The sequence below is a fragment of the Ictalurus furcatus genome, chromosome 3 (assembly GCF_023375685.1).
Source record: "Ictalurus furcatus strain D&B chromosome 3, Billie_1.0, whole genome shotgun sequence".
Classification (NCBI taxonomy): Eukaryota; Metazoa; Chordata; class Actinopteri; order Siluriformes; family Ictaluridae; genus Ictalurus; species Ictalurus furcatus.
Window position 1 is genome coordinate 29,622,702 of NC_071257.1, and position 71,013 is coordinate 29,693,714.

At 37.6% G+C, this 71,013-nt stretch overlaps 7 protein-coding genes across 9 annotated transcripts in view; 3 read left to right on the forward strand and 4 right to left on the reverse strand.

Annotated features, from left to right (window-relative positions):
• Positions 1–3,297: 3,297 nt before the first annotated feature.
• On the reverse strand, positions 3,298–6,586 carry LOC128605743 (mucin-2-like). Its single transcript, XM_053621456.1, has 4 exons — positions 4,501–6,586; positions 4,269–4,384; positions 3,502–4,193; positions 3,298–3,415 (listed from the first exon to the last, which is right to left on the reverse strand). Exons 1-4 carry the CDS (start codon positions 4,595–4,597, stop codon positions 3,298–3,300), a joined length of 1,023 nt encoding a protein of 340 aa, XP_053477431.1. The 5' UTR covers positions 4,598–6,586.
• Positions 6,587–10,219: 3,633 nt separating this feature from the next.
• On the reverse strand, positions 10,220–12,732 carry LOC128605744 (uncharacterized). The gene is made up of 7 exons (XM_053621457.1): positions 12,527–12,732; positions 12,325–12,441; positions 11,782–11,900; positions 11,423–11,573; positions 11,191–11,306; positions 10,424–11,115; positions 10,220–10,337 (listed from the first exon to the last, which is right to left on the reverse strand). Exons 1-7 carry the CDS (start codon positions 12,723–12,725, stop codon positions 10,220–10,222), a joined length of 1,512 nt encoding a protein of 503 aa, XP_053477432.1. The 5' UTR covers positions 12,726–12,732.
• Positions 12,733–18,141: 5,409 nt separating this feature from the next.
• On the reverse strand, positions 18,142–38,738 carry LOC128605745 (uncharacterized). The gene is made up of 9 exons (XM_053621458.1): positions 38,608–38,738; positions 36,744–36,847; positions 35,753–35,789; positions 34,790–35,677; positions 31,902–31,952; positions 31,604–31,692; positions 31,114–31,150; positions 30,426–31,036; positions 18,142–19,396 (listed from the first exon to the last, which is right to left on the reverse strand). The coding sequence occupies exons 1-9, from the start codon at positions 38,612–38,614 to the stop codon at positions 18,605–18,607; spliced, it is 2,616 nt and encodes an 871-aa protein (XP_053477433.1). The 5' UTR covers positions 38,615–38,738; the 3' UTR covers positions 18,142–18,604.
• A 5,967-nt stretch (positions 38,739–44,705) lies between these two features.
• LOC128606015 (GTPase IMAP family member 7) lies at positions 44,706–49,648 on the reverse strand. Of its 3 annotated transcripts, none has more exons than XM_053621960.1 (4): positions 49,323–49,648; positions 47,429–47,532; positions 46,873–46,936; positions 44,706–46,797 (listed from the first exon to the last, which is right to left on the reverse strand). In XM_053621960.1, exons 1-4 carry the CDS (start codon positions 49,327–49,329, stop codon positions 45,953–45,955), a joined length of 1,020 nt encoding a protein of 339 aa, XP_053477935.1. In that variant the 5' UTR covers positions 49,330–49,648; the 3' UTR covers positions 44,706–45,952. The 3 variants fall into 3 exon arrangements, with proteins under 3 accessions (XP_053477935.1, XP_053477937.1, XP_053477936.1); XM_053621962.1 differs by having other exon boundaries at positions 46,873–46,900; positions 49,323–49,646; XM_053621961.1 differs by lacking the exon at positions 49,323–49,648 and adding an exon at positions 48,171–49,247.
• Positions 49,649–53,746: 4,098 nt separating this feature from the next.
• On the forward strand, positions 53,747–55,819 carry LOC128606018 (caspase-6-like). The gene is made up of 4 exons (XM_053621964.1): positions 53,747–54,123; positions 55,033–55,109; positions 55,208–55,383; positions 55,612–55,819. Exons 1-4 carry the CDS (start codon positions 53,942–53,944, stop codon positions 55,765–55,767), a joined length of 591 nt encoding a protein of 196 aa, XP_053477939.1. The 5' UTR covers positions 53,747–53,941; the 3' UTR covers positions 55,768–55,819.
• A 2,816-nt stretch (positions 55,820–58,635) lies between these two features.
• LOC128606016 (caspase-6-like) lies at positions 58,636–63,509 on the forward strand. Its single transcript, XM_053621963.1, has 7 exons — positions 58,636–58,895; positions 59,241–59,285; positions 61,737–61,880; positions 62,165–62,241; positions 62,336–62,511; positions 62,658–62,802; positions 63,151–63,509. The coding sequence occupies exons 2-7, from the start codon at positions 59,257–59,259 to the stop codon at positions 63,375–63,377; spliced, it is 798 nt and encodes a 265-aa protein (XP_053477938.1). The 5' UTR covers positions 58,636–58,895; positions 59,241–59,256; the 3' UTR covers positions 63,378–63,509.
• A 3,877-nt stretch (positions 63,510–67,386) lies between these two features.
• The window catches only part of LOC128606020 (caspase-6-like), a 3,991-nt gene continuing 364 nt past the window's right edge, over positions 67,387–71,013 (forward strand). The window contains exons 1-6 of the mRNA XM_053621966.1: positions 67,387–67,603; positions 67,946–67,990; positions 68,677–68,811; positions 69,098–69,174; positions 69,269–69,444; positions 69,591–69,735. Of these exons, the coding sequence (XP_053477941.1) occupies positions 67,962–67,990; positions 68,677–68,811; positions 69,098–69,174; positions 69,269–69,444; positions 69,591–69,735 (562 nt within the window). The 5' untranslated portion in view covers positions 67,387–67,603; positions 67,946–67,961. The remainder of the gene's footprint in view (positions 67,604–67,945; positions 67,991–68,676; positions 68,812–69,097; positions 69,175–69,268; positions 69,445–69,590; positions 69,736–71,013) is intronic.

The window sequence follows — 71,013 nt, forward strand, 5'->3', positions numbered from 1 at the left end:
CCCAGACCTGCCGCCTGCTCTTGGAAAATCCTTGTTTATAAAGTGACAAGAATATGGTATATACCAGTTTCAGCATTTGTTTACTAATCGCTCCTTTAAGTGCTTCTCGGAATTAACCTCAGAGCGCAAGATTCCGAGACAGGAGTTTGACAAATATTTGCAAATTCGTCATTTGATAACCACTTTTGAAAAGGCAGACCGACTATCACCGGAGTGGTCCAGGATAGAGGAGATTCTGCTGAATTCAACCACATTGCAAGGGAAAATCTCTGTGACATATTGTTCTCTGTTAGACCATCATCATTCTTCCCTGGCCTCACTTAAAAATGTGTGGCAAAGGGACCTTGGGTGTAACTTTGATGAAGACCAGTGGGGGACTACATGTAAGAATGTTTTCACCAATCGTTATCCTGTAACAAAATAACGGAACAGAACTACAAATTTATGCACAGGATGTACCTCACCCCACTTCGTTTGAGTAAAAATGTACCCTAATATAATCATCTAAATGGGGTCGATGTAATACCTATACAGGATCAATCATGCACATCTTCTGGGAATGTAGAAAACGTAAACATTTTTGGAAAGAGGTACACGATTTGACAGCAAAGTTTTGGAAACCCAGTTGGACCTTACGCCTATACGATATCTTTTTGGTACAGCGCTAGACAGGACACTTGATCCTATATCTGCAAAAAGGACCTCAACATCTCCAGCACCACCACGCTGAGCACTGGCGCCCCCCAGGGCTGTGTGCTCAGTCCACTGCTGTTCACTCTGCCGACTCACGACTGTGCAGCAATGCACGGCTCCAACCATATCATCAAGTTCGCCGATGACACGAGCGTGGTGGGTCTCATCAGCGAGAACGATGAGTCAGCATACAGAGAGGAGGTGCAGCAGCTAACGGACCGGTGCAGAGCCAACAACCTGTCTCTGAACGCGGACAAAACAAAAGAGATGGTTGTCGACTTCAGGAGAGCACGGAGCGACCACTCTCCGCTGAACATCGATGGCCCCTCCATGGATATCGTCAAGAGCATCAAATTCCATGGCGTTCACCTGATGGAGAACCTCACCTGGACCCTCAACACCAGCTCCATAGCCAAGAAGGCCCAGCAGCGTCTCTACTTTCTACAAAGGCTGAAGAAAGCCCATCTCCCACCTCCCATCCTCACCACATGCTACAGAGGAACTATTGAGAGCATCCTGAGCAGCTGCATCACTGTCTGGTTCGGAAATTGCACCTCATCGGATCACAAGACCCTGCAGCGGATAGTGAAGACAGCTGAGAAGATCATCGGGGTCTTCCCCACCATCACAGACATTTACACCACATGCTGCATCTACAAAGCCACAAGCATTGTGGATGACCCCACACACCCCTCACACACAATCTTCACCCTCCTGCCATCTGGAAAAAAGTACCGAAGCATTCAGGCCCTCACAGCCAGACTGTGTAACAGCTTCTTCCCCCAAGCCATCAGACTCCTCAATACCCAGAGACTGGACTGATACACACACACACACACACACACACACTCTGAACTGAACACCATCCCACTCCCATTGAAATATTTGCACATTCCTGCATTGACACTGTTGCATTTTTTGCTGCTAATGTATTATAAAAACATAGTATCTAATTTATTGTCACTATATACATTTTACCTGGCTGCTACCCCAATAACTGCTATGTCCATGTTTGGTATAAGCTAATCTGCTGAATACGAAGTTATAGCATGTTATGTTTACATTTATACAATTTTTAAATTATACTGTTACTCCTTGGCTCTCTGTTACATCAGACATTTCCACTCTAAAACTGTGTACTGTTCGGCACTACACCGTCACTTACTGTGCCTAATGTCCTGTTTTAGTAGTACTGTACTGCGTTGTTAGCGCATGTCTGCACATGCGCTTTATGTAGATCTTTAGTTCTGTGTCGTCTCATGTGGTTAGTGTGTTTTATGTAGCACCATGGTCCTAGAGGAACGTTGTTTCGCTTCACAATGTACTGTAGCAACTGTATATAGTTGAAATATTAATAAAACCACTTGAACAGATGATGCAGTCTACCAAAATGACTTGTGAAGTCTAATGATTTTAGTGTTTACCAATGCAACAACTAGATTAGGGAGGAACTCTCCAAATTCCAGAAGACATTCACACTCTACATGCCCCAGATACCTTTAGTGAGAACGAGTGCATAGACCAAGTCCGTTATGTTCAGGAAGGGGGAACCCCTTTAAATCATAAAATACGTCCCATGTCACCTCCGCAGCCAGTCAGGCAAGGGCAGTGTGTACATAGCCATTTTAGCTCCATGATCTTTTAGCATCAACGTCCAACTTTTCAGGGAGCACACAAGGTTTGGGTAGTCAGGCCCAAAACAGAACTAGAAGGCGGTTATGCAGTGCTTTTATAAAGACAGTACCTCATGTATTTTATACTAATTATGAAACAAAAAACTGGATTTGGTCAGCCAGAATGAGGGTCTTCTTGCAGATGGCTATAGATACATGCAAGTCATTTTAAGCTTTATTTTCTATATCTGAGAAGATGAAATTAATCTTTAAATAGGGATTTAAAATGGCACTGGTGAAGAGAAGACCAGTTGGCACAATTCTGAAAATTCTATATTGGACTAGTAATTAGAATGAGGAGTTGGGATAGGTTTGCAAAATGAAGGAATAGATGACGGGGTCAAAGAGGCAATACCTAGGCCAATGTCACAAGGCTCCACACACTTAACTAGCATAAAGTAGGAAGCACTAGAGTAGAAATCTTGTGAACAAACAAGACACATGACCACTGCACCATTTTGAATTTTTGTTTTTATTGATCCATCACCACCTCCATTTGATAACCACAGTATAGTATTGCTCATTTTCCTGGACGTGCTCCGACCTGTAGTGGAGAAAAATTAGCCGGACCTGACAAATTTGGATGGGTTAACCACTGGAGAGCCTGGCGGTTGATTTCAAGCCAGGTACTTGGGGAAAAGCATTCATCCAGGGCATTTGGTACATCTGCTGTTTAACCCCACTGTTGGGGCCAGATACTGGAGCACCAGGTGAACCCATAGGGACATAAGGTTTATACATTCCAGGTAACCAAGGATACAAAAGTGGCTGATCAGCACTGGCTGGTGCAACTGTGGTAGTTCTAGTAGCTGTAGTGGTCTGGGTAACTGGGGGAGTTCCAGGCTGGCTGTATGGGAAATTCCATGGCATACCATAACCACTAGGATAATACATTCCAGATAACCAAGGATACAAAGGCAGCTGACCAGCACTAGCTAGTGCAACTGTGGCAGCTGGAGTAGATGTAGTAGCAGCAGCCGCCGGAGTAGATGTAGTAGCAGCAGCTGGAGTAGATGTAGTAGCCGGAGTAGTTGTAGTGGTCTGGGTAACTGGGGGAGTTCCAGGATGGCCATATGGGAAATTCCATGGCATTCCATAGCCACTAGGATAATACATTCCAGATAACCAAGGATACAAAAGCAGCTGACCAGCACTAGCTGGTGCACCTGTGGCAGCTGGGGTAGATGTAGTAGCAGCAGCTGGAGTAGATGTAGTAGCCGGAGTAGTTGTAGTGGTCTGGGTAACTGGGGGAGTTCCAGGCTGGCTGTATGGGAAATTCCATGGCATACCATAACCACTAGGATAATACATTCCAGATAACCAAGGATACAAAGGCAGCTGACCAGCACTAGCTAGTGCAACTGTGGCAGCTGGAGTAGATGTAGTAGCAGCAGCCGGAGTAGATGTAGTAGCAGCAGCTGGAGTAGATGTAGTAGCAGCAGCTGGAGTAGATGTAGTAGCCGGAGTAGTTGTAGTGGTCTGGGTAACTGGGGGAGTTCCAGGATGGCCATATGGGAAATTCCATGGCATTCCATAGCCACTAGGATAATACATTCCAGATAACCAAGGATACAAAGGCAGCTGACCAGCACTAGCTGGTGCAACCGTAGTAGCCAAGGTAGTCATGGGGGCATCTGTGGAAGCTCCAGGATCCCTAGAATGGAAATGCCATGTTATACAAGAACCATAAGGAAAAGGGTAACCCATATGAACATGTGGGACATACATGTGAGCAGGTAAAGGAGTAGTAGCTGGGGGCTGAACAGCTGGGCAGGACAAGGTCAACTCCCTATCCATGTATTGCACAGACAAAAGCATCTTGGCACCCTGACAAAGGAAGTTGCAGGATTAACAGTCAAGTAGTTATGATCTCAGCATACAAGCTGATAAATACAGAATTACCTCAAATTGCCAGCAGTTGCTTGCATATGGTGCAGTGAGGGTCAGTCCACCTCCCACAACTTCCAAGGTAAATCCACAGGTAGAAGCTTGGTACACAGGTTGCCACACACCATTCACTAAAATCAAATGCTTTCTCAGTGCCAGATTATCCAGTAGCATTCCATCATCAAACATTGTACAGCAAGTCACTCACTGAAAATAAATCCAATCCGAACACAGAAACTAATCTCACCCTTCAGCCTGAGAGCAGCTGTAGACACACCAAGATTGACAACCATAGCTGAAGGGCTACAGGAGACAGTGAGAGGACAAGCCACAGGACAGACCATCTTCACAGCAACTCCCGAAACCCGTAACAGCAGGATGTAGCTATTCCCCTGCAATTACCAATCTGACTTGCTCATCAAGAACACATTTGGGGAAAAAAAAAAAAAAAAAAGACCCCCCAACATAAAATGCAAATGTATCCCTTTTCTTTAAAAACAAACAAAAAAAAGGTATTTAGACTAATCAGTAACAGGAACATTTTTTTGAGGATAAGAATATACATGCAATTAGCATCTCTACGATGGGCCAGTCAACTGCAGGTTACCTGCTGTGCAACGTTACAGCCAGCGTACTTGGCAATGAGTGCAACGTCTCCGTGGGCCCTCCTCAACGAAAAGCCGCAGTGGGACGGCATTTGTGATAATGGTACTAGGCCCTCTTCACCTAAAGAAAGCAAAGTTTTATTCTGTGCCAGAGAACAATTGTTTTGCATTTTAATCAGTTCAAACTGAAGGGAGAGTAGTTCCATTTTGAAAGCAAGGCTGGTCAACATGCGAGCTTGACCGCCACTTTGAAAATAGATCTCACTTGTTTGTAGCAAGTTAGTCAATACTTGCAAGATCCCAGACAGTCACAAGGAATAGGACACTTGTATAGCCCTTAATTACAATTACATGCAGCAAGATAAATAAGGCCAGTGAAAAAAAATTGAGCACAAGCCTTTACCCTCCAGAGATAAAGCATCACACTTGCTTTAGACCACAGACGGTTCTATAAAGTACTGCTTTCAACTGTACTGTAGTGGAATTGGTGTGGTCTTAAAAACCAAACCTTTGATGCAGGAAAATTTCAGCAAGAGCACACTCACTTGTCTCAACCAAGAAGTTGGGTACTCGACTTCCCTGGATATGCAAGGACATTGAATCATCATCACACTGCACTGACGGACTCCAGCGCCTGAGCATTAAGGTTGACAGTTGGGACCCTTCTGGCAAGCAAGTGAAAATAGTTACACCAACACCAGGACAACAACATGATGCCACATAGCAAATGATGGATTACATTTCTACCTGTTAACTCTGGCTGATCAGATTGGTATCCGTTGGTATCTCCAACATATTCGTCATGCACTTTCTGAACGGTGCCATCCTTGGTTTCATTTGTAATTCTGCTGGAGCCAATGATAAGTGTACCAGCCTGAACCAATTTACCCTTAGGAACTACAAGACAAAATGCTGAGGGGATCAATGTCAATACTGCTATAAACATAAACCATGTTTCCCTTTTTTGCCACAACATTTCTACTCTTCTTACACGTTTACCTACACCACCACAAACTAAAACATTACGCAAGAGCTCAGAAGCCCCTGTGAGCCCATATATATATATATATGTATATCATGTAGCCCTTAATTAGTTTCCCAAGGAAATCAGTGACATAGCAATCTAAAATCACCTGTGACTAATTAGTGTGCTTTTTTTCCCTCCACTATTCAGCTACTTATGCAGGCCTTCATAAGTGCATCTGGACGTGTTAGCCCAAGCAAAATTTGGGTACTGGGCTTGCCTAAGTCAATTTCATATGAAAACTATCTCCTGGATTTGGGACTGTATTGACAAAGAATATTATCTCTGTACTTATGTAAGAGTTCTGCACAGTGACATTAAGTGCCATTTTTCGATCCACTTTCTCTCAATTATTTTTGGAATTTGCCAATTTCCACCCACTAGTTAGCTCTCCTTTATCACACGACAGCATCTGCTTCCTAGGAGAAACGTGAACCCTTTACTCGGGCTCAGATTGGATTCAAATATCTTGGGGTGAATGTATCTCCAAAGCTCAAAGATTTATTTTACATAAACTTCTCCCCTCTTCTTAAAAAGATTAAGGAAGATTTGGAACCTGCTTCCTGTTTCACTTTTTGGAATAATTGGTGTGATAAAAATGAATATACTACCATGATTAGTTTCTTTATTTCAATCACTACCCTGCTAGCAGAATAAAGAATTTTTATGATCCATAAAAAAATGTATAAGCTCGTTTATTTGGAAGAATTAAAAACCTAGAATTTCTTTTGAAATATTAACTAGGACTAAAGAAAAAGGAGGACTGGGACTCCCTGACCTTCAGCTGTACTATTGGGCCACTCAGACAAAAGGTATGATTAGCTGGATGCAAGAACGCAGAACTGCTCACTGGCCAGATTTTGAAGAAGACGTTTGCTCTCCTACGCCTCTGACCTCTTTACCTTTTATTAACAACATAAACGCATTACATTCAGTGACGAGAACTCAAGTTATTTATAATACACTTCGGGCCTGGCGAGATGTAAAGAGGTTCTGTGGATCCTTTCCTAAAGTTCTACGTTAGCTCCTCTGTCCTCCAGCCCAGACCTGCCGCCTGCTCTTGGAAAATCCTTGTTTATAAAGTGACAAGAATATGGTATATACCAGTTTCAGCATTTGTTTACTAATCGCTCCTTTAAGTGCTTCTCGGAATTAACCTCAGAGCGCAAGATTCCGAGACAGGAGTTTGACAAATATTTGCAAATTCGTCATTTGATAACCACTTTTGAAAAGGCAGACCGACTATCACCGGAGTGGTCCAGGATAGAGGAGATTCTGCTGAATTCAACCACATTGCAAGGGAAAATCTCTGTGACATATTGTTCTCTGTTAGACCATCATCTTTCTTCCCTGGCCTCACTTAAAAATGTGTGGCAAAGGGACCTTGGGTGTAACTTTGATGAAGACCAGTGGGGGACTACATGTAAGAATGTTTTCACCAATCGTTATCCTGTAACAAAATAACGGAACAGAACTACAAATTTATGCACAGGATGTACCTCACCCCACTTCGTTTGAGTAAAAATGTACCCTAATATAATCATCTAAATGGGGTCGATGTAATACCTATACAGGATCAATCATGCACATCTTCTGGGAATGTAGAAAACGTAAACATTTTTGGAAAGAGGTACACGATTTGACAGCAAAGTTTTGGAAACCCAGTTGGACCTTACGCCTATACGATATCTTTTTGGTACAGCGCTAGACAGGACACTTGATCCTATATCTGCAAAAAGGACCTCAACATCTCCAGCACCACCACGCTGAGCACTGGCGCCCCCCAGGGCTGTGTGCTCAGTCCACTGCTGTTCACTCTGCCGACTCACGACTGTGCAGCAATGCACGGCTCCAACCATATCATCAAGTTCGCCGATGACACGAGCGTGGTGGGTCTCATCAGCGAGAACGATGAGTCAGCATACAGAGAGGAGGTGCAGCAGCTAACGGACCGGTGCAGAGCCAACAACCTGTCTCTGAACGCGGACAAAACAAAAGAGATGGTTGTCGACTTCAGGAGAGCACGGAGCGACCACTCTCCGCTGAACATCGATGGCCCCTCCATGGATATCGTCAAGAGCATCAAATTCCATGGCGTTCACCTGATGGAGAACCTCACCTGGACCCTCAACACCAGCTCCATAGCCAAGAAGGCCCAGCAGCGTCTCTACTTTCTACAAAGGCTGAAGAAAGCCCATCTCCCACCTCCCATCCTCACCACATGCTACAGAGGAACTATTGAGAGCATCCTGAGCAGCTGCATCACTGTCTGGTTCGGAAATTGCACCTCATCGGATCACAAGACCCTGCAGCGGATAGTGAAGACAGCTGAGAAGATCATCGGGGTCTTCCCCCACCATCACAGACATTTACACCACATGCTGCATCTACAAAGCCACAAGCATTGTGGATGACCCCACACACCCCTCACACACAATCTTCACCCTCCTGCCATCTGGAAAAAAGTACCGAAGCATTCAGGCCCTCACAGCCAGACTGTGTAACAGCTTCTTCCCCCAAGCCATCAGACTCCTCAATACCCAGAGACTGGACTGATACACACACACACACACACACACACACTCTGAACTGAACACCATCCCACTCCCATTGAAATATTTGCACATTCCTGCATTGACACTGTTGCATTTTTTGCTGCTAATGTATTATAAAAACATAGTATCTAATTTATTGTCACTATATACATTTTACCTGGCTGCTACCCCAATAACTGCTATGTCCATGTTTGGTATAAGCTAATCTGCTGAATACGAAGTTATAGCATGTTATGTTTACATTTATACAATTTTTAAATTATACTGTTACTCCTTGGCTCTCTGTTACATCAGACATTTCCACTCTAAAACTGTGTACTGTTCGGCACTACACCGTCACTTACTGTGCCTAATGTCCTGTTTTAGTAGTACTGTACTGCGTTGTTAGCGCATGTCTGCACATGCGCTTTATGTAGATCTTTAGTTCTGTGTCGTCTCATGTGGTTAGTGTGTTTTATGTAGCACCATGGTCCTAGAGGAACGTTGTTTCGCTTCACAATGTACTGTAGCAACTGTATATAGTTGAAATATTAATAAAACCACTTGAACAGATGATGCAGTCTACCAAAATGACTTGTGAAGTCTAATGATTTTAGTGTTTACCAATGCAACAACTAGATTAGGGAGGAACTCTCCAAATTCCAGAAGACATTCACACTCTACATGCCCCAGATACCTTTAGTGAGAACGAGTGCATAGACCAAGTCCGTTATGTTCAGGAAGGGGGAACCCCTTTAAATCATAAAATATGTCCCATGCCACCTCCTCAGCCAGTCAGGCAAGGGCAGTGTGTACATAGCCATTTTAACTCCGTGATCTTTTAGCATCAACGTCCAACTTTTCAGAGAGCACACAAGGTTTGGATAGACAGGCCCAAAACAGAACTATAAGGAGGTTATGCAGTGCTTTTATAAAAACAGCACCTCATGTATTTTATACTAATTATGAAACAAAAAACTGATTTGGTCAGCCAGAATGAGGGTCTTCTTGCAGGTGGCTACAGATACATGCAAGTCATTTTAAGCTTTATTTTCTATATCTGAGAAGATGAAATTAATCTTTAAATAGGGATTTAAAATGGCACTGGTGAAGAGAAGACCAGTTGGCACAATTCTGAAAATTCTATATTGGACTAGTAATTAGAATGAGGAGTTGGGATAGGTTTGCAAAATGAAGGAATAGATGACGGGGTCAAAGAGGCAATACCTAGGCCAATGTCACAAGGCTCCACACACTTAACTAGCATAAAGTAGGAAGCACTAGAGTAGAAATCTTGTGAACAAACAAGACACATGACCACTGCACCATTTTGAATTTTTGTTTTTATTGATCCATCACCACCTCCATTTGATAACCACAGTATAGTATTGCTCATTTTCCTGGACGTGCTCCGACCTGTAGTGGAGAAAAATTAGCCGGACCTGACAAATTTGGATGGGTTAACCACTGGAGAGCCTGGCGGTTGATTTCAAGCCAGGTACTTGGGGAAAAGCATTCATCCAGGGCATTTGGTACATCTGCTGTTTAACCCCACTGTTGGGGCCAGATACTGGAGCACCAGGTGAACCCATAGGGACATAAGGTTTATACATTCCAGGTAACCAAGGATACAAAAGTGGCTGATCAGCACTGGCTGGTGCAACTGTGGTAGTTCTAGTAGCTGTAGTGGTCTGGGTAACTGGGGGAGTTCCAGGCTGGCTGTATGGGAAATTCCATGGCATACCATAACCACTAGGATAATACATTCCAGATAACCAAGGATACAAAGGCAGCTGACCAGCACTAGCTAGTGCAACTGTGGCAGCTGGAGTAGATGTAGTAGCAGCAGCCGCCGGAGTAGATGTAGTAGCAGCAGCTGGAGTAGATGTAGTAGCCGGAGTAGTTGTAGTGGTCTGGGTAACTGGGGGAGTTCCAGGATGGCCATATGGGAAATTCCATGGCATTCCATAGCCACTAGGATAATACATTCCAGATAACCAAGGATACAAAAGCAGCTGACCAGCACTAGCTGGTGCACCTGTGGCAGCTGGGGTAGATGTAGTAGCAGCAGCTGGAGTAGATGTAGTAGCCGGAGTAGTTGTAGTGGTCTGGGTAACTGGGGGAGTTCCAGGCTGGCTGTATGGGAAATTCCATGGCATACCATAACCACTAGGATAATACATTCCAGATAACCAAGGATACAAAGGCAGCTGACCAGCACTAGCTAGTGCAACTGTGGCAGCTGGAGTAGATGTAGTAGCAGCAGCCGGAGTAGATGTAGTAGCAGCAGCTGGAGTAGATGTAGTAGCAGCAGCTGGAGTAGATGTAGTAGCCGGAGTAGTTGTAGTGGTCTGGGTAACTGGGGGAGTTCCAGGATGGCCATATGGGAAATTCCATGGCATTCCATAGCCACTAGGATAATACATTCCAGATAACCAAGGATACAAAGGCAGCTGACCAGCACTAGCTGGTGCAACCGTAGTAGCCAAGGTAGTCATGGGGGCATCTGTGGAAGCTCCAGGATCCCTAGAATGGAAATGCCATGTTATACAAGAACCATAAGGAAAAGGGTAACCCATATGAACATGTGGGACATACATGTGAGCAGGTAAAGGAGTAGTAGCTGGGGGCTGAACAGCTGGGCAGGACAAGGTCAACTCCCTATCCATGTATTGCACAGACAAAAGCATCTTGGCACCCTGACAAAGGAAGTTGCAGGATTAACAGTCAAGTAGTTATGATCTCAGCATACAAGCTGATAAATACAGAATTACCTCAAATTGCCAGCAGTTGCTTGCATATGGTGCAGTGAGGGTCAGTCCACCTCCCACAACTTCCAAGGTAAATCCACAGGTAGAAGCTTGGTACACAGGTTGCCACACACCATTCACTAAAATCAAATGCTTTCTCAGTGCCAGATTATCCAGTAGCATTCCATCATCAAACATTGTACAGCAAGTCACTCACTGAAAATAAATCCAATCCGAACACAGAAACTAATCTCACCCTTCAGCCTGAGAGCAGCTGTAGACACACCAAGATTGACAACCATAGCTGAAGGGCTACAGGAGACAGTGAGAGGACAAGCCACAGGACAGACCATCTTCACAGCAACTCCCGAAACCCGTAACGGCAGGATGTAGCTATTCTCCTGCAATTACCAATCTGACTTGCTCATCAAGAACACATTTGGGGAAAAAAAAAAAAAAAAGACCCCCCAACATAAAATGCAAATGTATCCCTTTTCTTTAAAAACAAACAAAAAAAAAGGTATTTAGACTAATCAGTAACAGGAACATTTTTTTGAGGATAAGAATATACATGCAATTAGCATCTCTACGATGGGCCAGTCAACTGCAGGTTACCTGCTGTGCAACGTTACAGCCAGCGTACTTGGCAATGAGTGCAACGTCTCCGTGGGCCCTCCTCAACGAAAAGCCGCAGTGGGACGGCATTTGTGATAATGGTACTAGGCCCTCTTCACCTAAGGAAAGCAAAGTTTTATTCTGTGCCAGAGAACAATTGTTTTGCATTTTAATCAGTTCAAACTGAAGGGAGAGTAGTTCCATTTTGAAAGCAAGGCTGGTCAACATGCGAGCTTGACCGCCACTTTGAAAATAGATCTCACTTGTTTGTAGCAAGTTAGTCAATACTTGCAAGATCCCAGACAGTCACAAGGAATAGGACACTTGTATAGCCCTTAATTACAATTACATGCAGCAAGATAAATAAGGCCAGTGAAAAAAAATTGAGCACAAGCCTTTACCCTCCAGAGATAAAGCATCACACTTGCTTTAGACCACAGACGGTTCTATAAAGTACTGCTTTCAACTGTACTGTAGTGGAATTGGTGTGGTCTTAAAAACCAAACCTTTGATGCAGGAAAATTTCAGCAAGAGCACACTCACTTGTCTCAACCAAGAAGTTGGGTACTCGACTTCCCTGGATATGCAAGGACATTGAATCATCATCACACTGCACTGACGGACTCCAGCGCCTGAGCATTAAGGTTGACAGTTGGGACCCTTCTGGCAAGCAAGTGAAAATAGTTACACCAACACCAGGACAACAACATGATGCCACATAGCAAATGATGGATTACATTTCTACCTGTTAACTCTGGCTGATCAGATTGGTATCCGTTGGTATCTCCAACATATTCGTCATGCACTTTCTTAACGGTGCCATCCTTGGTTTCATTTGTAATTCTGCTGGAGCCAATGATAAGTGTACCAGCCTGAACCAATTTACCCTTAGGAACTACAAGACAAAATGCTGAGGGGATCAATGTCAATACTGCTATAAACATAAACCATGTTTCCCTTTTTTCCACACCATTTCTACTCTTCTTACACGTTTACCTACACCACCACAAACTAAAACATTACGCAAGAGCTCAGAAGCCCCTGTGAGCCCATATATATATATATATGTATATCATGTAGCCCTTAATTAGTTTCCCAAGGAAATCAGTGACATAGCAATCTAAAATCACCTGTGACTAATTAGTGTGCTTTTTTTTCCTCCACTATTCAGCTACTTATGCAGGCCTTCATAAGTGCATCTGGACGTGTTAGCCCAAGCAAAATTTGGGTACTGTGCTTGCCTAAGTCAATTTCATATGAAAACTATCTCCTGGATTTGGGGACTGTATTGACAAAGAATATTATCTCTGTACTTATGTAAGAGTTCTGCACAGTGACATTAAGTCCAGGCTAAGGACTGGAGGAGCAGTAACACTGACACCAGAGGTATGATTATAGTTTTGACATTTTAGCACTGTGATATAATAAATAGGCATGTAAGTATAATGGTCAGTGCTTACTATTTTAAAAAATAAAATCAACTGTCATTATATAGTGCTATATTAGCCACCATACTTTTGTGATTATTTGAAATGAGGTAACAATTGTATATTTTGTAAATGTTAATAAAATTTAAGTTTTATTAATGTAGAGATTTCAAAGCATTTAAAAACATTTTTGGCCAAAACCAAAATTACAATTTTGACTGTTTTGCAGAATTAAAAAGACATAATATGCTGCTTTTGACATATTTGCTTTTCTGGATTATAGTGCAAGATGGACTTTTCTAGTAGCTCTTTTAAAGTATCTGAACCACCTCTGTGGGATCCTTGTTGTTCTGTGAGGTCCTTGTCCTCATTGTTGAAAATATGGTGTCTCTGGTTACACATTATGAAGACTTTTGCCAGATCTGGGTTTAGACTTACAAATTCTTGCATGTTTCTCTCACCAAGCTTGTCTACTTAGATGAACATGACCAGTGTTTACTGGCATCTTCCCTAAATACCTTAAAAAAAATTTCCACTTTCTTCTTGTCTTCCTGAGTGAACTTTCCAGGCTGAACCACGGCCAGGAAGACATGTGTGCCAGGAGCAGAGAGAGGGATGCAGAGCTTGATTATATCAAGTGTAAAACATCAGTACAGTTAGTAAAGTCATACAGACAGAGTGTGTCTATCACTGCAATGTTTCCTCTCATTTACATGCTGGGTGACCTGATAGCAGGCTGTTGTCACAGATGTAGCTATATATGTATATAAGCTCTGACCCCAGCTTCCTGACAAGCTGGGATATGCAAAGAAAATAATTTCACTGTGCTGTAATGTATATGTGATTAATAAAGACTCATTAACATTAACCATCATTATATAACATCTGAATGCCTCTTCACCCAGAATTTTGTGTCCTGAAGAACTTTTCCCAATCCCAATCTTTCCCAAACAAATTGATAAAATGTATGTTGGGGTTTTAAAATTCATGAACAATTTCAAAAGCACATTTTATTTGACTTTTCTAAAATTTCACTATGAGAGCAATTTACCTCAATCAATACATTTTCACTACAATTACTATGCAATATTGTAAGCGAAATATTATGAAATAGACATTTATACATGAGAACAGAATGTGTTAAATATCTTCCACTAGACTGAGACTAAACAATCTGAACAAAAACCTGGAAATTTGAATGAAAAGAGAACAACCTTCTCTTGTAAATTTGTGGCAAAAATAAGGGTAATTATTTATAGCTACCATCAGTTATTGCTTATTTCATTAGCAATTTGACATTTTCATCATGACATTCCAGGAGGTATTTCTATAGCTTTCAGGATCCACCAGCCTGTCTCGAACACTATAGCTATAGGAATATACCATTTACAGTTAAATTCGATCAATTTTTCAGTCACCTAATTAGGTATGTCAGGTGGCGGAGACAGTAACAGTTGCAGGTTACAAGTTAAAAAAAAAATTTTAACAGGCAAATGAGTTTGAAACGTGAGGCAGAATCAAAGTCAAAATACTGGCAGATGTCAGGCAATGTGCAAACAGAGTAAACGGGACCAAACACAAAGACATAAACCAAAGAACAAGAATCATAACCCTAAACACTATAACAAAACAATAAGTCTTGATATTACAGGTTTAAGACACTGAGCGTGTACTTCACAATGTAATGGTGGAATGAGTGGTTGTGATTCTGTGACGGAGTCTAGGTGTATGTAATCAGAATGAAGGTCAAAATGAACGTGAGAGAGTTTGTGATGGCTTTTGGTTGTTGTAGTCTTCGGCTGTTTGTATTCATGTTTGTAGGCCGCTCTGAGTTCTGAGAGTTGTAGTCAGTGGCCATGACTGTAGGCCACTCTGTGTTACTATGAGTGGGACACAATGCTGATTCCAGTGTTGACGTGATAAGGGATAACATTTGCTAGTGATAATGGCTGTGATAGTATCTTTGCTGGTACGTGCTTGATACACATCATTGCAATTGCATATAATCATCATAATGCTAGTAATATTTTGGAAGAACTTGAAATAGTAGATGTTTGAATGGAATCTTTTTTCCTTTTAAAACTCCAGTTTGTAATTTTGCCCCGTTTTGATGTTCCACCTGTAGTCTGTTTTTGTCATTATGTGATTATTTCTCAGCCCTTTCTATGTTTGGTGTGCTTTCCACTCTGACATCATTTCCATAATATGTCTTAGTCAGTTTCTTTTTTCTGTCTCTAGTATGTTTTCTTCTGTATGCAGCACTATATTTATTATGACTAAATCTGGTGTTCTCTGCACCCCATCACCTGTTCGTGTTAAATTACCTCACCTTGTCATTATTAGTCCCAGGTGGTCCTTGTGAAAATTTTTTTCTCTTGAATCCTGGATGTTTCTGTTCACACCTGAACCTCCTGTCTCATGTGTCCTGCTTCATCTCTGCTGAATAAAGCTGCCTCGCACTTACACAGTCTTACCATTGGCTACATCACATAAAAGTAATAATGTGACATTTAAATTAAGCATTCTTTTTTTTGTGACAGGAAGAACAGAACATATTATAATATACTTTTTTTCATTTTCTTATTCACATACAGCAACAGAGATTATTGAAGGACACACACACAGAAGAACAGAATATCATCAGTATATTTGTGTGTGTCAGAAAGTAAGAAAGCATATGAATGAATGTCTTCTTTTGTATACTCATGTCTAGTATGTTCACATATGAGGATTGAATTTTAGAAAAATTAAACAACCCTATTAAATAATTACACAGGTGAAATCTGCTTAATTGTTCCCTGCATTTTGTAATAGTTTTATGAGGAAATTCTCAAGGAGAGTCCACAAAACCTATGTCATTATGGCAATATACTTGTTATTCTTTTCTGCTTGGCCTCTCTCTCCTGCTTCTCCTGAAGCTCCTTGAAAGTGTCAGGCTTTGTCGATCTTTTCTAGCAGTTGAAGCACCTGTGTGGGATCCTTCTCCTCATTGTTGAAAACATGGTGTCTCTGGTTACACATTCTGAATAGTTGTACCAGATCTGGGTTTTGAGTAACAAACTCTTGCATGTTTCTTTTACCAAGTTTGTCTCCTTGGGTGAACAGGACTATGGTGTGTTTAATGGCATCTTCCCCAAATACCTTCAGAAAGATCTCCACTGTCTTCTTGTCTTCCTGAGTGAATCTACTAGAGGATACCACAAACATGAAGACATGTGGGCCAGGAGCAGAGAGAGGGATGCAGAACTTGATCCTATTGACCGTCTCTTCTAGTGTAAAACTTGGATCAAACAGGCCTGGTGTATCAATCACTGAAATGTTTCTATCATTTACTTGTCTGATGTCCTTCCAGCATACCTTGGTCACAGATAATGCTGATATGTCACATTTGAAGACCTTTGCACCCAGAGGTCAACCCCAGTCTTCCCCAAAAGAACAATGCGGAGATCTTCATTGGATTTCTGTTGGTCATGCACTGTTCAAAGAATACAGATTGTTACAATTGTCTACCAAACCTTTTTTTTTTATTTTATTTTTTTAAATAAAATCCTAATGATAAAAAAAAATATGCTAATATCTCAGACACTGCTCACGTTCAATATAATGCAAATAACCTTTGGGTGAATGTTGTGGTTTTGATCATTTGACATATGAACAACTCCAAAAACACATTTCAAAACACAACTTATCTTTATTTCACAAGGAAAATCCCTTGTACAACAATTTAACAAAATCACTACAGTTTCACCTCAATAATATTTTATGCCATTGATTATGAAGAAGACATTTAAACATGAGAACTATCTTGCTTTAGACCATTAAATAAACATTCCTAACAAAATCTAGCACATTGACTTAAAGCATAATAGGTTTCCCTTCCAACTATGTGAGATTAAACTAAATGTTTGATGTGAAGAACATGTGGGTAATCATTTAGAGCCATCTTAACTTATTGATTATGTCATTATCTGTTTGAGGTTTCCAATCATTACATTGCAGGAGTTATTTCCGTAATTTCCGCAGGATCCACCAGCCTGCCCCTAACCCTAGACCTATGGGAATCAGCCCTTTCCAGTTGAAATCTACCCCATGTAGCATTTGCCAAAATCGTGCACTTGTCTCCAAAACATCTTCAGGTTGGACAGGAACTGACTCTATGACCTTCTTAGTCACCTCATTAGATACAACTTCCTTTACTGATGATGGCTGTGACTCTGCTGGTACTTGCTTCTTAGTATACATCATGGTAATTGCTAATAATGTCACAACTGGCAAAGTAATGCAGAGGATTTTTGCCCATGGATATTGCACATGTCTTGCACTCTTTACATATAATGGGTGTTTTTTCCTTCTCTTGATCATGGTGTCTATTTTCTCCAAGAAATCACTGACCTGAGCTTTATTTTCTGTGTCAGAATTATTGAACACATGGTACCATCCCCCACATTTGCCAATCAGTTTCATCAAATACTTATCCTCTTTCACAAACTGATCTATTGTTTTGTTCTTCAGTTTGTCTCCATAAGTAAATAGCACCATGGAGTAGAGATTAATGTTTGAGCCCAACACTTCAGTCAGCTCATCCATCACGTGCCTCTCTTGCTCTGTGAAGCGTCCCAGCTGGATGATGATGAGAAAAGCGTGAGGTCCTGGATGGCAGAGAGTCACTGCTTTCTCCATCTCCTGCTTCATCTCTGTGTCTGAGAGTGTGCTACTGAAGAGACCTGGAGTGTCCACCACTATCACACTTCTCCCACATACCAGACCTTCCCTGCTTTCGGTCTGCAGTGTCAGAGCGCTGGAGCTGATGTCTGACCGAAACTCTCCACGCCCCAGTATAATGTTTCCTGCTGCACTCTTCCCCACACCCTGATGGCCTACCAACACGAGTCTCAGATGCTCCTTTGCTCCTGGAAGAAATTTCCTTTAATAGCGTAATAGTTTAATAGTTTCTTTAAAAATTGCTCACATGAATAGAATGTAACTTATTAACAAGTGACACTGTACAGGAAGTGTGTTTAAAGGTTCAAGACACTGAGCGTGTACTTCACAATGTAGTGTTGGAATGAGTGGCTGTGATTGTGTAATGGAGTCTAGGTGTGTGTAATCAGAATGACGGTCAAAATGAACATGAGAGAGATGAAACAGATTGTCATGTTTTACTTCATGCATTGTTTTATTGTTTTTGTAAGTGAATATAACAATAGAAAACATACACTCTTTTCCATTACATTAGAACTGTAACTCAGTGTAGGGCTGCATGCAATATAGGAAATGAAGATATCTAATTTTGAGATCTTTTATAAAATTTACTGTCACCCTCCCTGTCCTTACATTTTAAAGTCAATAATCCTTGTCCAGTCTACTTAATTTCAGACGTGATCCGTAATGATATATTACTGTATTGTGCATTGTCCTCGGAGTGCTGCAGCAGCAGTGAGACCTGCAACTACAGTAGCTACTCCAACACCAGCAGCAGTTTTCTTGTACATATTGCTTCTTTCTGCTTTATCTCTTGCTTGCTCAGCATCCATTTGAGTTTCTCTTTGAATCCTTAACTGCTCCTCTTGAATTGCTTTTTCAGCCATCTGAAGCATTTCATTTGTGTAGTGATGTCCACCATTTCTTGTAATCAGCTGCTCTATCTGTTCAAGCAGCATGTTAACCTGCATTGGGTCATTGACATCATTGTTAAACACGTGATATCGTCCACTGGTGGTCTGAATAAAGTTAATCAGTTGAGGAGTTTCTCTAACGAATTCATGAATAGTCATCTTACTTTTTGCCAGTCTTTCTCCATGTGTGAAGAGCAGCATGATGTACTGTAGGGAATCATCACCAAAGATACTCTTGATTATTTCCAATGTGGCTTCCTCTTCTTTTGTGAATCTTCCCAGTTGGATAACCACCAAAAACACATGCGGGCCCGGTGCAGAGAGGAATACGCATGTCTTGATCCTTTTTGTAATTTCATCATTTGAAATGTCAGTGTCAAAAAGGCCTGGTGTATCTATTACAGCAATCTTTCTGCCATTTATTTTCCCTTTGACTTTTTCACAGTCTGAGCTCACAGACGAGCTGGACAACTCAGATCTGAATGCTTCTTCTCCCAGGATAGTGTTTCCTGCAGCACTCTTCCCTACTCCAGTCTTTCCCACCAGCACGATCCTCACTTCACTAGTATTCACCTGCTCACTCTGCACTGTTAAATGACAAGTATACCATTATTTCTATATTTATTTCACATGCATTGAGCATAAGGCATAACAATGGCCTTTAACATTTAGCTTTTCATCGCTGTTGTCTATTTATATCTTTATTAATTCCCAATAAAAAAGATTTACCGTTTTATGGTTAAAGATATATGGTTTATACTGTGCTGTAATATATACAACACAGTCTATCCCCTCAATATTAAAAGTGTTTACTTTATTTACTTTCACAGTTGAATATTATCTCTCAGGGCTGTATTTAGATATGCATTACATGTTTGGTGTTTAGACCTCAGACATAACTACCGACTAAAGAACAATGCAGAAGCTATGCATGAGTTACGCATGTGGGGTGGGGTTTGTGCAAAACAGAGGTGTGTCTCAGTTATGTGTGATTTTGTCCTTGTACTTAAGTACATTTTCTTTCGCAGTATCTCCTCAATAGAAGAGCAGTCCAGCACCACTTTCTGACAGTTTGATATAATCACAGCATATCAAGTTGCATTTTTGCAATAAATGCAAATAAATTTTATTGAATATACTCAGCAAAACTATGGAATGCACTTTGAGACCAATATCAAATGCATAAATTACACTATTAATTAATTAATAGTATATTCATTAATACTATTAATTAATATTGTAATTTATGGTTTCACATATAAGAAACCAGAGACATCACCCATCCCAAAGACCTTTAAACCATGGGCACATAGTTGCCTTTTTATTGGCGCACACAGAATTGACCAAATAGTAGCATGATTTTTATTAATCCGACAATCAACATAGCAAATTAAAATTGTGAAAAAAATAGCTTATACCCTGTACACACATTCAGATTTGATGACATTTTTGGATTTTATGCCGATTTTGCATGTCATGGGTTTATAAACTTGTGCACACAAGTAACTGTCATCATGCTATATAAAAATACAATGCTAAATAATAGGATGTGCTTGAGAAAAGAAGAGCTAGTTTATAATCTGTTTAAAAGTGTTTATAATCTTCTTATATGAGTTTATAATCGCTTCCTGTCTCATGCACATCCGATTATTTAGCATTTTGCAATAAATGCAATATTGTTCATTTAAACCATATCTGCATTGATTAATGTGATAAGTACAACTAGGACTATTTATGCAGACGCTAATTAGAAGTTTATTTCATTGTTTGCTATCTTCTCATTCACATATTGTTATTTTGTGTTAGTCTTTTTATTTTTAAATTGTCTCTCTTTTATATTACATCCTGTTACATTTGACAGCAAAAGTAAAAAAAAAAAAAACAACAAAAAAAACCAAAAAACCCTACAATTTCATTATATCTTCAGTTCACATTTTCTATTTTTGATTTTTTTAAGGTTAAATGACCCAGTAATCTTTACAATTCAGTTTTCCAACATTAAGTAATATTATTGTTCTTTTTTTTTCATGTTATAGTTGTGTCGTCATAACTAGCACAATTTAATACACAATTATATATAAATGCATTGATACTGGGTAATAAATTATTAAATGCTGTATCTTAATTGGGCTTAATCACATTGCATTTAGATTAGATTACTTTTTCTTTTTCTTAAAATATAATAAGGAAGTTAGACTTCTACTTAAGGAAGAAATAATCAATGCAAAAAAAAAGACAATAATGCACGTTAAGAGCTCATAATTTTTTAAAATGGTATACAAAGTTAAAAGTAAGCCATTTTAAGACCAAATAACTTACTAGTAAAAGTTTAAATGGTCTCACCTTTCTCAGTTTCCATTGCACTCATTCTAATGCAGAGATCAAGTGTTTCTCTGTGCTGAGGTGTTTATGAAGTCGCTGTGGTACCTGTTTGATGCTGCTGTAGGAGCTTGTGTTTAAATATTCAGGTCATGACACACACACACACACACACACACACACACACACACACACACACACACATTACATCTATGCTGTATATGTTCATAGTGTTTCGGTTTCGTTGGGGTGGATCTCTGAAACTCAGTCTTCCTTTAACCCCAGGCTCACAAAAGACAATTAGCCTGTTTGTTGGCCCAAATTGGAATGACAGATAATTTTAATCCTTGTGCATGAATTAACAAAAGTTACACATGGGTCGATAGAGGACAAAAATGTCCATGTCAAAAAACTGTCATAAACATATTATATATTAATTTTTTTTTCCACTTTCACCGACGTCGATTTTTTTTTTTTTACCAGCATCAGTTTTGATCATAATTACCAAACATTTATTCATTTTCAGAATTGTAACCCATTAAATGATGGTTTGTTTACATTATGCCGCAGATGTTTTTTTTTTTTTTTTTTTTTTATAAAAAAAAAGTAAAATAGTAATTATTTTCCATATACTAAATGCTAAGCAGATTTCTTTTTCTTGGATTATTACAGTCTTTAAATATCAATGATTAACAACAACACTAACTTTGATGCGTTCATATTTTTATGCAGTGTCAGATTTAAAAATAAAACCTACCACTCAGGGCCATAAAGGACAAAAATATCCATGTCAAAAACTGTCATAGAAATATTATATATTAAAACTTTTTTCCACCTTCATTTTCTTCTTCTTCTTTTTTTTTTTTTTTTTTTTTTTACCAGCATCAGTTCTGATCATAATTACCAAACATTCATTCATTTTCAGAATTTTTACCCTTTAAACGCTGGTTTCTTTACATAATGCAAAAATCTTCAAAGCTCAGTAACCTTCTTTAACTCATATACATGGCGTGGGATTTGATGATTTCCAGTACAGTATTATTTCTTTCTTTCAAACTGTTCACACGTAAAATTTTCAGTACAAACACTCTCTCTCTCTCTCTCTCTCTCTCTCTCTCTCTCTCTCACACACACACACACACACACACACAATTATATCATTTATTCAGTTGGTTTGCAGTGCCCTATAATACAGCAGAATTATAAACGAAAAGCATGCATTTTCCCCAGGAACCATTTCGCCCCTCTCCGTGAGACCAAACCAAACGCTGTGACCATCGGAGACTCCATTGTGCGGAACGTCCGTGTCGCCTCATGTAAAGGTAAGGTGCGCACACACTGTTTCTCTGGTGCTCGTGTTCTCGATGTCGCTGCGCAGATACCTGGGATCCTGAAGAAGGACGAGAGCATCGGAGCGGTCATGCTGCACGCGGGGGTGAACGACATCAGGCTGCGACGAAAGAAAGTCTTGAAAATCATCTACGAAGATCATCGTCTCTGGACCTCTCCCCACAGTTGAAATATTCAGTAGACTTTCCGCTTTAAATGAGTGGATAATATCATGGTGTAACTAACAGAAACTGCTCTTTGTTAATAACTGGAATCTGTTCTGGGAGCGTCCTAGGTTGTTCCGTGCTGAAGACCTGCACCTCAGCAGCCTTGGAGCGGATCTCCTGTCAGACAACATCTCCAAGACGCAACACACCATGTGACTGCCTACTGTAAGTACAACTTCCAACACAAACAACATTTAACATAATCAATGTTCAAATAATAATTCAGCACTTGTAGTACATTCTATAGAGACTGTGTCTGTTCCCCGAGCTGAACAAATGCATAGAAAATTTCAGAAAGTTTGTTTTAGTAACCTAACTAACATAAAATTAGATCATACTTGAATGCACAGCCGGCACCATTAATCTGAAGTTAGGACTATTAAACATTAGATCTCTTAAGTCTAAGGCACTTATTGTTAACAAAATCATTACTGATCAGGAATTTAATATAATGTGTTTAACGAAAACTTGGATTAAACCTGATGAGTACATAGCACTGAATGAAGCCAGTCAACCTGGATACAGTTATATACACCAGCCCCGTCTAACTGGTAGAGGAGGAGGTGTTGGTCTCATCTATAGTCATAATCTAGGTGTCACACAAAAACCTGGTCATAAATTCAACTCTTGAAGTTCTTTATACCAGTATAACATATGTAACCACAAAAAATAAGTAAATTCCGCTAATTATTCTTTACAACCCCCCAGGGCCGTATACTGGATTCCTTAGTGAATTTGTAGACTTTATGTCAAACCTGGTTGTTTCTGTAGATAAAGCATTAATCATTGGTGATTTTAATATTCATTTTGATAACCCAGAAGACCCTCTGACAACAGCGGTTGTGTCCACTTTAGATTCAGTAGGGGTCAATCAGAACGTAATCAGACCCACTCATAATGATGGTCACACTCTTGACCTGATACTAACATACAGATTAAATCTAGAAAATATAGTAACACTTCCGCAGTCTGAAGTTGTCTCAGACCATTATCTCATCTCATTTAAATTGCGTATTGATAATAATATTTGTACCTCACCACGCTACCGTGTAAAACATTCACGTCAGCTACTGCACCGAGCTTCATCAATAACCTCCCAGAGACATCAATTATAATTGGATCACCGTCTGATCCCATAGAACTAGATCAGGCAACTGAATGCTTAGAGTCAACGCTCCACTACACACTAGATAAGGTAGCTCCACTCAAAAGAAAAATAATTAGAGAGAAAAAGCTAGCACCCTGGTATAACGATCACACATGCACCTTAAAACAGAATGTAGTTAGAACAGAAGTTAGAACGTAAATGGCGTCAAACCAAATTTGTAGTATTTCAAACAGCATGGAAGGAGAGCCTTCTGAACTATAGAAAATCTCTTAGTGATGCTAGAAAATTCTATCTCTCCACCTTAATGGAAGAAAACAAAAACAATTCTACATTTCTATTCAACATGGAAGCAAAATTAACTAGGAATAAAACCACCACAGAAACAGGCACATAATCACAATTATTATATAGCAGCAAAGATTTCATGAATTTTTTCATTGGTAAAGTTGAAAATATTAGATAAAAATTCAGACTATTAATTTAAAACCAGACAGTTTTATAACTAACCCTGTAGATGATAATATAGCAATATCAGATCAACAATTAGAATGTTTTACTCCCCTTAGAGAGACCAAGCTAGCTTCATTAATTTCTTCAGCAAAATCATCAACCTGTACACTAGATCCTTTACCTACATGGTTCTTCAAACCGATTTGTCCGGGAGAAATTGAACTAAGCCAAACGTAGATACACAAATAACACGCTAACTCTGCATAGCACTACATTCTGGTGGTTATTACACTGCACAATAGAAATCATGATCAAACACTAATCACTGTAAATCAGTGTAAAAGAATCAGAATCATAGGTGGGACCAACACCAAACAAAGAGAACCCCCAGTGTTCATCATATCACTGTAATGCCATACTGTCTGGATGTTCCAGTAGGAGCATAAACAAACTCTAGTTAGTACAGAATGCAGCTGCAAGAGTCCTAACTAGAACCTGAAGATACGATCACATCACCCTGATCTTATCCACACTGCATTGGCTCCTAGTAAAATTTCACATTGATTATAAAATACTATTATTAACCTATAAAGCACTAAACAGTCTCGCGCCACAGTACGTAAGCAAACTTTTGGTCTTCTATGATCCGCCACGCCTACTTAGATCAAAAGGTGCAGGCTATTTGTCAGTACCTCGAATAGTGAAGGCTACAGCAGGGGGAAGAACTTTCTCTTACAAAGCCCCACAGTTATGGAACAGCCTTCCAATTAGTGTTCAGGACTCAGACACAGTCTCAGTGTTTACGTCTAGGCTGAAAACAGATTTGTTTTCTCAAGCTTACCATGAATAGACTTTCTTATACACAAAGTACACAGTCTTATCCATCACGGGATAGTAAGCATACCTAACAATCTCTCCCTCTCTTTACCTCCCTTTCCCTCTCTCCTTCTGTCGAGCCACACATGATTTTATGGAGATGCCAGTGATCCTGACCCTTTCTGCTCTCCGGACCCTCCTGATCCATCCTGATGCCCTACCTCTGGATGGAGCTCTCATCAACTGGAGGCTACAGCCTAGAGATTGCTTAGGATGGTATCGTTTGGACTGCAATTACCACATTTTTGCACTCAGGTCTCTTTTGGTGAACAGTGGACTAGCTCAACAAACAGGCTTCATATAAAAACCATAATGAACTTTCTTTTACTTTTACATTATCTTTTGTTACCCAGATGAGGACGGGTTCCCTTGTGAGTCTGGTTCCGCTCAAGGTTTTTCCTCATTTCATCTTAGGGAGTTTTTCCTTGCCACCGGCTCGCTCAATAGGGATAAATTCACAGATTTAAAATCTGTATCCTGTGTTTATATGTTTCTGTAAAGCTGCTTTGAGACAATGTCCATTGTTAAAAACACTAAACAAATAAAATTGAATTGAATTGAATGTATTTTCCCAATAGGCTAAACCTGAGAAAATACTACACATTTCAGAATTAAAAAAAAAAAAAAATTCAGTGTTTTGAAACCTTGTCAACAAAATAAAAGCCTATTAACACAGAATTCATGATTTTATTCTTAAACTTCATGGGGATTAAATATTGCAGTTTGAATGGGTTTCAATGAGGACATTTTTGTAAATAAGGTCCTGAGTGTAACTATTTTGTGTACCTCATTTACAATAGATTTATGAAAGCAAATGAGAGTGAAATATTAAAATTCCAATAAAAATACACACCTTTTGCAAAATTTATGCTAAATTTATTGCATTAACACAGACAGAATGATAAAAAAATTAAAAAGACAAAAATGTCCATAAGGACATTAAGATGTAACTATGACCAATCTCAATACCATTGAGTTTGGGCATAGTTGAGGTGTGCCACTTGGCCTGTGTACGTAGGATTTCTAGATTTAAAAAAGCATTGAACTTTTTTAGTGAGCTTATCCAGAGCAACTTACAGAAGTTTTTTGTAGCCTTCTTTAAAAAGAAACATATCATGCTAGTCCAAATATTGTAGGTCACAATCTAAGAATACTAGCATGTAAAAGCTGTTACAGAAAAGTTAGTACAGCAATGAACTATGTATACTGTAAGAGCGATGGATTGTTGGAGGAAAAGCAAGATGTGACACAGATCCAGTATACTTTGTTTCTTTTCATACATGATTACAAATTCAAGGATGTTTGTATTGGCAAGTTCATTAAAAAGGTGTACATGACTATCATATATCAAAAGCTATTATATATTTAAGAAAAGACAGAACATAAGAACAAGCAGATCATGAAGTAAAACTACACCAGTTACACATATTGTTATGTGGAAAGCATCTTCAAAAGAAATGAAAATTAATTGTGACAGGAGAAGAAGAAGAAGAAGAAGAAGAAGAAGAAGAAGAAGAAGAAGAAAAAGAAGAGAAGAAGAAGAAGGACAGGGAGATACAGAAATGCTGGCTGAACTGAAAGCTGCCATCTGAGCCCTCAAGAGAGATTAAGGATTCTAAAAGAGTAAAAAACAGAAAGGAAACTGAAGCATATGAGTCTCACACCATGACAAACCCTAAATTAATGCATTCTGCAGTTAAAGGAGTGCACTTTGGGAGTGACATAAATCATTTAACAAGGCATTTTCCATCTTTAGGAAACAATAAAGTCTGTTACAGTTTTGCAGATGACAGACTTCCTCTTAAGAAATTTGAGAAAAAGGAAAAGGACCTTAGACCCCGGATGCTTGGTAAGTTCCTACTTATTAATTCGGACAAGATGGAAGTTCTTTTACTAGGGCAGAGGGGGCAAACTGCGGCCCGATTTTGGTCCAAAATGACTAATTTGATGCAATACAAACAAAATCCAACAGATGGCGGTGTAGCCTGCAGTACAGTATATTACAGTATATACATTCAGAGTTAAAATGGGCTCAGTAATATCTAATTCACTACTGCCTTGACATGAATGAGTGAAAAATGAGTGCATGAACATAAAGAAAAGTAGATTCCAAATATCAAATGTTTTAATGAAAAATGGACAGCAAAATGCTTTTTCACCAGTATCGGACAGAAGGTGGTATGTCTGGAAAAATGCTTTTTCACCAGTATCGGACAGAAGGTAGTATGTCTGATATGCCAAGAAAGTCTTGCTATTTTTAAAGACTACAACCTCAGTCCTCGTTAGCAAGCATGCTAACTATGTTGTCAACCTGTCATCTTCAGAAAAGCCAAACAAAGCTTTGAAATGTAAAAGCCCAACAAAATACATTTACTAAACAGTGCTCTACTCAAGACTCTGTAATGAAGGCTAGTTATGTAGTGGCACAAAAATAATAACAATCGCAAAGCATAACAATCCTTTTGCAGATGGGGAGTTTGTGAAGGACTGCATGGTGGGGACTGCTGATATACTTTATCCTGGTACTACAACTTGGTACTAAAATTAGCTTATCATGAAGAACCATAACAAGGTGTGTGGAAGTGATAGCTGAAGAGCTAATCTCTTAAGTGAAAAAAGCAGATGCCTTCAATCTGTTTTCTATAGCACTAGATGAGAGTACTGACATCAGAGACTTTGTGTGTGAACAAACCTCAGTCACGAACTACAACAAATCCCAACACAGAGCAAATTTAACAAATAACCCCTTGTGAGCTATTCTGAGGATTTCTACATCAAAGATTACACCAGACTTTGACACCTTTGCCAAGAGACGGGGCCAGGCTCATTTTGAGCGCAGTTGAGATCATTTGATAATTGTAAATATGACTCACAATGGACATTAAAAGAAAATTGTTCCTTAATATGCCAAATGTTTCAGAACTGTTTATTACACATCTGTTGTAATATTTCTACATATATCCAGTGATATGCACAAGGGTAGAGATGCAGAAAACTGTTTGAGGTGTTATAGAAATGTACAATTGTAAATAATAAATAAATAAATAAATAAATAAATAAATAAATAAATAAAAAAGAAGGCAGAACTGCATGTCCATGTATACTTACAGTACAGTAGTAATTGAGTGTCAATACATTGATGGGGCCCTAGAGACAAAAAGTTTGCCCACCCCTGTACTAGGGACATGGGCAACACTAATTACGCTTTCTGATTATGTAGTAACTCTTGATGGCCTTTTAGTTACACTATGTGCAGCAGTAAAAAACCTTGGTGTGATTATTGACTTCAGTTACACCTTTGAAGCTCAAGTGGATAATGTTAGTAGGATAGCATTTTTCATCTCAGAAATATTACTAAGCTAAGCAATATACTGTTACATGATGCAGAAAAAAACTAGTTCATAGTTAATAGTTTCTAGGCTTGACTATTGTAAGACCGCGCTATCTGGACGTTCTAGTATGTGCATAAACAAACTCCATTCAGTCTACTTCGGCAACGATTATCTTCACCATAGACAATTCCACCATCCCCAGACCACCAGAGTGTACCCTCAGTCACATTTTTTACTTTCTTCTTGTGTAGTCTGTAATCAATTCCTGTGTTTCTTTGACTTTTCTTAATCTTTTCCTTTATTGTTATTTTGATAGATTTGTTTCTTTCCCTGCTATAGTTTGATTTATTAGTGTATATTCTAATGAAGAAAATCTACACTTGCATCAGCATTCCTGGAAACATTACATTGACAGAGCGCCTCATATTTTGTATCTGTATTTGTATCCTTTTAGAACACATTATCTGTTCATTCTGAATAATGTGTTCATATTTGGTTACATCTCTAATGCATGCTTTACTAACAAACTAACAAAGGAAGAAAACAGTCCCTCAGTTTTTTTTATTCCCATTATTATTATTTTGTATATGCACCCAAAAAACACTCACATAAAGGTAATAATTGTTAAAGAAAAAAAAAATATAAATACACAATAGATGATTTCACATAAAAGCTGAATGTGACATTGTTGTTTTGCTTCGGTGAGTGTAACACACAACTTGCACAATCGCTGATTGCTTTGAATCCAGAGAGCGATACCTTTTTGAATCTGAAGTTACTCCAGCACATCATGTCATTAACAAAATCAACCTTTGTTGAGACAGAGTGTATTGTTGCTAATTTCTACACAAATTAAAAAAGGAGGAAAATGTGAACACAAAATCATCTTTCAAAGTACCACAAAACATTAGAAGCAATGCCAAGTGTACTGACGGCTTTGAAGACCACTTCCGCTTAACTGCTTCAACCATGTGTGAAAATTAATTTCCAGTTTGGAGGAATGTATTCACAGACCACAAGATGTTCTATGCGCCACACGCATAAGGCCCAGCTCATTCAGCTTGCGTTTGAGAAGGAACTCACATGCAAGTGTCTACATGAAAGATGGAAAGATAAAGGAACCCTAGTTAGGTTAGTTTTAGTTAAACGTCACAATAGTTAAAGAAAAGGGAAAAAAAAGAAATACACAATAGATGATTTCACATAAAAGCTGAACGTGACTTTTTTGTCCTGCTGAAGGAGTTTATAGACATTCAAAATACAATCAGCTTTTTATAAGCATTTTCATCAAGTCCCTTAAAAGTCTTTATTATGAATTAAAGTCAACCAGAAGATACTGTTTTTACAACAGTGTCAATACGAGGAAAAGACAGAGAAAAGTTCATATCAACAAATCAGTATTATAGTTAATGTTTCAGCCTGCATCACTGCTATTCATTCCTGTTATGGCTGCCCATGCTGGCTTATAGACTGCTTTAAAAAATTGCTTATAATCACTAGTCCAATTTCTTGAAAATAATTCCGTCACCATGGAATACTTGGAAGTAATCCATTTAATTGTGGATTTTAATAACACTAAATCTAGAAGAATAATTTTGTTTAATTGAAAATACAATAATCTGTGGCCTCGCTGTCACACATCATTTTTAGTATCATTAAAAAAAAGTAACAGTCAAAGTAGATCTGAGACTATATTATTACTTTAAAAGCAAATCTGGTCATGTTGTTTAAAACAGGTTACGAATCTCTGTGTAAACTGCATTTAAAAAATTGCCTATCATTCCAAACACTGAGGTGCTTCTCTCAGCATACCATCTTGCCTGTCTCTCATGTTCCTCCTGAGCTTTCTTTTTTTCTCTCTCAAAGGCTTCTCCTTCAAACTTCGCCCTCAGGTCTTCTATCTCCTTCAGTCTCTGTGCTTCATTCTCTTTCAGGATCCGCTGTTTCTCTGCTTCTACCACTCTCTCTGCCTCCTGAAGCATCTCTGTAGTGTAATAATCTCCACCATTTATAGTCACCATCATATCAATCTGGTCCAGGAGCTGGATGACTTGTTCTGGATTCTGATCTTCATTATCGAACACATGGTATCCGGCTTTGCATTTCTTGATGAAATTGAAAAGTTTTGTATTGTTGCGTACAAACTGATGAATATTTTTCCCCTTTAGTCGATCTCCATGAGTGAAGAGAGCCATGGTGTAACTGGAAGAATTTTTCCCAAAAATTGCTTGAAATATCTTAACTGTTTTTTCTTCTTCATCTGTAAATCTACCTATTTGAATCACAACTAAAAAGACATGAGGTCCTGGGGCAGAGAATGGAATGCACAGCTTAATCCGACTGACCACCTCATCTTCAGATAACTGAGTGTCAAACAATCCTGGAGAGTCAATAACAGACACTTTTCTACCATATACACTTCCAACAGCTTTTTTACACTCTGTAGTTACAGAGGAAGAAGAGAGCTCAGATTCAAAAGCCTTTTTTCCAAGGATGGTGTTTCCTGTTGCGCTCTTGCCCACACCGGTCTTTCCGATCAGCAGGATCCGAAGCTCATTGTTGAATTCTGTTACTGTTAGAACATGAAATTAGTTTAATCTCTTTTGCATTTTTGGAATAATTTTGCTTATGTTAATATACAATACCTACCTTGTTCACTCGAAGAACTGCTCTCTTGCATAAAAATCTGTGGGAAAATTTTGAGTGGTCTGTTATATGTTCAAATGTATAGTACATATAACTATACAATATGCAAAAATTATATCATAAGTGACCTTCTAGGTGCAATTTAGGAGCATAAAGTAGTAATTATTTGATGGAGGTGCATATATGGGGGCAAATATCTTCATGGACTATTCACTTATGCTGTATTCATCTCTCTACAAATGGTCATTTGTGGTCAGCAAGCAGTCTTAATGAAAAAACAATCATTAAAGCATCCAGCATTCAGCAACTGCTGTATTTTATTTCATGTTGTGTGTTTCTACTTTTCACTATTGTCATCCTAGGCTACAGTAGTACAGAATAATACAAAAATACAAAACTACAAACACACACACAAAAACTAAAACTCCTTCCTGCATATAATAAGTACACTTAATAAGAGAAGTATTATGTCAGTTGTGAAATTTCATCCTACCTGAATCGCAAAAGTTGCCACAACCATAAAACATGCCAGCAGCAGGAGTTTATGAGAAAGAAGCCAGGCCATGTACTGCTTTAATCGTCCTGAGAATATTTATGTTAAGGCTCAAATAAAGTGACTCAAAATATGGCAATAAACATAACCATATGACAATTATTATTAAATACTGTAATTAACATGAACTTTTAAACACAAATGGGCTACCACAAAGTTTCTATAATTTTAAAACTGACATTTAACTGACATATAATTTTAAAACTGACATGAAAACATTTTTAGACATAAGCCTCACCTGTCATCTTGCTTGTAGACGTTGTGGAGTCTATCAGATCTGAGTTTGGAGCTCACTGTCTCTCAGAGGCTGAGTTTTGTTTTCCCCTGCAAGATAAGTTTCATTTTCATTTCCACTCCTTGAAAGACGTTTACACAAAACAGGATCTTTTGTTTTTGCACTTGGCCAAGTCATGAACTAAGCTTGATCTTAGTCTGCTTAAGTTGTGTGAGAAAAATGATTAACTCTTAAGGTTATGGTGAAGGGAAGCTAAGGCAGCGTTTTATTGTGATATCATATGTTAAAGCATATGATTTAGACATTAAAATTAATAGAGATACTCTAATAGCAGCAATTCACCAATTGCAGTTTTCGGGTTTTAATAATTGCTGTATGCCATTTACTATTGTCAGCTTTTCATTTTTATTAAATTGATCTAAAGTAAATTCCTAAAATGTGTTCATTTGCAAAACTAGGGAATACAACATATCCTACATAGTTATTTCCTTGGAATTATAAGGTGCTATCTGACTCAATTTTAATGCCACAAAGTAGATGTGTGAATTACAATTATACTGTAATTTTCTTACTAAACCAGAGAATAAATCATGTACAGTGTATATCTATATGAATAGAACCTCTGTGTGTATAAAGCAGTAAAATTTTAAACATCATGAACAGTTCAACATCTGAGGCACTCTAGCATTACAGAGGCATTCATTCTCTATAACCACTGGCATCTTATGGTAAACAGGGAGCAAAATGTGTGGTGTAAGTGCTGAACAGGACAAAATTCAAATTTAAGGTTACATTTGAGCTCAAATTTAGGTTGCACTGTACAGATGAGCTCTACATTAATGTACACATCCCACTGCTGTAATACACTGTCAGTAACTTACCACTAGTTATGATTCCAATTGGTTGTAATGAAGGCAAGATCACTATTCCTTCTTACTGATGTATATCATTTTATTTATTGAAGTATTAGGAAAACACATTAAGGGCAAGTCGCATGTCATGTGAAGTAGTGTGGAGTTACAAAAAGAAATTCCGGAAATACCGAAAATTCGACACTTGCACAAAGAGGATCATGAATAAATATGTAAAATAGTTTCATTTTCAGCAAGAGGGAGATAACCACAGAGAGAGAGAGAGAGAGAGAGAGAGAGAGAGAGAGAGAGAGAGAGAGAGAGAGATTACTTAAAGTTGAAGCAAATACAAGAACTTTAATGGCAATAATACAACTCCATGAAGACACAAGACTAAGCAAGTCAGCACAACATAGAAGATATTTAATGTTAAGAAAGTGGGGAACAAGAATATAAATGCTAGAGCCTTGACATAAAGACCTTGAGAAACCTTAAAGGAAAATGGCCAGGAAACCCGAGAAGTCTTTAAACTAGCACTCATAATTTAGGCAGGCTCCAGGTAGGTTCAAATCTGCCCATTCGAGCAGGCAGATGAAATGAGGTGCTTTGTACTCATCTGCTCAGCTGTATCTATTCTCAGATGCTTTGAATAAAAGCATCAACCTAATAAGTAAATATGAACTTTATAAAATAGATTCATGTTAAAAAGTCCTTGATATACTCACACCTGTGACTGCATCACAAGAATTTACAGTAATTTCATATTAATGCACCAGGTTTTAAAGTGTTATACTTAAGCCATTGTTCTGTCTGTAGAATTCCGCAAACTTTCTGCTGCTTAGAAACTGAAACTTATTGTTAATTTATACTCATAACAGTATGAGAGGATTGACAGTAATGCCTGGTTGACTTGACCACATTATATGATGGAAAAAATGTTTATAACAAATATTATTAATAATAAATTAAATATTCTTGCCATTTTATAAAAGCAACAAGCCACTTGAGGAAGTGCATTACAGTGATTTTATTACCATAAAGGGACACCACAAGATAAGGAAGCTGTTGAAGAGGAAAAAGTTCTTACATTTACTGAAAAGCCCCTATCTTTCAGACAGGAAGCAAACCATTGCAATAATAATAATAATAATAATAATAATAATAATAATAATAATAATAATAATAAACCTTATTTTATAGAGTGCCTTTAAATGCAGCTTCTCAAAGTGCTGTACACAAAATAAGCAGTACACAGAAAAATAAAAATTATAAAAAATAATAAAAATGACAACAATAATAACAATAATAATAAAAGTAGACATCAGCAATCAAAAGTCTCATTTCTTATGGTTGCAGGGTACACTTTGCATAGAACATGCACAACTTTGATTGAACTTATGTTGTGCTTAAATGTGCTTTATAAATAAATTTTGATTGGCTGAAATGTTGAAAAGGGGCTTTAGGCACTCGAATTTGTGTGGCTTATTCCTTGAGTGGCTTATTGCTTTAGTAAATGTATAAATAGAGAGTTCCGTAAAGTATGCAAAAGTCAGCATGAAGTTAAAAGATATCTTATTCGGAAATAGCTCAAGTAAAAGTTAAAGTAACTTAAGAGAAAATTACTATTCAATATTATGTGCACATAAACCTCAGAAGTGCCTGAGTAATAAAAACAGAGAAAAACTGGTAGCATCTTTCCATGTTATTGAATATTCATTACTATATTCCTCTGATTACTATTAATATTATCCTCTGACACTCCAGGGGTTTTTTTGGTTTTTTTTTTTTTTTTTTCCAAAAATGACTTTAACTGAATGTTACAAAGTAAAACGTTATACTACACTTAACAATTAACCACAAGAACATACATATTCCATGTAAAGAACAAAGATTAATGTCAAAAATACCCCAGCCTTAATACAGAAGATGAAACAGATGAATACAGCACTTTTTTTGATGATCATGTCAGACATTACAGATTCTGGAGTGATTTTACAATCACTAGTGTACAAACTATATTGGGTAATTATTGAATTTAACTGCTATGGAAATTATTAAAGTGGAAATTTGAAACATGGCCTGGTGGTTTGAATCCATAATATCGTAATATCATGTCAAATAAAATCTGAATAAATTTTGAAAAATAAGAGTAATATGTTTCAGCCTTTTCTCTTGCTTCCTCTTCATGTTGCTTAGTTTTCTTTTTTCTCTCTCTCTCAAAGTCTTCTCCTTCAAACTTCGCCCTCAGGTCTTCTATCTCCTTCTGTCTCTGTGCTTCATTCTCCTTCAGGATCCGCTGTTTCTCTGCTTCTATCTCTCTCTCTGCCTCCTGAAGCATCTCTGTAGTGTAATAATCTCCACCATTTACAGTCACCATCATATCAATCTGGTCCAGGAGCTGGATGACTTGTTCTGGATTCTGATCTTCATTATCGAACACATGGTATCCGCCTCTGCATTTCTTGATGAAATTGAAAAGTTTTGTATTGTTGCGTACAAACTGATGAATATTTTTCCCCTTTAGTCGATCTCCATGAGTGAAGAGAGCAATGGTATAACTGGACGACTTTTCCCCAAAAATTGCTTGGAAAATCTTAACTGTTTTTTCTTCTTCCTCTGTAAATCTGTCTATTTTAATCACAACTAAAAAGACATGAGGTCCTGGGGCAGAGAATGGAATGCACAGCTTAATCCGAGTGACCACCTCGTCTGCAGATAACTGAGTGTCAAACAGTCCTGGAGAGTCAATAACAGACACTTTTCTACCATATATACTTTCATGGACTTTCTCGCACATTGTGGTTACAGATGAAGATGAGGTCTCAGATTTAAAAGCCTTTTTTCCAAGGATGGTGTTTCCTGTTGCACTCTTGCCAACACCGGTCTTTCCAATCAGCAAGATCCGAAGGTCATTGTTGAATTCTGTTACTGTTAGAACATGAAATTAGTTTCATCTCTTGGTGCACTTTTGGAATATATTTTTTCTTAAATTATTATACATACCTTGCTCACTTGAAGAGCTGCTCTGTTGCTTCAAAATCTATTGGAAAATGGCATTTTGAGTGGTCTATGTCAGATATACAATGTAAATACTAAAGCAACTTGGTAAGTACAAAATTGATTCAACATACTGGTGAAAACAGAATCCAGATATTTAGTGGAGACATGCAGCACCAACATAAAGTAAATACTATATTTAGTTCATTTTCATGTAGTTGCATAATTGGGAGCAAATATCTTCATGGGTAGGGCATTCATGGTTTATTTACCATGTTCATTAGCTAATTATAGCTAATCTTGGATTCATGGACAAGCATCAATGTGTCCTTACCTATTTAAAACAAGGTTGTTACGCCACGGCCAGCAGATGGCACTGCGGCACGGCTTCTGACTACTCACGTGACTCTTTTGTTTTCGTTCGCTTCCCGCTTGGACATTGAACTAAGTTTGATCATGTCTCTGATTTGCCCCAGGTGTCCATGTTTTGGTTTGATCAGGTTTGCTATTGAAAACCCCCGTGTGACTGCGCACTTCGCGCAGTATTATAGTTGGTATAGTTTGTACCAAACGTCTAATGCGGTTCCCGTTTATGTTTGATTACGATAGTGAATGCGTTAGCATGTTGAGCGGTCTGGTTTCATGCCCTGCTCTAGTTTCAAGCCACGGTACTAGTTTCTTGTTTTCCTGGTGAAGACCGCGTTTTCTGTGTTTGTTTGTCTACTGTTAATAAAGACTTTGACCTGCACCTGCATCCGCCTCCAGTCTACGTTTTGTAACAAGGTGCTTTTTTTCTAACCGTAACCCTAACCGCTTTGTGACAATGTCCACTGTTAAAAGCGCTTTACATATGAAATTTAATTGAAATGAACAAGATGGAGTATTCAATAACCACTATGCACCATTTAATGCTAGGCTGCATGTCCCTTTCTTGCACATAATGTAACTTTAGGTTTAATAATAAAAGTATCATGTTAGTCATGACATTTCAACTTACGTGAATCCCAAAAGCTGCCACAAGCACAAAACATCCCAACAGTTTAGGAGAAAGCAGCCAGGTCTTGTACTTCTTTACTTGTTCTGTGTGCTCACTTTCGGAAACTGTAAGAGAGTCAAAGAAATTATATGTTCAGGCCCAGGGACGTTTTTAGGATTTGAAAACATCAGGGGCTAAATTGGGTGGGCTTATTCTCCCCAAGAATAACATGTGCTGCAAGAACAATTTTTATGCAATAGATCAAAGTAATTCTTGCAACTTTATCATATGAGACCAATCAAGGAAAAGCATAAGGCAGTAATTTCAATACAGATTTTTAATATTTATTTGTAATTTTGCCAACATGATATCTCAGTGTGAATATTTAACTTGGTAATTTTGGGGGGAAAGATAAGCCCATGAAGGAAATGCGGTGAAAAATACCTTAATTGAAATGTAGAGTAAAATTAATAAAGAATATTACTAAACAGCTGTAAAGGGGATACAGAGAAAATGCTTTGCTAAAACGGCCATAAGAAGATTCCAACTCCTGAGTCTTCCAAGACGAGGGCTATAAAATGGAAGTGCTTTTTTGAATTGTTTCTTTTCATCGTCTGTCATGTAATGATTACTGTAAAGCCAGTACTAAAAGTTGTGATAGATATTTAAATAAATCATGACGCACAACAATATCACAAATGGATGGAAGCCCACTTCAAGCACTTTTATTCATTTCACTTTTCATTTCAGAGGGACAGTCACACCTGACATCTTCAGTCGATGACGGCAATGACGGGGGGTGTCATGGGCAAGGAAGGGTGCACACTCAGAAAGGATGTGTTAATATCCTATGCACTTTTTTAGTTATTACTATTTCAACATGTTTTCCAATTATCTAATAAATGTGTTAAAAAAAAAAAAGAGTCAGAGTCCTGAGTCGAGGAAACGAAATGACCACAGGTAAGTTAGCGTTCATCACTATATAGTGTTAACGCCGCTGAAAATGCCTGGCCGAGTTTGTGATATTTAAGCAGGGAGCTCTCGAGAAATTTTCATTGGTATTCATTGGAAAACAGTAACACAGCAAGTGATAATTAACTTTACCTATCGCGACTGCTTCAAAAGTGAATATCGTACTGCTTCCTCCGTGTTGGTGTTACACTTCTAGTGTCATTAGTTAGCTCAGTAATGTCGAGGCCAAAAGTTCTTCACAAGGTTAACGTGACAAAAAGAGTGGATGGGGTTTTGGTTGTAATGTTTTCTACTATCTCTAAAGGCAGGAAAATAAATATTCGCAAGTTAGCTTGATTTTCCTGGTGAGTCTACAGCACCATTTTGTTCATTAGGAGAGCGGAGGTCACATCTGCAAAATTACACAATTTGGGATTCTGTACACAACTTCTCAGTTAAAGCCCAAAGGCATTTGCCCATATTTTGTACCAAACAACTAACAAACACTGTTTTTGCTCTTTTACAGCTTTTCAAATAGAAGGGAGTGGGACTCTTGTCTTCCCAGATGGCAGAGAGATTTGTACGAAGATGCAACAACTCCAATATGTGTTAAAGGTGTTGAAAGCAAGACAAAATGTGTTGTCCGTAACTAGACACGCAGCTGTGTTAAAAATTAACACGTGATATATTTGAGATTTTATCATTTGTTTAATTCCACTAAGTTCCTGGGCAATTCCAGGCAAAAAAACATCCAGGGCTAGACTAAAATTTAGATTTAGATTTTAAAACGAGTCCTAATAAAATTAAATGGTTCAAGAAATAAAATATGCTAATAACAATAAAATTAATGTTTAGACATGATGAGGTTACTTTAGGCATTAGCTATAATCCTAATCTAGACATATGATCAAATTAATAGAAATGTAATTCTGACCTGCCATGGTACTTGTGGGTCTCGGAGTCTCTCAGCTGTGTGGAGCACACTGTCTCTCAGAGTTTCCCCTGAATGATCAGTTTCACTTTCCTTTCCTCTCACACAGCAGTATTTACACAAAACAGGATTTGGGACGTCACCAAGCCGGAACTAGAGATAAATATTTCTCCCTTATTTCCCTGAAAGCAAAAGGATTCTGTGATGTTTCATTAAAGCGAATCTGTACATGTAAAATAAATACTGTACTAATAATATATATATATATATATATAAAAAACTGTGATTTACTCACTTACAGGTACACGACCGCCCCCTAATGGGTATTTTACACATTACATTCACCAGCATAACGGAACTGTATTCCTTCCTTCCTTCCTTCCTTATGAGTTACTTAACATGTAGAACATGGAATCATGAAATTCCTGTAGCTTGAAACACATATTTTTCTCTCTTACACACTTCCCTCACACATTTTTTTTTCACAAACGTTTTTCTCAAACATTTTATACTGTGTGTTTCCCCCCTCTCTCTTTTTCTCTCACACAAAATCTTGATTTCTCTGTGAGGTTTTGACAGTTCGTCCAGACCTTGTTTTTCACCCTCTTTGATGAAATGATAGTAGTGTGACTGGAATTAGACTCGGGCAAATCTGCTCCTGGTTGTTCTTCCTGTGCTGGAATTTCTGGGGCGTTATCAGGGATAGTAGTCACAAGTTGATCCTGACCATGAAATTCTTTGTGAAAGTCATCATCCAGTTTGACTGCAACAGAAGTTCATGGTGGAAGCTCCGGTAATGTTCTGACACTAATCGTAGTACTTTCTGTAACTTCTTTTTGGCCTTTTGATTGGCCTTTCTCACTTTCCAAAGATGAGACCAGGCTGGTTGCAGGTGTGACTCCAAATTAGGAACTGTAGTTTGTTGTGGATAAAAATGACATAAAATAAACATGAGGGAGACCTAGTATGAGTAATATGTAATTTTATTGATAATTCACAGGACTGGTGGGTGCGTAATCTTGAGGAGAGCGGTAGGGGGAAGAAAATGGGGTGTGTCCTGGGGACATGGGATAGTCAGCAAAGGTGAAATAAGAAGACCACTGAGAGTGGGGCGGACTGACAGGTGAGAAGAGGGAAGAATGGTCAGAGCCCAGATCAGAGAAGGTGACATCTTCCTCAGACTGAAAGCTGGCGGGAGGTTCTGTCTGTGTAGAGGCGTCAATACACACATTCACGGGGTGGATTCTGTATCGGGGGGGGACCCCGCATTTCCATTTCCAGAGGGGGTGCTGCGAAGAACGTTAAGTAGCACCATGATGTCAGCAGTGAGATGAGCGAGCTGATAGTGAGTGTCCAGATCCAGATCCAGACGGGCACCTAGACACACAGAAGCGGTATTAGGCGGATATTGACGAATTGGATTCACACTTTAAGATCTTTTAAGAGTAACACACTATGGTTTATTAGTCAAAAAGTCAAAAAGAAGTATAAGAGCTGAAGAGTGCAAACACACACACACACACACACACACACACACACACACACACACACACACACACATACACTCTCGTACAGTCAAGGACGGGCATATAGACATAACACACACACACACACACACTCTCTGTCTCTCTCTCACACACACATATTATAACTTTACAAGAATAATAAAAAGGAGTATTAAGATATTATAAGGGTAATATCTTATAATAATAAAATATATACTCTTTATAAAATACTCTTTATAAAAAGTAGTAGGATATGTAGGATAGTAGAAGGGTAATATAATGATATTATGAAGTAGGAAGTACAGTAAACCATTTTACAAGCAGTATAACTATATATAAAATAGAGATATAGAGCAAATATGAAAATAAAATATAAACCAGAAATACAGAAAAATAACTTACTCATAATTCAGATGGTGAAGATTCTTGTCTCGCAAGGAAGGCCTTAATTTTAAGAGAAAACCATGAGGAGCCATTTATAAGGGTAGCTGAGTCAAGCTGCCCCCGTGAGATAAGAGTGAGACCAAGGTCTCTCTAAATTGTTTTGTCTCTCTCCACTTTCGAACCTAATGGTAAATTGGAAAGGCCTTTTTCAAAACATAATGGTAATGTAGATGAGCTCTTTTTTAACCCTACTGGTATTGATATCATAGTCTTTCTGAAATATATTGGTTATCTACTGTGTAAATACAGTATAAATACTGGAGCTTGAGCTCTGGGTGTCAGATCACTTCTGAGAATTCTCATCGGTGTGGATCTCGTGTGGTGGAACGGAACCAATAAATCTGGACCCTTGCTTCTTCTCACTCACGGCTGGTGTCTTTTTTTCTATCTCCAACTGGGTTTACAGATGTGAGTATTTGCTTCTATGTTGAATTTTAAGTGTTTTTGGGTAATAGGCTAAATTTGGGCCAGCATTTAGCGACTCAGATGGGACTGGGCTAAGATCTATATGTCTGTAATCTCTCCCGTGGGACTTCACTCTCTAAGCAACAGATAGGCCATATAGGAAGAAGGCATTGCAGACGCCTGTTATTTCAAAGCTCTGTCTTAGTGGTCTGTTGTTACGATTGGGAAGCCCCCGGGGTGGGAAGAAAGACTAAAGTTGGTCTCCAAAAGAACCTTGGGTGAGTGAGAAGAGGTAAGAGAAGTATGAACCAATTGTAATTGTATAAGGGCTATGAATAAAGTTCATAAGACTGTTTAATGAAATTGTATGTGTTGTGTGAGTGAAAGTCCTGCAATACCGCTGGTTAAAAAATTCCAGGGCTGGATAGGAAGCAGGTGGATATGAGGCCTCAAACCCCAGATACCGGCCACGAGGTGGCGGCTGCATTGGTGGGGGACCCCTAATACCGCTGGATTGAGTCCAGATCTGGATAGAGAGGGGTATAAATCCTGGGCCCAGGTCTGGGTCACGCAACTCGGGGAAAGGACCCGTCAAGAGAAGCGTGCCTGGTGTATGAATGTGTATTAACAAATGTGTGCGTGATAATATAAATAGGTGTAACAGTGTGTGAATATAATATTGGTGTGAGAGCTTGCATGCGTGTGTGATAAACTCCAAAAATTAGTTTTGGAGATAAGTGTGAGTGAGTGTGTGTTCTTTTCTGTGCAGGCCTGCTTCTGTGTGAAAAAAAAAAAAAAAAAAAAAAACTATGTGTGTGCTCTTCAGAGTGAGCTTGGTAATGCAGAGCATTGTGAGATATTTTGCGGTTTTCGAATGGTTTGAATCTGGTACAGACTTTCTGTGAGTCGGGTGAGACTGTGTGTATTATAATTAATTTGGTATCAATAACTGCTGTATGAGTGTTTTAAAAATTGGGGAGCATGCAAGAACATTGTAAATATTTTAGACATCTGTCAGACTGCCCATTGTGTAAATAAGAACTTCTAGACCTGTAATATATAACAACATATTCCCAGATTGTGTGATCCAGGGAAAAAGGAAGACTGAAGGTGGAAAAAAGTGTGCATTTTCAGGCCCCAGAAGCCATTGTTGAGAAATGAGTGAGTCAGACGCTCGAAATGTGGAGGAAAAAGTCCATTTGGACCTTTCATTTATATTCTATAAATTAAGTTATAATAAAGGGTTTCTCTTTGATGGCGTGTGAGCAGAGAGATAAAAAAAAAAAGGAATAGTTTTCTGCAGGCCTAAAAGGAGGTCTTAGCCCAGATTATAGAATACATGGTTTGGTTTGTCATTCACACATACAGCCTTATAATCTCAATAGCTCAATTGTAGTTAGCTTGCTCTTTCAGCAGCCTTTGGGCTGTGGATAGTTCTATGGGAGATAAAAGGTAGTCGACACAGAGTGTTTCTTTTTTGTCTATATTGCTCGTTTCATTCGGTGCCTTGTCTATAAATCCTGCAGAGATGTTAGGTATAATATTTGTAGTATTTTAGTAACTATTGTTATTCAACTTGAAGTTAGTAAGTTATAAAAATTGTGTTCACAATTATGGTAATTAAGTACATAACACTTAAATTCCTTTTAAATAATGTGGAAAAACTAGTTGGAACAACATGATTTTTATGAGTAATCAAGTTTAAAACTTGTGTTTATTATACAGATTATTAAATGAGTTTTAATTGAATACATTTGACTGTAGAGGTAAAGGTGATTTCTCCAACTCAGTGTGGTTCGTTGGTTGAAATTAATTTAAAGTTGTCATAACTCAAAAATGATTGGTGTTTTGCAAAACTGTCTGTGTGGTTCGCCTGAAAGAGTTTTATGTGTGTTTATTGTTCGTTTAGTATTATGGTGTTACTGTGCGTGTTCCAAATTATGGGGGAGGGACTCTGTCTGGCCTGGCTCCTAAGTCTCCTGGCATGACACCAGACTGGATTGAGACCGTGTTGCGCGGACTGTATACAGTTCCATATTTATTTCCATATAGTGTACACAGCTGGTCAAAAGCATGCGTGCTCCAAAGCATTCTTTTAATTTTAGTATTCCGTGTGATTCCCTGTTTGGAAACTGAATGAAAGTGTTTTGAATTCCATGATGACGTTCATCTAAACACAGAGCGCGCGAGAGAGGGAGAGAGCGCGTGCGAGAGATTTTTTTTTCTTCCCCTTTTTACAATCCTTTAGTTATCAAACTTCACACTACACATTAAAGTCAAGGTGACTCAATATATAAATAAATGCTTAAACATATTTCTGTAAAAATTAAAATCAATCAGTATTTTTTGATGTTATCAGTCCGGAGAGAACTTTAATAGTAGTGTATGTGTTGTGCCACGTTGTTTCTTCTGCACAGGCATATCGACATCTTTGCCTGACTAATGATAAAATTGATCAGCTGACATTTGAACCCGTTCCTTGTGAGTGATGTACTTAACAAATTAATAATAAAAAAAAAAACCCTGAAAAGTAAAACAGACCCGAGGTTACAGTCTCTGCCTGATCACAAGGACCAATGTGGTCCGTATCGTAGCCTAAACATTTGGTTTTAGAGAGCACTGTACCTTCACAGCAGTAATAAATGTAAGTAAGTCCAGTGAACTGACTCGCTAACAAGAGCTGGAATAGCCATAATTACGGGTACGTGTCTATACATTGTTAAGTAGTGTAAGCAGTGTAAGTGTGAATTCTTCTGGCGTGTGGTATTCATGTTGCATAATGATGAATAATTTCTGCATATTTTCTCTTTAAATGCTGGTTATGTCCAGTGATGAGTAATTAGTAAGATCAGATGGCAGTAGTAGTCTGCACATTTTGAACTCTCTGTAAGGTGTTGTACGCCTGTTACAGATGTGGTATCTGAGTCCGTAACATTAGAATAAGGTGGTGATTACTTAATGTGGAATTCGGGTTTTGCAGGGAGTACGAGTATCTGGATTAGGCAGCCTTGCATAATGGTTCCTTTTGCTGACATGTTGTGCTGATGTGAGTTTGTGAGTTAGTTTAATTACAGTCTCTTTGCAACAGTGTAGTTTGAAGTGATTTGTTTCTTTTCTGAACCGTAGATTGGTGAATAGAATAAAGTAGTTGTGTAAATATATATATATATATATATATATATATATATATATATATATATATATATATATATATATATATATATATATATATATGGTGTGCTATGGATATGTCATACAAAGTATACGAGTTGCAATATTTAAATAATACAGAGCAGTGGTCACAAACTCGAGGAATGGAGCATATACTGCACAATCTATGAAGTGAATTGTTAAATCGTTATACGGTAGCTATGACTGAGCTGTGAACTGGATGCAGGTGTGTGTGATCTGGGAATTGCAGTCCATGGCAGCCATGTTTGTGGACCGCAGTGCAGGATGGGAAATGTGGTTTGTGGCATGAGTAGATTTAACACTACCTTAATATGGTCAAATACAGTTTAAATGGAATGGATACATTTATAGAAGGAATCTTATGCCTTTTCACAAATGGGCGCTCAGCCAAGGAAACAAGGCCTAGGTCTGGGGCATAAATTGAACATTTAATGATGGGTTTTGCAGTTGTGTGTTCCCAGATGTCTGTCTCCGGTTTCCAAAGTGGGCAGTGATGATGCCACCCCTCATCCTGAACGCGGTAACATACCTAGCACATTATGGGCTACATAAGGTTGAAGCACGGCAAGTAACATATACACTGTATTAAGCTAAAGTGAAGTATAGTCATCCTGTGTCCTGTAAACAATATCCTCCATCCTCAGAAAAGGATGAAGGAACATGCCCACTTAGTCTAGCATTATTACCGTAAGCTGTAATACCAATACCAATAAATTTGGGCCAGCAAGTTCTTATGTCAGTCATTATTCTTCTTAATACAGTGCACTTGACAAACTTCTTGGAGGAATCAGCTGTTGCTTTGGTGAGTGATCAGTTTTTGAATCTGAAGTTACTCCAGCACATCATGTCATTAACCAAATCAATCATTGTTGAGACGGAGTGTATTGTTGCTAAACAGTTGATTTCTACACAAATTAAAAAAGGAGGTAAACATTAAATGAACACTGAAATGAAAAACTCTTTTCAAAGTACCACAAAACATTAGAAGCAATGCCAAGTGTACTGATGGCTTTGAAGACCAGATTAACACTTGGCGCTTCAACCACAATGTGTGAAAATTCATTTCCAGTTTGGAGGAATGTATTCACAGACCACAGATGTTCTATGCGCCACACATGTAAGGCCCAGCTCATTCAGCTTGCGTTTGAGAAGGAACTCACACACAACTGTCTACATGAGTGGAAAGATAAAGGAACCTTAGTTAGGTTAGTTTTAGTTAAAGGTCACAATAGTTAAAGAAAAGGAAAAAAAAGAAATACACAATAGATGATTTCACATAAAAGCTGAATGACACTGTTTTGTCCTGCTGAAGGAGTTTATAGACATTCAAAATACAATCAGCCTTTTATAATCATTTTCATCAAGTCCCTTAAAAGTCTTTATTATGAATTAAAGTCAACCAGAAGATACTGTTTTTACAACATTATCAATACGAGGAAAAGACAGAGAAAAGTTCATATCAACAAATCAGTATTATAGTTAATGTTTCAGCCTGCATCACTGCTATTCATTCCTGTTATGGCTGCCCATGCTGGCTTATAGATTGCTTTAAAAAATTGCTTATAATCACTAGTCCAATTTCCTGAAAATAATTCCGTCACCATGGAATACTTGGAAGTAATCCATTTAATTGTGGATTTTAATAACACTAAATCTAGAAGAATAATTTTGTTTAATTGAAAATACAATAATCTGTGGCCTCGCTGTCACACATCATTTTTAGTATCATTACAAAAAAGTAACACAGTCAAAGTAGATCTGAGACTATATTATTACTTTAAAAGCAAATCTGGTCATGTTGTTTAAAACAGGTTACGAATCTTTCTGTAAGCTGCCTTTAGATAATTGAGTATCCTTTCAAACAGTGAGATTTTTCTTTCAGCATACCATCGGGCCTTTGTCTCATATGCCACCAGAACATTCTTTCTTTCTCTCTCAAAGGCTTCTCCTTCAAACTTCGCCCTCAGGTCTTCTATCTCCTTCAGTCTCTGTGCTTCATTCTCCTTCAGGATCCGCTGTTTCTCTGCTTCTATCACTCTCTCTGCCTCCTGAAGCATCTCTGTAGTGTAATAATCTCCACCATTTACAGTGACCATTTTATCAATCTGGTCCAGGAGCTGGATGACTTGTTCTGGATTCTGATCTTCATTATTGAACACATGGTATCCACCTTTGCATTTCTTGATGAAACTCAAAAGATCTGAATTGTTGCGTACAAACTGATGAATATTTTTCCCCTTTAGTCGATCTCCATGAGTGAAGAGAGCCATGGTGTAACTGGAAGACTTTTCCCCAAAAATTGCTTGAAAAAGCTTAACTGTTTTTTCTTCTTCATCTGTAAATCTACCTATTTGAATCACAACTAAAAAGACATGAGGTCCTGGGGCAGAGAATGGAATGCACAGCTTAATCCGACTGACCACCTCGTCTTCAGATAACTGAGTGTCAAACAGTCCTGGAGAGTCAATAACAGACACTTTTCTACCATATATACTTTCATGGACTTTCTCGCACATTGAGGTTACAGATGAAGATGAGGTCTCAGATTCAAAAGCCTTTTTTCCGAGGATGGTGTTTCCTGTTGCGCTCTTGCCAACACCGGTCTTTCCAATCAGCAAGATCCGAAGGTCATTGTTGAATTCTGTTACTGTTAGAACATGAAATTAGTTTCATCTCTTGGTACACTTTTGGAATATTTTTTTTCTTACATTATTATACATACCTTGCTCACTTGAAGAGCTGCTCTGTTGCTTCAAAATGTATTGGAAAATGGCATTTTGAGTGGACTATGTCAGATATACAATGTAAATACTAAAGCAACTTGGTAAGTACAAAATTGATTCAACATACTGGTGAAAACAGAATCCAGATATTTAGTGGAGACATGCAGCACCAACATAAAGTAAATACTATATTTAGTTCATTTTCATGTAGTTGCATAATTGGGAGCAAATATCTTCATGGGTAGGGCATTCATGGTTTATTTACCATGTTCATTAGCTAATTATAGCTAATCTTGGATTCATGGACAAGCATCAATGTGTCCTTACCTATTTAAAACAAGGTGCTTTTTTTCTAACCGTAACCCTAACCGCTTTGTGACAATGTCCACTGTTAAAAGCGCTTTACATATAAAATTTAATTGAAATGAATAAGATGGAGTATTCAATAACTGCTATGCACTATTTAATGCTAGGCTGCATGTCCCTTTCTTGCACATAATGTAACTTTAGGTTTAATAATAAAAGTATTATGTTAGTCATGATATTTCAACTTACGTGAATCCCAAAAGCTGCCACAAGCACAAAACATCCCAACAGTATAGGAGAAAGCAGCCAGGTCTTGTACTTCTTTACTTGTTCTGTGTGCTCACTTTCGGAAGCTGTAAGAGAGTCAAAGAAATTATATGTTCAGGCTCAGGGACGTTTCTAGGATTTGAAAACATCAGGGGCTAAATTGGGTGGGCTTATTCTCCCCAAGAATAACGTGCTGCAAGAACAATTTTTATGCAATAGATCAAAGTAATTCTTGCAACTTTATCATATGAGACCAATCAAGGAAAAGCATAAGGCAGTAATTTCAATACAGATTTTTAATATTTATTTGTAATTTTGCCAACATGATATCTCAGTGTGAATATTTAACTTGTTAATTTTGGGGGGAAAGATAAGCCCATGAAGGAAATGTGGTGAAAAATACCTTAATTGAAATGTAGAGTAAAATTAATAAAGAATATTACTAAACAGCTGTAAAGGGGATACAGAGAAAATGCTTTGCTAAAACGGCCATAAGAAGATTCCAACTCCTGAGTCTTCCAAGACGAGGGCTATAAAATGGAAGTGCTTTTTTGAATTGTTTCCTTTCATCGTCTGTTTATGTAATGATTCCTGTAAAGCCAGTACTAAAAGTTGTGATAGATATTTAAATAAATCATGACGCACAACAATATCACAAATGGATGGAAGCCCACTTCAAGCACTTTTATTCATTTCACCTTTCATTTCAGAGGGACAGTCTCACCTGACATCTTCAGTCGATGACGGCAATGACGGGGGGTGTCATGGGCAAGGAAGGGTGCACACTCAGAAAGGATGTGTTAATATCCTATGCACTTTTTTAGTTATTACTATTTCAACATGTTTTCCAATTATCTAATAAATGTGTTTAAAAAAAAAAGAGTCAGAGTCCCGAGGCGAGGAAACGAAATGACCACAGGTAAGTTAGCGTTCATCACTATATAGTGTTAATGCCGTTGAAAATGCCTGGCCGAGTTTGTGATATTTAAGCAGGGAGCTCTACAGTAACACAGCAAGTGATAATTAACTTTTCTTATTGCGACTGCTTCAAAAGTGAATATCGTACTGCTTCCTCAGTGTTGGCGTTACACTTCTAGTGTCATTAGTTAGCTCAGTAATGTCGAGGCCAAAAGTTCTTCACAAGGTTAACGTGACAAAAAGAGTGGATGGGGTTTTGGTTGTAATGTTTTACACTATCTCTGTAATGTAGGATGACTTAATTAGGTTGTGCAAAAAAAAAAAAAAAAAAAAAAAAAATTGTGTTGAGGTGCTAAAGGCAGGAAAATAAATATTCGCAAGTTAGCTTGATTTTCCTGGTGAGTCTACAGCACCATTTTGTTCATTAGGAGAGCAGAGGTCACATCTGCAAAATTACACAATTTGGGATTCTGTACACAACTTCTCAGTTAAAGCCCAAAGGCATTTGTCCATATTTTGTACCAAACAACTAACAAACAGTTTTTGCTCTTTTACAGCTTTTCAAATGGAAGGGAGTGGGACTCTTGTCTTCCCAGATGGCAGAGAGATTTGTACGAAGATGCAACAACTCCAATATGTGTTAAAGGTGTTGAAAGCAAGAAAAAATGTGTTGTCCGTAACTAGACACGCAGCTGTGTTAAAAATTAACACGTAATATATTTGAGATTTTATCATTTGGTTAATTCCACTAAGTTCCTGGGCAATTCCAGGCAAAAAAAACATCCAGGGCTAGACTAAAATTTAGATTTTAAAACGAGTCCTAATAAAATTAAATGGTGCAAGAAATAAAATATGCTAATAACAATAATTAATGTTTAGACACGATTAGGTTACTTTAGGCATTAGCTATAATACTAATCTAGACGTATGATCAAATTAATAGAAATGTAATTCGGACCTGCCATGGTACTTGTGGGTCTCGGAGTCTCTCAGCTGTGTGGCGCACACTGTCTCTCAGAGTTTCCCCTGAATGATCAGTTTCACTTTCCTTTCCTCTCACACAGCAGTATTTAAACAAAACAGGATTTGGGACGTCATCAAGCCGGAACTAGAGACAAATATTTCTCCCTTATTTCCTTGAAATCCATCCCAGATAGCAAAAAGATTCTGTGATGTTTCATTAAAGCGAATCTGTACATGTAAAATAAATACTGTACTAATAATATATATTTTAAAAAAATACTGTGATTTACTCACTTACAGGTACTCGACCGCCCCTAATGGGTATTTTACACATTACATTCACAAGCATAACGGAATTGTATTCCTTCCTTCCTTCCTTTCTTCCTTCCTTATGAGTTACTTAACATGTTGAACATGGAATCATGAAATTGCAGTAGCTTGAAACACATATTTTTCTCTCTTACACACTTCCCTCACACATTTTTTTTCACAAACGTTTTTCTCAAACATTTTATACTGTGTGTTTCCCCCCTCTCTCTTTTTCTCTCACACAAAATCTTGATTTCTCTGTGAGGTTTTGACAGTTCGTCCAGACCTTGTTTTTCACCCTCTTTGGTGAAATGATAGTAGTGTGATTGGAATTAGACTCAGGCAAATCTGTTCCTGGTTGTTCTTCCTGTACCGGAATTTCTGGGGCGTTATCAGGGATAGTAGTCACAAGTTGATCCTGACCATGAAATTCTTTGTGAAAGTCATCATCCAGTTTGACTGCAACAAAAGTTCATGGTGGAAACTCGGGTAATGTTCTGACACTAATCGTAGTCTTTTGATTGGCTGTTCTAACTTTCCAAAGATCAGACCAGGCTGGTTGCAGGTGTGACTCCAAATTAGGAACTGTAGTTCTTATGTCTGCCCATCATGAGCTGACCTTTGGGAGCAAGGGCATGGACACCAGTCTTGCAGTGTGCACACTGTATGGTACGGCATCCACTTTCAGGCAGATTTTAATGGGTTTAGTCTTTACTGATCCAAGTTCGGAAGAAGAGGTAGATTGAAGCTCTTCCAGCCTCTTGACTAAACCCATTGCAGTTACTGCAACACGGCCAAGGAGATTGTTTACATGGGACCAGTCACCACAGATGCTTTAAAACTATACTGCCTATCTTTGAAGGTAATCATAGCTGTGAACTGTCCTCTGCAGTACAATGTACCTCTGTGGCTCTCAAGTTTCACACCGACATTTTTCAGTTGTGGCTTGTACTTCAAAACAGAGGTTTTCTCAGAAATGACGCTGTTTTGTCAGCATCTGTATCAATTTTAAATTTTAATTTAAATCTATGTCTGTGCCTTGAGTGAGGAGTGTTACTATCCATGCACCACTTGGATGAGTTAACTCACCAAGGAAGTGTGTTACGTTGCTGCCCTCTTGTGGTTTGCTGACATCATGAACTTCTCGGCTTCAACAAACCTCAGTAAAGTGACCCTTTTTCCTACATTTTTGACACGCCACACTTTTTTGCAGGACACATGTCCCCTTTTCCATGATATCTTCCACAACTTTTACATCTCCACTCAGTTACATGCTCAGTCCAGTTTTGTTTCAAGCTCTCTGCTTCTTTCATCATGATGGCATTTCCTCCTCAAGTCAAATCAAGTCAAGTCAATTGGCTTTTATTGTCATTTCAACCATATACATCTGGTACATTACACAGTGAAACGAAACATACGAGGTGTGGCCACCTCAGTGATTTGAGCACTAAGGTTACCAGCCTGTTCACTGACATGTCCACAGACTTCTTCAGACTGTCCTGTTTCACGAGGTGTATGGCGTTTTTGAGAGTCAAGTCAGGCAATAATTGAAGCTTTTCTAACAAATTTCGATCTTGAATTCCAATCACAAGACTGTCATGAATATTTTCATCTTTAGCAGCACTGAAGTCCCATGTGTTCGCTAGCTCATGGAGGCTACGGATATATTCCTCGGCGATATTACCTGGCTTTTGAGCCCTCATCTGAAAACGTGCTCATTCATGAATGACATTAACTTGGGTACAAAGTAGTCGTCAAGCTTCTTGATTACAGTATCACAGTCCTCTCTTTCTTAATTTCTGAATGTAAATGTCTGATTCACTGTTTGGTTTCTTTTCCTATCAAATAAAGCAACAAAAAGACCTGTACTTCAGCCTCTTCTTTGTCCAGTTTGGTAGCTATCCTGTAGCTCTCTGATGCCATTCTGGCCATTGTTCGGCATGGCTAAAATCAAAATTGTCTGGGGGCTGAATCTATGCCATTATGTTAATGGCACTCCACTTCTGACATCATGTGATGTCTCATTAATTATTCAAATACAACAACCAATGGCATGTCTCCAGCAGCAGACCTTTCAATATTATTAAATGTTTGTGTTAGAAGTAGTTTTGATTATTAAAATTACAATATGCAGTTTGGGTGTAGCATGATGTATAGATATAAATCATATAAGACTGTAATACAATAAGCATACATTATTGTAGGTTTATGTCATACGTCATTCCTTTGTGCAGCTGCACACTGCATGCAATCTCAAAATCTAATTTTGATGGTTTTGTGCAGCAAAGCCATATGGTCACCGATTTGGATGATGCTCCTGCACCTTCAAAATGGCAGTGCACATTAAATAAGAATTTACACCAGTATTTGGTTGAAGAAACAGCAGGACAAATGGACAATGACAAGTCAGAGCTATTAAAGCTTTATTACATTGCACTTGACACACTTCTTAGAGGAATCAGCTGTTGCTTTGGTGAGTGATCAGTTTTTGAATCTGAAGTTACTCCAGCACATCATGTCATTAACCAAATCAACCATTGTTGAGACGGAGTGTATTGTTGCTAAACAGTTGATTTCTACACAAATTAAAAAAGGAGGTAAACATTAAATGAACACTGAAATGAAAAACTCTTTTCAAAGTACCACAAAACATTAGAAGCAATGCCAAGTGTACTGATGGCTTTGAAGACCGGTTTAACACTTGGTGCTTCAACCACAATGTGCGAAAATGAGTGAAAAGATAAAGGAACCTTAGTTAGGTTAGTCTTAGTTAAAGGTCACAATAGTTAAAGAAAAGGAAAACATAGAAATACACAGTAGATGAGTTCACATAAAAGCTGAATGACACTGTTTTGTCCTGCTGAAGGAGTTTATAGAGACAGTCTCACCTTCAGTTTATGGGTGGTTGTCATGGGAAGGAACGGTGCACACTCAGAAAGGATGTGTTAATATCCTACTCGCTTTTTTAGTTATTACTATTCCAACATGTTTTCCAATTATCTAATAAATGTGTTAAAAAAAGAGTCATAGACTTGAGGTGAGGAAACGAAATGACCACAGGTAAGTTAGTGTTCATCACTATATAGTGTTAATGTCACTGAAAATGCCTGGCAGAGTTTGTGATATTTAGGCAGGGAGCTCTAGAGAAAATTTCATTGGTATTTATTGGAAAACAGTAACACAGCAAGTGATAATTATCTTTACTGATCGCGACTGCTTCAAAAGTGAATATCATACTGCTTCCTCAGTGTTGGCGTTACACTTCTAGTGTCATGTGTTTATGTTGGCTGTGAACTATGGACTGAGGTTATTCTATATTTTTCTGAGTCTGTATCTTGTCTGAGGCTCCGAGTTAGGGTTAGCTACATGGATGCTTTCACCAATCACAGTAGGGATGAGTGATGCTAACATAGACGCTCATTTGAGTTGATAACATTCACGGTAGCCGGAACTCACAGCGGTCACGCCCACTGAGTGGCAAAAAGACTGAGTGGCTGCATTATTGTACAGCATGAATTCCACTAAGACACAGAAAAAACGCATCTAAAATGGGGAAAAAGCTGTTGTGCGATTGGTGTTCTTGTCATTTTAATTTCTCCAACAAATCCCGCCTTAAAGTAGGACCAAGCATCAAGGCCTTTGTTTTGTATGCCTTCAGCGGATATTTTACTCATCAGCGGATATTTTACCAGCCATAGGGTCATTTCCTGCTCCATGTGAGGTTCATTCTCTCACTCTGCTACTCTCTGTCCCTGGACTGCATACCATATATCGCAAAAACATCTCGCCCACTAACCTTGCCAACCTAACCATAGCACCATAGCGTCAAATAATCTTTCTCGTCCCACCAGCCAAATGAATCTCCCAGATAGCGCTGACCTCCTCTCTATATTAACTTCAATGTATCCACATGTCCACAGATAAGATGTACATTTCTTCACTGTTGTAATATATGTAGTGACAGTCATTCCAAGACTATTTGTCCCCACAGGTTCAAGCAGCTTCTACCAGCCCTTCAAACAATGAATAGACATCCGTATACATCCATCAATGGCCATAAACTGTCCATTTTCTTTTCATCCTAATCACTGCTTTGTAAATTTCCTCATAAGCAATCTCACACAAGGGTTTCTGGCCAGGCTTAAATATTACCAAGAGTGTCCAAGAATCTGTTGCAGTCTGTAATATATTTGTCACATTATAACTGACCTCATTAAATATTATATTTTCCCTGACAATTAAACCTCCTTTGATTTCTAATACTGCATCAGACTAGGTTTTAGCTCTTGCATTAGAGTTATATAGATGAGTCTTGTGTTTAAAAAAGTATATTATGTGCTTTTGATCGCCAGTAAAACTGATTCACCAGTGGAATACAAGATGGCCCACAAGAGGCGAGGCAAGGCACTAATCTTCAACCATGAAAATTTTCAATATTTAAATAAACGCCGTGGCACAAATAAAGACAGAGACAATCTCAGAGAAAGGTGCACACTCACAAACATTCAAACAAATATGATAGTGCCATTTTTCGAAAAAGCAATACTGACTAGATAACTGTTTTCTCTGTTTATGTAAAATTTCAAGTGTCCTGTAAATCTCTGGTAAATTTTATCCTGAGAACAAAGTATGTATTTTCAGAGTGTCACGATCTCCCCTTCTGGCAGCGCGCTCGGAGAGATGAGAGGGCGTGCGCATACACGAGCTACGTGCACGAGTGCTCAGCGAGCGCATGCTCTTTGGATGTTGACAACCGTGACATTGTTTACTGTGGACATGTGTGTTTGTTTTGTTTCTGTTTTGTCTGCTCCCTGTTTTGTCATTGGTTGTTGTTCGGGGATGTGGCTTTATTGTTTTCAGCTGCCAGCGCTTAGAGCTGATTATATTTGGGATATATACCGCTCGCGTCCCTGTACACCTCGCGGAGTATTAGATATAGTTAGTATAGTCAGATACGTTGTCCATGTTATGTTCCTTGATAAATTTAGTTAGGTTAAACTTTAGATTAGTAGATTTAATCCACGCTGGTTTTTGCGCTCCCAGTTCACAGTACTAGTTCATGTTTCTTGTTTTGTGTTTTGATTCTGTTTTCTGTGACTGTGACTTTGATTCATGCTTTGCCCCGTTTATGCCTGTTTGCCGATCGCCTGACCTTTTGCCTGTCTTGACTACGTTTTTGGATTACGATTTGGATTTGTCTGCCTGCACTTTAATAAATAAATACGTCTTTACCTGCACCTGCTTCCGTACTCTACTCCCTTACGTCTCGCAATGTGACACAGAGAGGGAAAAATACCCCAATTTATTTTCTATTTGGTTCCAAGCTTTAAAGATTAAACTACCTAAAATTAGTCATAAAAAATAAAATTAACTTAGTTTTGCTACTTGTATTTCAGATTTCAAGACTTAGGGTTTGAAATGAACCCACATAATGACAAAAGTAAGAAGGAAGTGCTAGAGGAAATACGTAAAGGTACAATCCTCTTGAACTTCAACATGTTTCTGAGAACTGATTTGTTTATTGTAAATTGTGTTGTACAGTGTCAACATTGTGAACTTTTTAAACTACAGCTGCCACAGCCAACCACGAGGATGCCGACTGTTTTGTCTGCATTTTCCTAACTCATGGGGAAGAAGGGCAAATTTATGCCAAGGATGATAAGATTAAGATTAAGGAAATAACAGATTACTTCAGAGGAGATCAGTGCAAGAGCCTTGTAGGGAAGCCCAAGATCTTCATCTTCCAGGTGACTGTGATGCCATTTAATAGCAATTCAAAATACTGGACTACTTATACCATCAGTCATTTCATTACATTAGCAGGAAACTATACATATATACATGCTGTAGTTTTATATATATATATATATATATATATATATATATATATATATATATATATATATGATAATCTGTGAATAAACACTAATCACATTCCAAATAAATTACGATAAAACCAAACTTTGTGAATGCAGGCGTGCGCTGGTGAGAAACATGAAGATGCTGTGACCAGCATGATGACAAAGGGCAGTGATGATGAGGAAGCAGATCAAATCTACACCATCCCAGAAGGGGCAGATTTCCTCATGTGTTACTCTGTAGCAGAGGGTAGGTATGAAAAAAAAGATTGATCAAAATTCTGGCTATTTTAAGGGAGTCAGATAATTTGACTCAGTTCACCAATAAAAGCTGACTCTTGTAGCTCCCAAATGTTTCATTGCCATTTTTCTCTGAGCACAGTGTGGGATATAAAATAAGATAAGATAATACTTTATTAATCCCCAGATGGAGAAATTAGGGTGTCACAGCAGCAGCCGAAAAAAAAAGAAAAGAAAAAAAAGAAGAGTTAAAAGAGATAGTAAGGAGAACAATACAGGGATATATAAAGAGTATATACAGGATGTATACATATGTATAGACATAAGCGCAAACTCTATATACATTATATATATCTGTATATAACTATATACATTATATATATCTATATATAATTATATACACACACATACATATGAGCAGTATATACAGCAAGCAACAATGTACAGTCCAACTATGCAAGTATCCCATGTACATATCGCATATGTAGAATAGTATATACATATTGCAGCTGTATGGTATGATCAATGTAGACATATAACGAAAGCTTTGAAGTGGTGATGTATGTGTGAGCAGTGCAAAAAGTAGTTACCCATATGAAAACAGTGTAACATTGTATTTGTAGTGTAGTCAAACGTCAAAAGTAAGGTGGGGGGGGGGACTAAGTGTTGTACAGTCTGATGGCTGTCGGCACAAAGGAACAGCTGAAGCGTTCCGTCTTGCACCTGGGGGGATGAGCCTGTGGCTGAAGGTGCTCTCCATCTGCCGCAGCTCAGCATACAGTGGATGAAGAGGGTTTCCCAAAATGGACCTGATTTTGTTTCTTATTCTCTTCTCCACCACTGTCTCCAGATTGTCCAGTTTGTGAAAAACAACAGAGCTGGACTTCTTCACCAACTTGTTGAGTTTGTCAGCCTCCCCAGCCTTAATTCCACCTCCCCAGCATGTCACAGCAACGAACAGGGCACTGGCTACTACAGACTGATAGAATATCTGCAGTAGCTTGCTGCTCACGTCAAATGACCTGAGCCTCCTTAAAAAGAACAGTCTGCTCTGCCCCTTCTGGTATAGAGCTTCAGTGTTTTCCAACCAGTCCAGCTTACTGTTGATGTGCACTCCCAGGAACTTGTATGAGTCCACCATCTCTATTTTATCCCCTTGGATGGTAATAGGTGTTGGGGGCTTTCTGTTTCGGTGGAAGTCCACTATCAGTTATTTGGTCTTGCCGATGTTGAGCTGAAGGTGGTTATCCTCAGACCATCAGACAAAGCTCTCCACTACGCCTCTGTACTCCTCCTCCTTATCTTCACTGATGCAGCCTATGATAGAGGAGTCATTAGAGAATCTCTGGAGGTGGCATTTACCAGAGTTGTACCTAAAGTCAGAGGTGTATATGGTGAATAGTGAGGGTGAAAGCACAGTTCCTAGAGGTGCGCCGGTGTTACACATCACCACATCTGACAGGCTGCCCTGCAATCGGACGTACTGTGGTCTGCTGGTGAGATAGTCCATGATCCAGGCCACCATGTCGTGGGCTACCCGCATGTCCCAAGGGGGGGGGGGGGGGGGGGGTATGATACATGATGTGTATATATATACACATCATGCCCTGTAATGGACTTCTGTCCAATCCAGTGTGAATTCTCTGGTATTCCCAGGATAGACTCTGGATTCACCGTGACCCTGAACGGAATAAAGCAGTTACTAAAAATGACTGAATGAATATATCTTCATTAAAATATTCATAAGACATAATATAACTCCAAGACCGAGGCACTGTGCTGTCCAAATCGACTCGCAAATGCAACAAGCCAGTAAAAGTCATGTGCAAGTAGAAAAAATAATAGTTAATAGATATCTTATTAAGCACTGTTATAATTTACTTAAGTACGTTATTAGTAACCACAGCAAACATGCAAATTCACACGTCATTTTCAATTATTATAATATAATAGACATTTAAAGGAAATCATTACTGAATGTTATTCAACAAGTTACACAAGATTAGATCACTCAGTATCGTGGGGCGTGTTTATTCTCGCTTTGCATAGGTGGCAGTTACTTTCATTTTCATTGTGCAAAGGTTTCTGAGCATACAATGTGTACACACACACACACACACACACACACACACACACCCTATGGAACATGAGCTGGAATTCTTGAAGTTAGCTAATAAACAGCTTGGTCACTTAGTAAAAAAACAAAACAAAAAAACACCAACTAGGAAACGACAGATACTCAGTGGTTTAAAATAAATATCTGGTAGTTTTAAGAAATATGTATTAATTATAATCCTTATTGGTGAAATGACACTGATATTTACTGGTGGACCAAAGCGCAAGGTATCTTGAAATACAGAGTGAAATGAAAATTTCCTGTATATTCTCATCATGTTCCTGATTTCACTATCGTTCTTATTTACTCTCTGATATTAGTCACTTCAGGTTTTTCCATAATTTATCATTTTTATACATTTTTTAAATTTTATCTTTTATTTTCATAAATCATTACAACTGCGAATATATTTCTTTGTAAATTGTGAGAAGTATAAACTCTATGGATTCCAACTGGTTCCCTAAAGAATTGAATTTATTGCAGACTTGACTGTGATGTTTAATTTAGTACCTTTGAATTTATTGGCTTGTGTTAAGGTTTCATATTTAAATACTGAATCATTATTTTCATTTCATCCAAATTAAAAGAAATGTTTGCTCAGGCAAACAAATTGCCATTGTAACAGTGACATTAATTCACTCCAAAAAGAATTATACAGAGTGAAAATATTATCAAGAACTGACCAATTTACTAATAATTAGTTAAAGGTAAAACTACCTCTTTTACCATTTTTAAATAAGCTGTGTTTAATACAGTTATTATTAGTGAGTTATTAGTGGGTGAATGTCCAGGATTGGTGCACAAAGTAAAGGAGACCCTAGCAATCCTTATTCATTTTTTACACAGTTCTCTCTTTATATGTTCGGTGAGTAATTAGTGGGATTAGTAAGACATTTATTTGTTGATGAATTTGTTCAGTAGGTGGTGCTATGCCTGTAGTAAATAAATACTTTCATGTTGACTGGGAAATGTTTGTGATGTAAGCTGTGCATTATGTACGCAGGAACTCCACCCCATAGTTCATTTGTTTAGTGGCAGGCTTCAAGTAAGTTTCCATCCATTTCTTCCCCTTTTTTTTAATCTTTGTCTTGTCTTCATTTTCATGTTCCATCAAAAGTTTGTACATTTTTGTACTGTATATATTCCATTTCATTTCTAATGTAATAAATATATGTTAACTTAAATGTTAGAAATGTTTCAATAAGTATTCAGTAACATGGTACATGATACAGATATTTGCTCCACACAAACAAAAAATATTTCCACCTTAAAACTTGTTTCAGAATTGGATTGCTGAAAAAAAGAGCAGTTACAGTATGTGGATACCATCTCAGATAACATATTTGCATTTGTCATCTGACTTGTTCTCTCCCATTCATTCTGTTTAAAGTACCTGAAGAGAGAAAATGTCTGGGACAGGTGCGCAAAGTAAAAGGTAAAATTACGTTTTTTAAAAAGTATTTTTATGTGTGTGTGTGTGTGTGTGTGTGTGTGTGTGTGTGTGTGTAATACTTCTCTAATTGTACCTCTCCAACTAGGCACCAGATTTAAACTTTCCTAAAAAATAGTATGTACAAGTATGAGTAGGCTATTGTATGGGCTAATGGTGAATTTGATTAAGTCAGCATAAAACAGGTTATATTTCAACATATACTTCCAACAAAAAAATTAAATTGTAGGTTTGTAAAATGTTTGTATGTCAGTAAAGAAAGCAATATATACAGTATCTCACAAAAGTGAGTACACCCCTCACATTTTTGTAAATATTTGATTATACCTTTTCATGTGACAACACTGAAGAAATGACACTACAATGTAAAGTAGTGAGTGTACAGCTTGTGTAACAGTGTAAATGTGCTGTCCCCTCAAAATAACTCAACACACAGCCATTAATGTCTAATCCGCTGGCAACAAAAGTGAGTACACCCCTAAGTGAAAATGTACAAATTGGGCCCAAAGTGTCAATATTTTGATTTTATCAAATATTTACAAAAATGTGAGGGGTGTACTCACTTTTGTGAGATACTGTATGTAAGAGACCACTTTTCAGACAAAAAACAAAACAAAAAACAACATAATGAAGGCTGATGGGTTTTCATGCAGCAAAAGAAGTGTGACTTTGTTTAATATATTCATTTTTACTGCTCTTTATAGTATTTTTGTTTATATAGAAATGTTTAACTGAATTATTTTTGAGGGAGTCTTTGCTTTACAGCATTTATTTGCATGTTCCTAAGACAGAGGTGTCCAATCTTATCCAGAAAGGGCCGGTGTGGGTGCAGGCTTTCATTCCAATCAAGCAGAAGCCACACCTGAGTCTACTGAAAGCCAAGGTCACCTGATTAAACAGGTGGAATCAGGTGTGGCTCCTGCTTGATTGGAATGAACACCTACACCCATGCCTAAGACATCTGCACAATATTGTATAAGCCTATATTTTATTCTACATTTAAAGACTTTTGTCTAAGCTAGAGAAAATGGGGGGAAAGCAGTGCAGATGTACATAGCAAAACATTTATTTGTAACAATGAAAACATAACTGGAGCTTATAGTGGAGACAGAAGGTTATTTTTAAATGAAGATGTCTGTGTCATAATATGTAAGGAAATTAATAAGGCTGTGAGAGTAAATTTTGACACTGATGCAGGAAGTTGCTGGAAGTTTTTATCTTCCATTCGTGTTCATCATTACCATCTCAATTTTCTAAACTGATTCATTTATTGGTTGCTAACTAAAGATTTGTGGCATATAGAGAAGTGTATGAATTTGATATATTCTGTTATTCTGTTCTATTACACTACATTTAGGAACTAAACGTATGTGTGTGTGTGTGTGTGTGTGTGTGTGTGTGTGGTGCCCTACAATTCACTGATGTTGTCTCATGCAGAGTGTGTTCATGCTTCACATTCAGCGTTCACTCAAGCTCCACCACGACCGGGACCAGTATAAACCGGTTACTGATGAATGAAGGAATGAAGGAATAAACATTATAATATGCTTCACTTGTGTTTTTGGCCTCAACTTCCTTCAGCTGTATGAGACAGTGTCAACATCTAAAAGAGGGCAGAGGAACTAAACTGTAGATTTCACCTTGATCAAACATTTATAACTGCTGCTAGTGTCCAAGAATCTGTTGCTGTCTATGATGTTTTTAACATTTTATAACTTTTTTTAGCACCTTAAACATTATATTTTTACTAGATATATTCCGTCTGGTGAAATGAACAATTAAACTTCCCTTGAAGTCTGATGCTGCATCAAACTAGTTTTTAGCTCTTGTGTCAGAGTTACATGTACAGTATTGTGCAAAAATGTTAGGCATCCCATTTTTTTTTAGCACAAACTTTGTTATAGATTTTTTTATTTTATGACTTCTACATTATCGAGTCAGTACAAAAAACATTTTAGATTCCCAAACATTACTTTTCCAGCAAAAAATTAAATGTTACAGAAAAATGTTTGTATGTCAGTAAAGAAAGAAGCGTATTATGTAACAGACACTTTTCAGACAAAAAACATAATGAAGGCTGCTGGGCTTTGCTGCAAAAATAAGAAGAAGAAGTCAAAGTCTCCAGAAGAACCGTGTCTGGTTCTGCAAGATGCTCAATAAAACTTACAACTCATTTCCTTATAAAACTGCACTAACTGTACCACAGAATACTTTTTTTTTTTTCACACCAAATATTGACTTTGTTTCATTTACTAATGTTTACTGCTCTTTACAGTATTTTAAATTTTTTTTAGAAATATTTAATGTCATTATTTTGAAGGCATCTTTGCACTACAGCATTTCCTTGAATGTGCCTAAAACTTGCACTTGCACAGTACTGTAAATCATTCTGAGTCTTACATTTAAAAAAGTATATTATGTGCGTTTGATTGCCAGTAAAACTGATTCACCTATGGAGTACAAGATGGACCACAAGAGGCGAGGCATGGCACTCATCTTCAACCATGAAAATTTTAAAACCGAAAAAAAATTAACAAAACGCCGTGGCACAAATAAAGACAGAGACAACCTCAAAGAAAGGTGCACACTCACAAACATTCAAATAAATATGATAATTCTTAGAAAAAGCAATACTGACTAGATATCATTTCAGTCGTCCTGTAAGTCTCTGCTAATTCTGATATACTGACTAGATATCAGTTTTTTTCTGTGTACAAATCCCACAAAATCTAGTTTGTTTTCTATTAAATATTTAAAAATACATGTCCTGGCTGCCTATAAAAATACTATAGCTGTAAATCTCTAACTACTGTACATAAAATTACTTTCTTACAACTTTTGCTACTTTCAATATTTTATTTCAGATTTCAAGACTTAGGGTTTGAGGTGAATTGTCACAACGACAAAAGTAAGGCAGAGGTGCTAAAGGAAATACGTAAAGGTACAACCTTCGAAACTCAATGTTTTTGAGAACTGATTTGTTTACTGTAAATTGTGTTGTACAGTGTCAACATTATTAACTTTTTAAACTACAGCTGCCGCAGCCAACCACGCAGATGCTGACTGCTTCGTCTGCATTTTCCTAACTCATGGGAAAGAAGGGCAAATTTATGCCTATGATGATAAGACTAAGATTAAGGAAATAACAGATTCCTTCAGAGGAGATCAGTGCAAGAGCCTTGTAGGGAAGCCCAAGATCTTCATCTTCCAGGTGACCGTGATGTCATTTAACAACTCTACAGTTCCTTTAATACAGTTCAGTAAACCAGTAACAGATCAGTCATTTCATTACATGTAGGAAACTACAGATATAACTATAGAGATGTACACGTACATACTGTATGCCTGAACCTACAGGCGTGTGCTGGTGACAAATATGAAGATGCTGTGACTGGCATGATGGCAGGGGACAGTGATGATGAGGAAGAGGTGGAGGAAGCAGCTAACATCTACACCATCCCAGCAGGGGCAGACTTCCTCATGTGTTACTCTGTAGCAGAGGGTGAGTATGAAAAAAAAAGATGGGAATTCTGGCTCTTTTAAGTGAGTCATATCATTTGACTGACTCTTTTAGCTCCGAAATGTTTCCTTGCCATTTTTCTTTGAACACAGTGTGGGACATAATGAAGAACTCCAGCTATAATAAAAGATATATGAAATGAATATCAATGTGTTATGAAGGCTCAATGTAGGTACCCTTAAAATAAAGAACCAAAGGTACTGTTTAAAACTTGTAAAGTCTATGTAAGCTCAGTTTATTTATACATAGCCTTGTTTGTAATGTTTTGATCATATAGATTCATTGGCTGATCACATTTATACACTGATTTCAATGTCTTTTTCTGAATAGGATTCGTTTCCTTTCGCGACATCGAGTCTGGAACATTCTACATTCAGGATTTGTGTGAAACGCTGCAACAGTATGGCTCAACTATGGAGTTCACCGAGCTCCTAACACTGGTCAACCTGAAGGTTTCCCGACGTACCGCAGACAGTCAGGATTTCCGGAATAAAAAACAGATGCCCTGCTTCACCTCCATTCTGACGAAAAAACTCTACTTTAGGTCCAAGAAATAGTAAAGCACCCACTCAGTACATTACTTTTCACCATTACTCACTTAATGATCAATAAACATTATTGGTCTTATTAGTGTTTTTCCCCTAACATTTTACAAGGAAGGCATCAAAATGTTATATATATATATATATATATATATATATATATATATATATATATATATATATATATATATATATTTATGATATATCTAATTCTGACAACACTGAAGAGAATTACAATATTGACCCACTAAATCAGTTACAGCTACTTTTATAGAAAATTAGATTGAGAATTCAACAGCGTTGACTGGTATAAAAGCTAATAATGCACTGTGATTAGGTAGACATTATCCTTAGTTACATTACATCTGACTACTGCAAACCTGTATATTTAAACATTCTTTCATTATGTTCTAATTATAGACAATTCATTGTAATCATTAATGAATGTTGTTCAACATGTTCAGGATTAGATCTGTCAATCCTATGTTCATAGGTTTGTGTTGCAAAGCAAGTAATTGCTTTCATTTTCTCTTGTACTGTAATAAAGTTTCTTAGGGTTTGTTTTACAGCCACAGCTAAAGACGCTGATTCACATTTATGTGATTTGCTGGTGAATCAAAGATTAAAGTCTTTTGACATCCAGAGTAAATAAAAGAGAATTTCCTGTAAGAGGTTGTCATTTTATATACATAATTTATATTATATACATAATTTTGGTATTTATATTCATTAATCATTATAATTGCGTGTATAAATCTTTGTAAGTTAAGTCATAACCTCTACTTATACTTCAGAAAACTCTAATGTGTTATGTTATTCTTTGATAACTTATAATACTGTTGTAATACAAGTGTGACTATTCATGTTAATGCCACACACTGTACTACATAACCTTTGTAACTTGTACTGACCTATTTCTTAAGAACTATAAACCATTATGTGTGTCAAGTAAAGTGAATGATACATGAAATTATTCCTCATTGTTTTTAAGTTGTAAAATGCTATTACATGATAAAAGTTCTAAGTTTATCAGGTATACAAAAATCCTAGGACTTATTTACAGAAGGCTTTCCATATTATGAAAATGAACTCAAAATTTCAGTGGAAGGAGATAAATGTTCAGAATTGTAAACTGTTTCAGAATTAATCACTGACTGAGTCAACAAAATCTCACAGTTCTTGAGAACTTATAGCACCACCATTAAGCCGATCGGGCTTATCTCCCGAGTAGAAGCATGGACTACTATATAGTGACACTACATAGTGATACTACATAGTGACTACAAGTCTCATGTCTGTAGCACCTACTGTTCGACTGCATGATCATCCAAAACATTCCCCCACTCATTTTTGAATGGTTGCTACATGGAATGCCCTTTCAAAAAGCTGTATACAAATACCCATTTCCATGACCAGACCAAACAATATGACATTGATTACGTTTCAACATCTCAAAAACTGCGGGATTAATTAATGGACAGAATTTTGGAAGAGAAGAAAAAAGAATAACTAGAAAAGTGCACTTCCTAAAGAAAATGCACAGATTGCACAGCTTGAGCAACTTCCTGGTGTGTTTCTGGGGTACTGTCAGGTGATTGCTATGGTATCACAGGCTGCTGCTAGGATGTTTCAACTCAATCCATCTTACAGTTCCTAAGATAAAGGCACTTGAACTTAACATAGCTGATAAGGATGCCCACACCCCAACTTTAGCAGACAGCCTCAGAATCTAGTTCTGAATACGCCTTTCAAGTTTTGTGTGAATCCGCCTCACAATAACTCATGGGCAGCCATTGGCCATATTCTTTAAATCCTAGGAATGGTTGGCAAAGGTTGAGTTCGCATAATGAAATTATTTGAAATTTGAAGGGGCAAGACTGAATGGACCAAAAGGGAAACTTTTGTGGCAAATTAATCAGTAGAAACAAGAATCTTCAATCTTCATCTAATTTTACACAAGATATGCTTCTTCATAATTAAAAAATAGAATAAAAGAAAAAACTATTAATATCATCCCCAATTAGTTTAATTTTCACTTGTATTGTGATGATGCGAAGGTTTCTGAGCATACACTGCACGCACGCGCACACACACACACACACACACACACACACACACAGATCTTATCTGTTATCAGTTCTTATCAGTTAGAAGTGAAAAGTCATCATTAAATCATTAATGATTTACTACAGTTACATCACACCAAAGCTTGTGTGCAAATAGCTTTCATTTTTACTTACATACAACAGCTCACAGAATTCAGTGGTTTAAAAGAAAAATCTGGTAGTTTTAAGAAATATGTATTATTTATATTCCTTATATCATGTCTGGATCGTTCTACATTCAGGATTTATGTGAAACATTACAGCATCATGGCTCAACTATGGAGTTCACTGAGCTCCTAACACTGGTCAACCTGAAGGTTTCCCAACGCAACATCAACCTGAGAAGTGGACAAATGCACAAAAAACAGATGCCTCTACTTTAGGTCCAAGAAATAGTAAATCACCCAGGCCCAGTGTATTACAATTCACTATTACTCACTTACCAATATATATATATATATATATATATATATATATATATATATATATATATATATATATATATATACACATATATATATATATATATATACACATCATGTCCTGTAATGGACTTCTGTCCAATCCAGTGTGAATTCTCTGGTGTTCCCAGGATAGACTCTGGATTCACCGTGACCCTGAACAGAATAAAGCAGTTACTAAAAATGACTGAATGAATATATCTTCATTAAAATATACATAAGACATAATATAACTCCAAGACCGAGGCACTGTGCTGTCCAAATCGACTCGCAAATGCAACAAGCCAGTAAGTCATGTGCAAGTAGAAAAAATAATAGTTAATAGATATCTTATTAAGCACTGTTATAATTTACTTAAGTACATTATTAGTGACCACAGCAAACATGCAAATTCACACGTCATTTTCAATTATTATAATATAATAGACATTTAAAGGAAATCATTACTGAATGTTATTCAACAAGTTACACAAGATTAGATCACTCAGGTATCGTGGGGCGTGTTTATTCTCGCTTTGCATAGGTGGCAGTTACTTTCATTTTCATTGTGCAAAGGTTTCTGAGCATACAATGTGTACACACACACACACACACACACACACACACACACACACACACACACACACACACACACACACACACACACACCCTATGGAACATGAGCTGGAATTCTTGAAGTTAGCTAATAAACAGCTTGGTCACTTAGTAAAAAAACAAAACAAAAAAACACCAACTAAGAAACAACAGATACTCAGTGGTTTAAAATAAATATCTGGTAGTTTTAAGAAATATGTATTAATTATAATCCTTATTGGTGAAATGACACTGATATTTACTGGTGGACCAAAGCGCAAGGTATCTTGAAATACAGAGTGAAATGAAAATTTCCTGTATATTCTCATCATGTTCCTGATTTCACTATCGTTCTTATTTACTCTCTGATATTAGTCACTTCAGGTTTTTCCATAATTTATCATTTTTATACATTTTTTAAATTTTATCTTTTATTTTCATAAATCATTACAACTGCGAATATATTTCTTTGTAAATTGTGAGAAGTATAAACTCTATGGATTCCAACTGGTTCCCTAAAGAATTGAATTTATTGCAGACTTGACTGTGATGTTTAATTTAGTACCTTTGAATTTATTGGCTTGTGTTAAGGTTTCATATTTAAATACTGAATCATTGTTTTCATTTCATCCAAATTAAAAGAAATGTTTGCTCAGGCAAAAAAAATTGCCATTGTAACAGTGACATTAATTCACTCCAAAAAGAATTATACAGAGTGAAAATATTATCAAGAACTGACCGATTTACTAATAACTAGTTAAAGGTAAAACTACCTCTTTTACCATTTTTAAATAAGCTGTGTTTAATACAGTTATTATTAGTGAGTTATTAGTGGGTGAATGTCCAGGATTGGTGCACAAAGTAAAGGAGACCCTAGTAATCCTTATTTGTTTTTTTACACAGTTCTCTCTTTATATGTTCGGTGAGTAATTAGTGGGATTAGTAAGACATTTATTTGTTGATGAATTTGTTCAGTAGGTGGTGCTATGCCTGTAGTAAATAAATTCTTTCATGGTGACCGGGAAATGTTTGTGATGTAAGCCGTGCATTATGTACGCAGGAACTCCACCCCATAGTTCATTTGTTTAGTGGCAGGCTTCAAGTAAGTTTCCATCCATTTCTTCCCCTTTTTTATCTTTGTCTTGTCTTCATTTTCACGTTTCATCAAAAGTTTGTACATTTTTGTACTGTATATATTCCATTTCATTTCTTATGTAATAAATATATGTTAACTTAAATGTTAGAAATGTTTCAATAAGTGTTCAGTAACATGGTACATGATACAGATATTTGCTCCACACAAACAAAAAATATTTCCACCTTAAAACTTGTTTCAGAAGTGGATTGCTGAAAAAAAGAGCAGTTACAGTATGTGGATACCATCTCAGATAACATATTTGCATTTGTCATCTGATTTGTTCTCTCCCATTCATTCTGTTTAAAGTACCTGAAGAGAGAAAATGTCTGGGACAGGTGCGCAAAGTAAAAGGTAAAATTACGTTTTTTAAAAAGTATTTTTATGTGTGTGTGTGTGTGTGTGTGTGTGTGTGTGTAAAACTATGTTTAAAAAAAAAAGTATTTTTATGTATTTTAAGTATTTTTATGTGTGTGTGTGTGTGTGTGTGTGTGTGTGTGTGTGTGTGTGTGTGTGTGATACTTATCTAATTGTACCTCTCCAACTAGACACTAGATGTACACTTTCCTACAAAATATTATGTACAAGTATGATTAGGCTATTGTCTGGGCTACTGTGGTGAATGTGATTATATACATGATTTTAGTTTACATATACAGTACTGTGCAAAAGCCTTAGGCACCCTTATTTTTGGTAAAAAAAAATTTTGTTACAGATGTTTATTTTATGACTTCTGCATTATTATCAGCATAAAACAGGATATATTTCAAAACATTGCCTTTCCAACAAAAAAAATGTAATTGTATGTTTGTATGTCAGCAAAGAAAGCAATATATATGTAAGAGACCACTTTTCAAAACAAAAAAAATTAAAAAATTTCTACATTAAAAAAATGTAGAAATATTTAATTGCAGTATTTTGAAGGCATCTTTTCTCTACAGCATTTCCTTGAATGTGCCTAAAACTTGCACTTGCACAGTACTGTAAATCATTCTGAGTCTTACATTTAAAAAAGTATATTATGTGCTTTTGATTGCCAGTAAAACTGATTCACCAATGGAGTACAAGATGGACCACAAGAGGCGAGGCATGGCACTCATCTTCAACCATGAAAATTTTCACAGTTTAAAGGAACGCCGCGGCACAAATAAAGACAGAGACAAGCTCACAGAAAGGTGCACACTCACAAACATTCAAACAAATAGGATCATTTTTAGAAAAAGCAATACTGACTAGATATCATTTCAGTCATCATGTAAGTCTCTGCTAATTCTGATATACTGACTAGATATCAGTTTTTTTCTGTGTACAAATCCCACAAAATCTATTTTTTTTTCTATTAAATATTTTAAAATACATGTCCTGGCTGCCTATAAAAATACTATAGCTGTAAATCTCTAACTACTGTACATAAAATTACTTTCTTACAACTTTTGCTACTTTCAATTTTTTGAATTTCAGATTTCAAGGCTTAGGGTTTGAAGTGAATTGTCACAATGACAAAAGTAAGGCAGAGGTGCTAGAGGAAATACGTAAAGGTACAACCTTCGAAATTCAATGTTTTTGAGAACTGATTTGTTTACTGTAAATTGTGTTGTACAGTGTCAACATTATTAACTTTTTAAACTACAGCTGCCGCAGCCAACCACGCAGATGACGACTGCTTCGTCTGCATTTTCCTAACTCATGGGGAAGAAGGGCAAATTAATGCCTATGATGATAAGATTGAGATTAAGAAAATAACCGATCACTTCAGAGGAGATCAGTGCAAGAGCCTTGTAGGGAAGCCCAAGATCTTCATCTTCCAGGTGACCATGATGTCATTTAACAACTCTACAGTTCCTTTAATACAGTTCAGTAAACCAGTAACAGATCAGTCATTTCATTACATGTAGGAAACTACAGATATAACTATAGAGATGTACACGTACATACTGTATGCCTGAACCTACAGGCGTGTGCTGGTGACAAATATGAAGATGCTGTGACTGGCATGATGGCAGGGGACAGTGATGATGAGGAAGAGGTGGAGGAAGCAGCTAACATCTACACCATCCCAGCAGGGGCAGACTTCCTCATGTGTTACTCTGTAGCAGAGGGTGAGTATGAAAGAGATGAATGAAAAGTGTGAATCCCACACATCTTATCTATCGAAAGAAGTGTAGTTACTACATTTACCTTATATAACACCATCAGATTGGATGAACCAAAGTGGTGCTAGTCCAGTTATATTTAAATCAATTATTATGAAGCAAATTTGTGAACTCTCATGTTCCTCAGCTCAATTAAGGACTATAAACCGTGTGACATAACCGCTCACACGATCACTACACCTGATTAGAAATATGTATGTGTTTCAACTGTTCATAAACACACATTCACTATACTGTATAAAAGGCAGCCGTTCAACAGTAACATTACTGACGCTTATTTACCTTGGGCCTAGTAGGGCTGTAACTGAATATGAATAAATTATTCAAAATGATCAGACTACCGGTATGTGTTTAAATGGACACGTCTGAAGGTGTACTATGTGTTTATTTAGTAAAGCTGCCAGAAAGGTTAACAGGACATCAGGTTGAGACATGTGGGCATGAGCAAGCAGTCAGATATGAAGCTCATGGGACAAAGAAACATGAACAATGTTGATTCATTCACCCTTAGTAACTGCCTAGTCAGGGCCACAGTGATTTCAATTAGGCTACTAGTCTGTTTATATTTTGGAAAATAGAACCAGCGAAATTTGCTAGAAAAAATCACAGGAAAAATAATAACTACATTACCAGGATTTAAAAAAAAAAAAAAAAACAGTCCTGCGCTCATATCTAGTTGAGACCAATTTTGAACTTGAGTGATGTAGCTGAGTTTGAGGAACTGTCAGACCTAGAATATACTGACACTGCTGACATTTTTACCTTGTGATAAAACAAAAAGGTCTATATTTCAAAAAAAGAAAAAAGAATGAAAACCCTTTCCAATATACAGATACAGATATGGATTTGTGAATCACTAAGAGATATGCATACAGATACAGTCTGCATTATATCCTAGTGTCTAGGTTTCACCTGACCCTTTGCCTCTATAAAGTTTTGATTATTGCTCTTTGTTTGCCTTTGGATTCTTTAATAAGCCTCTACATGCATCCAACCACATCACACACACTGTAATACACAACTTCTACCATTTCTCTTATTTAAAACGTTCATATCACCTCAATGAATCATTTTTATTTCCTTAAAAATTCAGCAGTACTCCTTAAAAGTACAGCAGTTGCAACAATTCTCTTTTCTATGTAGAAATGTGTATATCATTTATATCATCTATTTTCAGTTTATATCATATAGATTTATTGGCTGGTTACATTTAAACACTAATTT

Excerpts from the sequence above, each read along its gene's own strand:
- LOC128606015 (XM_053621960.1), bottom strand. Across the intron at positions 46,937-47,428 it reads TGGCAGCTTTTGGGATTCAC|TCCACTCAAAATGCCATTTT; the intron begins GTAAGTTGAAAT and ends TATCTGACATAG. Across the intron at positions 46,798-46,872 it reads CAGCTCTTCAAGTGAGCAAG|TAACAGAATTCAACAATGAC; the intron begins GTATGTATAATA and ends ATGTTCTAACAG.
- LOC128605745 (XM_053621458.1), bottom strand. Across the intron at positions 35,678-35,752 it reads CAGCTCTTCAAGTGAGCAAG|TAACAGAATTCAACAATGAC; the intron begins GTATGTATAATA and ends ATGTTCTAACAG. Across the intron at positions 31,037-31,113 it reads CAGTTCTTCGAGTGAACAAG|TAACAGAATTCAACAATGAG; the intron begins GTAGGTATTGTA and ends ATGTTCTAACAG.
- LOC128606018 (XM_053621964.1), top strand. The coding sequence starts at position 53,942 with ATGAGTCTTGTGTTTAAAAAAGTATATTATGTGCTTTTGATCGCCAGT. Across the intron at positions 55,110-55,207 it reads GCTAGAGGAAATACGTAAAG|CTGCCACAGCCAACCACGAG; the intron begins GTACAATCCTCT and ends TTTAAACTACAG. Across the intron at positions 55,384-55,611 it reads CCAAGATCTTCATCTTCCAG|GCGTGCGCTGGTGAGAAACA; the intron begins GTGACTGTGATG and ends TTGTGAATGCAG.
- LOC128606016 (XM_053621963.1), top strand. The coding sequence starts at position 59,257 with ATGTCTGGGACAGGTGCGCAAAGTAAAAG. Across the intron at positions 61,881-62,164 it reads AGAGACAACCTCAAAGAAAG|ATTTCAAGACTTAGGGTTTG; the intron begins GTGCACACTCAC and ends ATTTTATTTCAG. Across the intron at positions 62,512-62,657 it reads CCAAGATCTTCATCTTCCAG|GCGTGTGCTGGTGACAAATA; the intron begins GTGACCGTGATG and ends CTGAACCTACAG.
- LOC128605743 (XM_053621456.1), bottom strand. The coding sequence starts at position 4,597 with ATGGTCTGTCCTGTGGCTTGTCCTCTCACTGTCTCCTGTAGCCCTTCA. Across the intron at positions 4,385-4,500 it reads AGCTGCTCTCAGGCTGAAGG|TGAATGGTGTGTGGCAACCT; the intron begins GTGAGATTAGTT and ends ATTTGATTTTAG. Across the intron at positions 3,416-3,501 it reads AGTGCTGGTCAGCTGCTTTT|TTACCCAGACCACTACAACT; the intron begins GTATCCTTGGTT and ends GAACTCCCCCAG.
- LOC128605744 (XM_053621457.1), bottom strand. The coding sequence starts at position 12,725 with ATGTTTATAGCAGTATTGACATTGATCCCCTCAGCATTTTGTCTTGTA. Across the intron at positions 11,307-11,422 it reads AGCTGCTCTCAGGCTGAAGG|TGAATGGTGTGTGGCAACCT; the intron begins GTGAGATTAGTT and ends ATTTGATTTTAG. Across the intron at positions 11,116-11,190 it reads GCAACTGCTGGCAATTTGAG|GGTGCCAAGATGCTTTTGTC; the intron begins GTAATTCTGTAT and ends TTCCTTTGTCAG.